The 72,089-nt window shown below is 37.5% G+C and overlaps 3 protein-coding genes across 3 annotated transcripts; all 3 read left to right on the plus strand.

Annotated features, from left to right (window-relative positions):
- The first annotated feature begins 23,823 nt into the window (after positions 1-23,823).
- On the plus strand, positions 23,824-25,283 carry LOC145823389 (uncharacterized). Its single transcript, XM_082922933.1, has 3 exons — positions 23,824-24,312; positions 24,402-24,501; positions 24,577-25,283. Exons 1-3 carry the CDS (start codon positions 23,954-23,956, stop codon positions 25,225-25,227), a joined length of 1,110 nt encoding a protein of 369 aa, XP_082779059.1. The 5' UTR covers positions 23,824-23,953; the 3' UTR covers positions 25,228-25,283.
- On the plus strand, positions 25,283-27,526 carry LOC145823388 (uncharacterized). Its single transcript, XM_082922932.1, has 8 exons — positions 25,283-25,681; positions 25,779-25,808; positions 25,898-26,148; positions 26,225-26,431; positions 26,511-26,600; positions 26,698-26,784; positions 26,880-27,221; positions 27,317-27,526. The coding sequence occupies exons 1-8, from the start codon at positions 25,378-25,380 to the stop codon at positions 27,404-27,406; spliced, it is 1,401 nt and encodes a 466-aa protein (XP_082779058.1). The 5' UTR covers positions 25,283-25,377; the 3' UTR covers positions 27,407-27,526.
- Positions 27,527-30,651: 3,125 nt separating this feature from the next.
- Positions 30,652-31,719, plus strand: LOC114296940 (mitochondrial import inner membrane translocase subunit TIM23-2). The gene has a single exon (XM_028241269.2). It carries the CDS (start codon positions 30,882-30,884, stop codon positions 31,449-31,451), a length of 570 nt encoding a protein of 189 aa, XP_028097070.1. The 5' UTR covers positions 30,652-30,881; the 3' UTR covers positions 31,452-31,719.
- The last annotated feature ends 40,370 nt before the right edge of the window (positions 31,720-72,089 follow it).

The raw sequence follows: 72,089 nt of genomic DNA on the forward strand, positions 1-72,089 counted from the left end.
CAACGGGCGCCTTGGCAAAAGTTAGAGCCTAAAAAGGAGAGGTTAATACCCGAGTGTACCTTAACCCCGAACTACGTGAGGCTTGATTCCCATCTTTGGGATACGTAGGCAACTTCATTCTGAAGTCCAGCCGTAAAATACTTCAAATTGACTGTGCCTATGTAATGGTTTTGATCATCTTCGATTTCTCTGTATCCGAGAATTTGGTTGTATTCGTCGCTCTAAGGACTGCCTACAATGCGCTGCGGTGCCATCCACACAAGGGGCAACTTTCCGTTGCCATTCAATGCGCTGCGGTGCCATTCACACAAGGAGCAACTTTCCGTTGCCATTCAATGCGTTGCGGTGCCGTCCAAACAAGGGGCAACTTTCCACTGCCATTCAATGCGCCGCGACGCCGTTCAAACAAGGGGCAACTTTTCGTTGCCATGCAGTGTCCTTCAGACAAGGGGCAATTTTCCATTGCTACGGATCCGAGGTTGTGCATCTCGAGAGTAGGTTTCGTACTCGTTGAGCAGTGGTCGTTTGCAAAAATAGTTTTTGAGAATTTTTACGGAGGTTGACTAATCTTCTCGAAAAGTATTCCATTTTTAAAACTGGACCATTTCTTGGACCCAAAAGAGGGAAAATTTTCAGTGCTCATGGCCTGACTTGCATAATTTTAAATCAGAAAATTGAACAAGCACGTTAGTCTAACTCTCATTTTGGTCAAAATTTTTTAGGAGAAAACTAAAACAAAAAAAAATGGTCAAAATGATGAACTAGGGGCACAGTTGAGTCAGGCTTCCTGTCTTTCCCATTGTCAACATACTTGCCAGAAAGGGCACTCTACTTGTCGGAAAAGGCACCATATTCGGCAGAAAAAGGGCACAACAAAGGGCAGAAAGCTCTCTCATCCTCCAAGCAGCGAGGTATCAAGCCGAGTGCGAAGCATGAATTGGAATGGATCGAGATGCACCATTCCCTCATCCGGCGCATCGACAGATGTCACCGAAGGAAATAGCCGCGAGCTGATTATGTTGGGTGTGGGCCCGCAACTTCCTGTTCATCCATCAACCACCCGGGGGAGGGATGAAAAAAAATGAGAGATTGAAGAATAGAGAGACGTGCGATGAGAGGAAAAGTGAGAAGAGGGCTTTTTCAGAAAAACAGAGCTTGAGGGCCGAGTGATGTGAGAACCACAAATGAGAAAGGGTGGGAAACACTACCCAGTGAAACATGCTCCCTGTGCACGCCTGAGTGTGGTGTCTTTTTGTTTTATCTCGATTCTTGTTTTGAGTCGTTTCGAGTGTTACTCGATGTGTCTAGGTTGCGTGCCTTTTATTTCCTTGTTGAGATTGTCTTGCTGTGTTCAGTCGTAGGCTCGATACCCGGTCAAAAGCTCATTTATCAATTCAAAAATAAAATCGTTTTGCGCTCTGAGTGCCGTGCCGTTCTCCACATCTGTGTAAAACAAGATTCGTTCTTTCATAAAACCGCAGGGTTCAACCCAGGTCATGCGAGAACAGTAGAACTAGGACCTATTTGAGGCTATATGGGTTCCAGACTACAAAGCAAAAGCAAAAGAGGAAATGTCGAGCATCTGAGTTTGTTTCAACTTCAGTAAGTTCCGAGACTACATTCCGTGATGTATACCTCTTTAAGTCTTGCCAAAGCTCCGAAGTATGAGTGTGCCTCTACCTCAAGCTCAAGATCAAGTTTGCTTCATGCCAGAATGGCAATCGAAGTGCTCTCCCTGAGTACCATTCCCCGCCAGAGGCATCTTGGCTGTGTTTGCAATGAGTTCCTAGGAGACCAACTGCGACGGTGGAAACTAGAGTTCGAATGGCTGATGCCTAGAACGTAAAGGTTCAGGATTTCCGAGACTAAAGTCTGGTTTAAATACCCAGAGGCATGTCCTCGGCTTGAAATCTGTATGGAAGCCCCATAGGTTGAGATAGCATGTATGCACCTCAATTCTGGATACTGAACCAACCTAGTCTGTCACCCCGTTGGAGAATAGGGAAAGTTGTGAATGTGATCAGGAAGAAAGGCAACATCCAAAGTGTTCTACGTGAAGAACCCTTGTCAGTATTTCAGAGCCTTTGTACTGTAAGATGAAGGTAAGTGTTCGAAGAGCACAGGGGAAGATCCCCATCGGAGCAGAGCGGTTCACCGCCACTCACCTTATGAGGTGCTTTCTAAAGTGCTGTTTTGTCCATTTATTGCTTTCCTTAAGCATCATGCATTGTAATGCATTGTACCTATCAAGTTTCTTTCTCATTTCATGCACAATATTGTATGTACGGTTCATTCAAAGAAGTTCCGTTTTAAGATCATTTATTTAGTGTATCAATCACACTTCATTCATTTAGTATATCAATCATACTTTGTTCACTTAGTGCATCTATCACACTTTGTGCTCACCTTTTTGTGTATCAATCAGATGTTCGCTCTGTGTATCTATCACACATGCACACTGTATTCGCAGTGAGAATTCCATAATTTTCTTACATCCTTTCTGCACGAGGTGTAGTTTGGCTCGAGTTTACTTGCTTGCCTAGCATTCGCTTAAATTGTTGCATCTATTTCGCATAATTGCTTCATTACAGCTCTCTTTGCATAATCATGAGTGATGCCCGGCTTCGCGTAGCATATAAGTCCGCTCTTCAACTTGGCTTCGCGTAGTGTATAAGTCCACTCTTCAAACCGGCTTCGCGTAGCGTATAAGTCCACTCTTTCAGCCCGGCTTCGCGTAGCGTATAAGTCCACTCTTCAACTTGGCTTCGCGTAGCGTATAAGTCCAACTTTCAACTTGGCTTCCCGTAGCGTATAAGTCCACTCTTCAAATCGGCTTCGCGTAGCGTATAAGTCCAACTTTCAACTCGGCTTCGCGTAGCGTATAAGTCCAACTTTCAACTTGGCTTCGCGTAGCGTATAAGTCCACTCTTCAACCTGGCTTCGCGTAGCGTATAAGTCCACTCTTCAAACCGGCTTCGCGTAGCGTATAAGTCCACTCTTTCAGCCCGGCTTCGCGTAGCGTATAAGTCCACTCTTCAACTTGGCTTCGCGTAGCGTATAAGCCCACTCTTCAAATCGGCTTCGCGTAGCGTATAAGTCCAACTTTCAAAACCGGCTTCGCGTAGCGTATAATTCCACTCTTCAACCTGGCTTCGCGTAGCGTATAAGTCCACTCTTCAAATCGGCTTCGCGTAGCGTATAAGTCCAACTTTCAACTTGGCTTCGCGTAGCGTATAAGTCCACTCTTCAAAACTGGCTTCGCGTAGCGTATAAGTCCACTCCCCAACCTGGCTTCGCGTAGCGTATAAGTCCACTCTTCAAATCGGCTTCGCGTAGCGTATAAGTCCAACTTTCAACTTGGCTTCGCGTAGCGTATAAGTCCACTCTTCAAATCGGCTTCGCGTAGCATATAAGTCCAACTTTCAACTTGGCTTCGCGTAGCGTATAAGCCCACTCTTCAAATCGGCTTCGCGTAGCGTATAAGTCCAACTTTCAACTTGGCTTCGCGTAGCGTATAAGTCCACTCTTCAAATCGGCTTCGTGTAGCGTATAAGTCCAACTTTCAACTTGGCTTCGCGTAGCGTATAAGTCCACTCTTCAACCTGACTTCGCGTAGCGTATAAGTCCACTCTTCAAACCGGCTTCGCGTAGCGTATAAGTCCACTCTTTCAGTTTGGCTTCGCGTAGCGTATAAGTCCACTCTTCAAATCGGCTTCGCGTAGCGTATAAGTCCAACTTTCAACTTGGCTTCGCGTAGCGTATAAGTCCACTCTTCAAATCGGCTTCGCGTAGCGTATAAGTCAAACTTTCAACTTGGCTTCGCGTAGCGTATAAGTCCACTCTTCAAATCGGCTTCGCGTAGCGTATAAGTCCAACTTTCAAAACCGGCTTCACGTAGCGTATAAGTCCAACTTTCAAAACCAGCCTCGCGTAGCGTATGAGTCCAATCTTCAAAATCTTCTTGCATATCATTTGCATTTTGCCCCTGCCTGCGGGCATGCCTGCGGGCACATCTCTGTTTATCTTGTACGTTTGTCTAAGTCTTCGGCCTTGTCAAAAATGGGTCGTCTCTGGGCTTTGACATTCACTCCCGTCACTTATGACTTCCGAGTTCTGTCAAAGAGGGGCAACTGTAGACACCCCATTTTTGACCGACCTTAAGACTCAGACGTCACTGATTGAGCGCTTGGTGATGTTGCATATCGCGCTCGTTCAGAAGTTTCAGAGTCGCGGCCGTGAGCCCTGCCTCCGGATTTCCGAACCCTCTTCTGTGCTTTGCCTCGGTTTGCGAACCAGGCTCGGTTTTCTTTGTTTCTTTTCCTGAGGGGAGGGAGAGGTCCCGTAGACCATCTCTCAATGGCCGTGGGCTGCATTTTGTGGCCGTAGGCCATTTTGCCCATTTCGGAGTCCGGTTTCCGGTTTTTCGGGACCGTTGGCCGTGTGCCTCGATTCGGGACCGCTTAACCATCTCCGTTTGCTCTAATTTTTGGCATACTCCTTATTTGCTCCCTTTTGAGGGACACTGGGGTCTGAGAAACCCACTTCGTGGCCGAACGCCACTTTCGGTGCTTAACAGCCCATTTTCGGGACCTCGAACTGCGCGTTTTGGTCCCCGAGCATTCGTTTTGCAACGGTTTTCGTTCATTTTTGGCAGGTACCTTTGTTTTATCACCGGGGAGGTCACTGAAGGGTGAGAGGCCAGTAATTGTTGCAGCAACCAGTTATACATCCTTCGACGCCCTCCGGCGCCCGTTTTTCACACTTCCGGGCTAATGTTGAACACCTTGGGCCCATTTTCTCGAACTTTGAACCACATATTTGTGATGTACACACATGAGAGGACCCTAAAAGTTGGTGGCCGGCCAGTTATTCCACCTGACCCTTTTGAACCCCTCTTTCCGAGCTAATGTTGAACCCCTTGGACCCACTTTCTTGGACTTTTAACCACAGGGTTGTGTTGTACACACATAGGAGGACACCATCAGTTGGTGGCCGGCCACTAAATCTGATTGACCCTTTTGACCCCTAGCCGGCCGGCTAGGGTGTGTGGCCGGCCGGCCACCTGGAGCAAAAGTAACTGGCCGGCCGAGATCTTTGCACTGTGCACTTTACAGCTGTGGAGCTTTATCCCCCAGAAAATATCTTTATCCGGGGGATATTTTGTGGGGGAAAGTTTGTCTCCTTTTCCCCCACCTTTACACCCCCTTTTTGGCCCTTATAACAAGCAAGCTATATCATTTGTTGGGGTTAGAAAAATTGTTCTTCAAGCCTCCATACACAACTCCATCTTTATCCCTCTCATTTCCTTGAAAATTTCTAAGTCCCTAAGCACCATTTCTTCTACACCACCAAACTCTACCATCACCACTTCATTTCCAGAAACAAGGAAGGCTTCTCAAAGGCTAAAGGAGCTGTAAATTGGTCCAAGAAGCAACAAAAGCTTTAGTCTTCAAGGGTGAGTAACATTTCTCCTCTTTGACCCTTTTTTTTGATCCATTTGTAAGCCCCACTTGCTTTTTGTTTCAAGCTCCGGCCCCAACTGAAAAGGGCCCTCTTTTGAGCTCATTTTCACTTTTCATTAAGGGCTCAACCCTGTTTGAGCCCTCCATGATGCACTTGCTTCATTGATCCTCTTATATGTCATAATCTTGCATGCTATTTTTGGCCCATGAGTAATCTGTTTTTGAGCATGTTTTAAACTGATATTAGGCTTATTTTGAGCCCCTCTTCAACATTGAAGAAGGGCTCAACACCATTTGGGACTTCCATGTTGTACTTACCTTTATACTCCTCTTTTATTCCCCATTCTTGCATGCAATGGCAGCCTACCATGCTTTTGTTTTTGTCCATTTTACAGTTCTGAAAAAGTGCTTATTTTGGTCCATTATTCATGTTTCATTTAGGTCCTTTCATGGTTTGGGACCTCCATATGCCACTTCATGTTATATCTCTCTTTTATTCCCCATTCTTGCATGTTTAGTTAGCCTATCATGCTTTTGTTTTTGGCCATTTTACAGTTCTGGAAATAGTCCTATTTTGGCCCATTCTATATGTTTTATTAAGGGTCTTTGGCTGTTTGGTGAATATTTTGCATACCTCATGTTATAGCCACTTTTGAGCCTCATTTTGCATCACATTTCTATCATGTTTGTATACTGATTTTGAGGCTTCCATAAACTGTAAATATTCATATTTTTGGTCCCTCTTCAATGTTGTAGAAGGAAATTTTTCAGTTTGGGTTTTACTTATATCACTTGCTTCATTACCCCTCTCTTGGCCCCTATTCTTGCATGCCATTTTTGCCATACCTATGCTTGCTGTTTGGCCATGTTTATAACTGTGAAAGTGCCTTTTTTGGGACTGTCTAGCTTCTGTCTTTGCATTGCATGTCCATGTTGTGCATGTTTGGCATAGCTATAGGCCATTTCGGGTGCCTAAATTCGCATTTCGGGACAATTCCATGCATTTCATGTCATTTCGCCTCATTTCGGGACTGTTTTCCCCCATATTTTCTTGCTGAAATTCCATTAGAATGATTGCTATCCATTTCATGTCATTTGCATCACATTCCGCCATTGCCTCGGTTTGCGTGCCCGTGTGCACGCATTTCGAGGCACTTCATTTTCATCCTCCGGCATCCTATGTGAGTGTGGCTGAGGCTCACTCATGTTAGTATAAGCCCATATCATGTTTCCATGTCATTTGCATTGCATTCTGTCATCGCCTCGGTTTGCGTGCCTGTGTGCACGCATTTCGAGCCACTTCATTTTCATCCGCCGGCATCTTATGTGAGTGTGGCTGAGGCTCACTCATGTTAGTATAAGCCCATATCATGTTTTCATGTCATTACACCACATTCCGCCATCGCCTCGGTTTGCGTGCCCGTGTGCACGCATTTCGAGGCACTTCATTTTTCATTCACCGACATCTTATGTGAGTGTGGCTGAGGCTCACTCATGTTGGTATAAGCCCATATCATGTTTTCATGTCATTTGCATTGCGTATGTCATCGCCTCGGTTTGCGTGCCCGTGTGCACGCATTTCGAGGCACTTCATTTTCATCATTCGGCTTGTTATGTGAGTGTGGCTGAGGCTCTCTCATGTTAGTATAAGTCCATGTTACATTTTCCATGCCATTTTAGTCACTTGCATTGCATATACCGTCGCCTCAGTTTGCGCGCCCGTGTGCACGCATTTCGAGGCATATCATTTTCACAGCATACTGCATACTAGGTTGTATCTTAGATCACATTCTGCCATTTTCTCGGTTCGCGTGCCCGTGTGCACGCATTTCGAGGCATCTCACTTTCATAGCATGGTGTATGTTAGGATTGTATCTTAGTCGCATTTCATGCATATCATGCATATTGCATCGTGTTCGGGATAGGAATTAGCCCGGGCACGGGAAACGAGGTACATTTCGTACTCCGAGTGACGGAACGTGTCTCAATTCCAATTCACCGACACTCCGGATTATCCATGATGGAGTGAGGTTTTAGCTGTAGTTTCATGTGCATTCATCCTATATTGAGTTGTGCATTTCGACTCCTCGGCCATCATGCCTCGGTATGCGTGATTGGTGGCACGAGGTTCGAGACATGCATATATCTGTGCAAATACATTGCTATGCCCCTTTCCTGCTCTCTGTTGCAGCAAAACGAAGAATCAGCAACTTTTTGGGGCTTGGCACACATTTCAAGAACAGGTGTAAACAGAGGCTAATTGGGGCATTCCGGTGGATTTCCGCGCAAGACAACCCGGACATGCATCATCCATCAGAAGCAAGGCAGTCCCTAGCTTGCATGCCAGTTTTATTTATTTTCTTAGTTAATTTGTTAATTAATTAGGATTTTGTAATAATTTGGACTGTAATATTCTTTTATTCGGGACTGTAGTATTTGGACTGTATTATTTATTCGAACCCTCTGCGCGGGGGCACAACTGTAATAAGTGTGCGTGAGTGTGATGTATGTCTTCCAACCCCACGTCTTTCTTCCTTTTATTTATCCGCTTATGATGGTTAGATTAGGGCATATTTCAATTAGCATACAGTATGACAGCATGTTTGCATTCATTCATCTGTTTTGCATGCACCGGGCTCGGCGCATCATACTAACTGCATTATATTTTCAATTCCGAATTGAATACATGATAGTTGTAGCATTTCATATGCCATCTTAGAATAGCCGAGCCTGCTATAGTTGCATTTTTGCATGTGTTGCATTAGGCATTTCTGTATACTTAGGATCATGCATGATTTCTAATGAATTCCTATTTTGGCTTGGTGTACTCGGTAAGCTTTATGCTTTAGCATCCTTGCATGCGTGTGAGTGACTGCCATGAATAGCATGCTTACCATGAAGCTATGTGCTTATCTGATATAACTGCCTGAATGCCTGTGGGTGAAGGTTGGGTTACTTAAATTGGAATAAATCATCAAATGTTTTAAAGCCTACCTGTGGGTAGCAAACCCTCTTTCAAAAACAAACATGAAATGTTTCATTCCAATTCAGGCGACCCGGTCTATATTTGTATGCTGTGCGCATCACATAGTAACCTAGGCTAATAACCGGAATAAGAACATACAATGTTTTCAAAAATTGATATCATGGTTAGTAGAGGCTGGTCTATGACCGGGCGAGCGGGGGTGCTCACGAAGTGACCTTCCCCAATCGTACCCAAGTTCCCGAGCCGAGGCAACTTTGGTGATGACGGACACGTGGCCTTTTGGCACCGAGTCAGGGTTTCCTAAATTTCCCAAAATAAAATATTTAGGTGGCGACTCTGTATCTGGCAAAGCAGTCCATGTTTGGCACTTCTTTCAAAAAATCAGTTTTCTCAAAAACGATGTGCCGGATTTGGACTCTTTGGTTCAGACTTAGAACCGTGACTACAAAAGTCGAGTCCGAGCTGTGGCAAGGTCCCCCGCGGGCTTGCTACAGGGTGTAGTGCAGTAGTAATGGGGCTTCGCGTTGAGTAGTTGGAAGAGCAAGCACTGTATTGACCTGGTCGAGTCAGATGTAAGATCGCCGAGCCAATTTACTAGGTTGAGGAAGATCTGCACAGAAGAATAACTTGGTTAGGTTTTTGAATGTAAGATTCAAATAAAAGTGAAATGTTGTTCTAAGTATGAAGTGACCCTCACCTAGGTTCAAGAGACTCCAGATAAGAGAAAAAGGCAGAAGTTGTCTCCTGGCGCAAACTCCCAATTGCCTGAGACAATGAGGTAATCGTTCCCAGCACCCTTGTTAAAATGAAGAATGTTGGCTATGAGTTTGAACTTCTTAGACCGAGGTTAGGGGTAAAAGGTTTTTCCTTTCTTGGTGGACAAACTGTACATGGCATAACAATACTAGATGTCCCTAAGGGTAATGTGTGTCCCATGTTGGTAGTTGAGTTTGATAATATACATAATGATCCTAAATGTGTTGATGGCTGGTTACATGGGATTGAGTCTATAGAAGTGCATCACTTCTTGGAAAAGTATGTCTAGTAGGAACCTAACGCCCCCTTTGACGATGGCTATAATAGGAAAGGGCATGTACTCCTCTCCAAGCACTAGTGTCATCATCACCTGCCAAATGTATCTGGACGTCAGCTGGAATACTGAATTCTTGTCGGAAGTTCTCCAATTTAATGGGAAAGTTTACCCTTCAACTGTGTATTCTCATGGTGTTTTGGAAAGATTTATTATGTTCTTGGATCAAGTTCTTGAAAGTTCGAATAGTGTCCAGAGATTAATTTTCTATGTTATCTTAGGGTGATTTCAATGTTAAACCCAGATTTAGGGTTGAAATTATGAGAAAATTCAAAGAAAAGCGATTGGAAATGACAACGAAATAAAGAATAAAGTTCGAGAACTTAGAAATTGAATGGAAAAGCAAGGGATTAGGTGACTTACAGTGTGATTCAGGCAGAAAAAATATTGTATTCGTGGTTGTCGGAGGAAAATGAGTGCAATGAACGAAGCAAAATAGAGGTTATGGTTTTCAGAAGGGACGGTCAGAAAGATTGCAGCAGTGAGCTTCGAGAAAACAACGATGAAGGTTTTAGATAGAAAAGATTTGAGTAAGAGAGAGAAAGTGGAGATATGGAAGTAGAGAGACAGAAGATAAGATAAGGGTTTTTGGGAAAGGGAAAAGGTGCCAAAATGAAATAATGATTCAAATTTTTTGAGATTCAGGAGGTGGTGTGCATTAGGAATAAAGAAACACTTGACATTGAATCGACGTGAGTTAAGCCAGTAGGAGTGTGCCACGTCATCATGGTAGTTGAGTTGTCAGACCTAAGGTTTGATAAATTAAGATGTTTGAAGTTCTTTGTTCTTAAGTCGATGAGTCATGATCTTGGTCGGAGTTGTTTGTTGTTGTGTCATTTATTCTGACATGTTATGATACCGGACAATGTAGTTCTTATGTAACGCCCTCAAAAAAGTACAAGACAACCATTCACAAATTGACATAAACATAGGGGAAATATCATCTCTTCATTCATCAGAGTTTCCTTTACAAAAGATATTACATGCATTACATTTTCATAAACATTAATCTTGAAACTATAGCATGTAACTCTAACTTCTAAACAACAAAAATAAGTGCCCAAAAGGCTTACATTTTCCAAGTTAACACTTGGTTACAACAAAAGAAGACTTCTAACTCTTTACATATAAAGCTTTTGGCTTTAAATTTTACATTTAACACCAAACAAAATATGTAAAATGGAGTCTTCAACCCCTAAACCTCCCAAGCTATGTCCTTGGAGGTGGCATGCCCTCTGTACCTAAAAAATTGTGTCCCAAGTAGGGTGAGCCAAAGCCTGTAGACATCCCATTTTTGACTGACCTTAAGATTCAGACGTCATCGATTAAGTGCTCGGTGATGGTCCATGTTGTGCTCGTTTAGAGGTTTCGGAGTTTCGGTTGAGAGCCTTACCTCCGGGCCTCTAAACTCTTTTGTGCTTCGGCTCGGTTTCTGGACCGAACTTTGTTTCTCTTCCCCGGAGGGATGGAGTGGTCTTGTAGACCATCTCTCTGTGGTCGTAGACTACTTTTCATGGTCGTAGGCCACTTTTCCCGTTTGGAGACTAGTTTTCGATTTTTGGAGCCTTTGGTCGCGCACCTTGTCTCGGGATCGCTTAACATTCTCCGTTTGGCATGGTTTTTGAACCACACCTTGTTGCCTCTGCCTAGAGGAACACTGTGGTTCGGGAGATCACTTTTGTGGTTGCATACCACTTTTGATGCTCGTCAGCTAGTTTTCGGGGCTTTTGGCAGCGTGTTTCGCCTCCCGATTTCTCGTCTTGCATCCGCTTTGGTTTGTTTTTGGTACAAACCTTGTTTTCCTTGTTTGGAAGGTGGTACAAGGGTGGGAGACCAGCATTTCTCCTTGGAGACCACTTTCCTTTTTCCAGCTAGTTTTCTTGTCAGATAACTAGCTTTCTTGGTCTTTGGACCATCGTTTCTGGTCGGCCACCACACCACCACCCTGCATTTAGTGTGTTGACCTCTCCCACTTATGGCCGACCAGTTTTTGCTCTGGTTGACCACCTAAAGTGGTTGGCCGACCACTTTAAACTAGCAGGCCGACCACTTCAAGTGGTGCTTAGCTTCTCCTAGAAGCTTTGCCTTTCCTCTTCTATAAGAGGGAAGCTCCTCCTCCCTCCTCTAGGTTCAAAAAAATCTGAGGGAAGATGATAGATATAGTGTTGTATCTATATTGCCTTGTTTGCTTTATTTTTGTGCCTTAAAGTGTAGATTTGTCTTACTTTAACACACAAACACACACTCAAACACTATCCTTTTGCTACTGAGGTGCTTAGGGGCTGATTTTGGTGTTCTTGGATTGCCTTGAGCTTGAAAAACCTACTGGAGTTGCAGTTATAAAGAAGGTCTTCAAGGGTGAGCTTTTGACATTTAAATTCCCCTTTCTTGCTTAAACTTTTAGCCTATCTTGCATGCTGTTTTAAGCTCAACTTATAACTGATAAAAGTTCTATTTTTGCATGCTTTTGATTTTGGTTTAAGATCACTTTTGTGTTTGGGGTTGTTTACCCCCTCTCAGGCCTTGTTTGGCCTTGTTTTTTAGCCTCTTTTGTGAGCTTCGGGACCACCTTATATTGACTTTCTCACCACTGAAATCCAGAGGAATTTCAGTGGTGGGGATGGTGTTTTAAGGTCCTAAAAAGGAGAGGGTCATCCCCTCTCCTTATGTCTTCTTTACATGCCTTAATATACCTCATATTTGAGCACCTTTGTTAAGTGTATGTTCACCATGTCTTAACATGTATTTATGGTTATTTTGCTGAGGCATACCACTGTTTTGGCATGGTTTGATCACTCCATGCATGGTTAATACACTTGTAGTGTAAATCACACACACTAGCTTTGTATGCTTCATGGAGTAGCATGTATTTCTAGCCTATGTTGTGTCCATTTGAGCATGTTCTTGGGCTTTTTTTATCATGTCATACCTCTGTTTAGGTTTGGTTTGGTTAGCCTTTGCATGCTCCATGCACTTGTAGTGCATTTCCGTGAAATAGCTTAACATGCATCATGTTGTGACATGTCATTCTAGCATGCTTTTGGCTTAACTTCATGAAGTTTTTGTTCATGTTTTAACATGCTTTAGCTCTGATTTTGGTTGTTTCGGTCATGCATGACTTGCTTTGTATAGCTATAGTTCAATCTAGCTTGTTAGCTTTGTACACCAAGTCCACTAGCATGCTCTACTTGGCTTATTTGAATGATTTGGCATCACTTGTTATGTGATTTCAGCCCATGTTTCATGGCCATGTACTTGCATTTATCACTCATTCAATGCGTTGGAGGGTTTCCCCCTTTATGTCTTAATATGAACCATTGCGTATGCCTTCATGCCTTTGCTTGCGAGCCACCATTTCAGTGTTTATTTGGGGTTATTTTGCCATGATATAACTCTGATTTTTATTGCTTAAGTCATTCCATGCTTGGTCTTAATAGACGTAGTGTAATTTGACTTATTTTCCTTGTATGAATCATGCCTTATGCCCTTCATGCTAGCATGTTTTGGCTTCCTTCCATGCATATTTTAGACTCATTCTAACGTGTACTAGGACTCTTTTGGGTTGCCTTTGTCACATGCTTCATGTTTTGTATACTTGTAGTACAAGTGCTCTTGCTTGCTCCAAGCTTTGAGCACCATTGCATGCTTCATTTGTGTTGTGTACATGATTTGGCATCATCTAACATGACATTTCAGAGCTTATAGCATGCTTATGTTCCCTTCGTTCACTCTTTAAGTGTCTTTGAGTGTTGTGCTTTGTTGCCTGGCTTATGCCTTAGCTTGTATGCTTGCATGCCTAGGTATTTGAGCCCTTATCTCAGCATGTTTAGGTCTTTGTTTTGACCTCCTTGAGCTTTGTCCATGGTTGGTTCATGCATATTTGCCATGTATTACATGCTTCCTTTGTAGTCCTCTTTGCTGGTCTTAAGCTTTAGAGACCATTGCATGCCATACTTGTGTTGTTTGAATGATTTAGCATCATTCATTGTCTAATTTCAGTACATTTAGTGTTGCTACATTTCCATGCTTTTTACTCTTTAAGTGTTCTTGAGAGTTGCACCTTAGTGCCTTAGTTGGTGAGCCAATTGGCATGCATGTTTGTATATGTCTTCGGTGCCTTCATTTTAGCATTATGGCCACTGTTCTGGCATGATTGAGGTCTGTCCATTTCAGTTTAAGTTCATTGAGTATGTGGTTTGCATGTTTGGTGCATTACACATCGTTGCCCTTGTTGCATTGCATTGTGCATGCACGCATTACATTGTGTTAAGAACCCTCATGATTGTCTTGCATTGAGTATGCCATCTAGTTCTTAGCATTTAGCATTGTGTATGCCATGTTATGCCATGCATCGTGTATGCTAGGTTGCTAGTTGCATTGAGTATGCCATGTAGTTCATTCGCATTGTGTATGCAATGCTTGCTTGCATTGTGTTTGGAATAGGTGTTAGTCCAAACACGGGAAAAGAGAGACGTTTCATACTTATAGTGATGAAACGTGCTTTAATTCCCAGTCGCCGACGCTCTTGATCATACATGATAGAGTTTTAGGCTTTATGTGTTTACTTGTGCATTCATTTTCATATTGAATTGTGCAACTTCGCCTCTCGGCCATCATGCATTGAAATGCGCGATTGGTGGCCCGAAGGTCGAGAACCTACACTCCCTTGAGTGCATGACATGATATAGAGAGTGGTTGTGCACACATATCTTGCAAATACATTGCCAAGCCCTTTCTTGCTCTCTGTTGCAGCAAATTGCAGTTCAGCAGCAACAACTAGCCGGCCAGCCAGAAAAACTAGCTGGCCGACCACTTTTCTAGTTTTTCAACAACCAAAAGTGGTCAGCCACCCTCCCACAAGACTCCTAAGGTGAAGTTTCAGCTTCTGGAGCTTGGTGCAAGTTTCCGAGAACAAATGAAAACAGAGGCAAATCGGGGCATCGCATTGGATTTCCGAACGAGGCGACTGAGCATGCATCCAGTCTTCTCCCTTCGAGAACCTCCTGATTTACTGCTTTCCTTAGCTTCCATGCTTAGATAGCTAGTTTATGCTTTAGTTTGTACTTTAATTAGTTAATGCGTTAGCTATTCAATTCGTTTTGTAATAATTAGTTAACTAGGATTAGTTAATTAATTTGTTGTGTAATAATTAGTTTAATTAGCTTAGATTAGCTAATTAGCTTCTTCTTTGGTCCCTCCCTTGAGAGGGTGTATCATTGTAATAAGCGTGCGTGTGTGTGATGCGTGTGTGTGATGCATGTCTTCCAATCCCCATTTCTTTCTCCTTTTTACTTAACCGCTTACGATGATTAGTTTTAGGGCACGTTTCATTTAACATACCTTATGCTTGCATGTTTGCATCCATTCATCTGTATTGCATGCACCGGGCTCGGCACGTCATGCTAACTGCATTGTAATTCAATTCCAATTTGAATACATGTACCAAGTTGCATTTCACATAACATTCTAGAATAGTCGAGCCTATCTTAATTGCATTCTCGCATGTGTTGCATTAGCCATCTTAACATGAACTAGGATCATGCATGATTTCTAACTAGTTCCTTGTTTTGTCTCGGAGTACATTGTGAGTGTTCACGCTTTAGCATACCGCATGTGTGTTAATGTTGCCATGAAAGCATGCTTGCCATGAGGCTAATTGCTTATTTACTATAACTGCCTGAATGCCAGTGGGTGAAGGTTGGATTACTTGAATTAGAACAATTCATCGAAATTCGCATTTTAGCCTACTTACGAGTAGCAAACTTCAAACCATTTTCCAAACAAATGGATATGCGATGCATCGTTCCAAATTAGGCGATCTAGTCTATAATTGTTTGTTGTGCGCATCACGTAGTAAGACTAGCTAATTAATCGGAATAAGAGTACATGTGTTTTCAAAAAAGATATCATGCTTAGTATAGGCCGATCTTTAATCAGACAAGCGAGGGTGCTCATTAAATGACCTTCCCCAATCGTACCCAAGTTCCCGAGCCGAGGCAACGTTGATGACGGACACGTGGCCTTAGGCACGAGTCAGGGTTTCTTAAATTCTCCAAAAATAAAATATTTAAGTGGCGACTCTGTATCTGGCAAAGCAGTCCATGTTTGGCACTTCTTTATAAAAATCAGTTTTCCAAAACGATATGTCGGATTTGGACTCTTTGGTGATTTATTGGTCTCACATTGCACATTGTGAGATTAGATTCAGAACCGTGACATTTGAGTCCGAACTGTGGTAAGCCCACACGAACGAAACGGGATTCTCCCGGGGAGTTCGGGGCGCGTCCACAAAGCCCAGTAGAGATATGCTAAACTGTATATGAGAATTAATTAAAACATTAGCATCCGATAAATGTTTAACACTTGAAAACCAACTTACACCTTTTTCATAACCAATCAACATTGACATCCACACTTCCATTCACTTACATTTATCGAAATCAATTCATGGACATAGGTCATCATCATCTAAATAATTCAAAATAAGACTATAACTCATTTATCAATACTTTAATCATAAACATTTATTCATACACTTCCATTTCTTGCCATTTTACGGAACTACGTCCGAGGGAACCGGCACCCAAATATATATATAAGATTTCAGAACTTTTACCTTGGACACTCCGGCCAACTTAATTATCAATGGAGTCCATCCCCTATCTCCTTCCAAACAATGGAGTATATCCCATATCTCCTCCCAAACAACGATACATATACAATGTATTTAAACACGTTGTCATATACAATGACCAATTAAATCACATATTCAATGTTTTAATCCAACTGTCATATTCAATGACATAATCCAATTGATTAGTTTCAATTCACCTAATCATCATGCAATTTCTACAACAATCATGGCTATCCTCTACCAATAGCCCAAAGCAAATATTTATAAACAGATAAATAAATCTATCAACAAATAATTTATCAACTTTTCTCATAGGTCAGTGATTTATTAATCCAACTACACCATTTAATCACATTTTCCTTCAATTCCATATTTTCCAAGTCAATCTCGTTATTTATACAAAATAACTTATTTAATTCACTTTAGGAAAAATCTCATCATTTATCAAATATTATACCTAAGACCAAATTTCATTAATTCTTCTCAAGTCATAACATGTTCAAGACCTCTCATGCCCATAGGGAAACCAAATAGAAAACCTCTCTTTTATATATATAGAAACCAACCAAAAATTCACCAAAAACCTTCACAAATCACACAATTTATACGAGATGACAATATCTATGTTAAAACCCATATAGGAGAGTAGAATATCCCTACCTCAAGCTTAAAAGAGGAAAAAGGAAGAAAAATCCAAAAGTTGACAGAGGAGAAACGACATTTTGCTCTGATCAAAATGAAGCCCTCAACAAGCTCTACAATGTATCTCTAAGGAGCAAGGTGAGAAGATCACTCTATGTGAGTAGATCTAGAGATTTAAGTGAAAAAGTTGAGTTTTAGAGAGAGAAGAGAGAGAAATCACGGTTTAAGAGGAAAAATGGAAGGAAAATCATGAGAGAAAAAATGGTTTGGGCCTATTTATAGTAGCGAAGAAAAGCCCTGAGGTCAAATAAAATAATAGGTCCAAAAACCCCCTTAGATAGGGCCCATTCGGAGCTCAAAAATCTGAAAAAAAAAACACACAGGGGTAGACCCTTAGACAGGAGGGGGTCGACCCTATCTTCCAGCAACTAACACATAGACATAAGAGGGTTGACCCTTTTCCAGTCTAGTATTTACCCTATCTTTTAGCAACTAACACACAGACATAAGAGGGTCGACCCTCTCCCAGTCTGGTGTCTACCCTAGCTTCCAACAACATTTCTAGAACTTCACCAACAGGTAAGGATCGACCCTTAGGAAGGCTGGTGTCGACCCTAGAATGGAATTTCTAAGTCTCCAAGAAACTTTTGACAAGAATAAGTGCGAACAACCAAACTCAACAAGTTTAAATCGGATTGTACTCCTCCAAAACCAACCCATAACAACACCAAAAATTCCCAAAATAGAATAAAGGGTTCAAATACACTTACCAAACGCTTTAAAGGACACAAGGGCTACATCTTATCACCTCAGGGTTGCCGACATAATAGGACCGAGAGGCCAGTTTGTGGGGGCATAATTTTAGAGTTATCGACGAGGATTGGTTGTTAGTCGAGGTGTCATGTGGATAGTAATGTTTGGCCAAGGTGTGTTGTGATCACACCGGATTCCGAGATATTCGGAGAAAGATTTGAGTCCTAGATGAAGATAGATTCCTTGTTGGATAAAAAAGGACTCTTTTAAGGGAGTTAATCCCAATCAAACAAGGATAGATGAGTCTTGATTAAGTATTATTCCTATTGGGAATAAGAGTGCTAGTGGAGTTTGACTCTTAAGATGAGGAGGGCATATATTATTATATAAAGAGAGGCACCCCGTGGGTAAAATGTACATTTTTACTTGAGAATTGTTATTCTGTTAGATTATCTTGTGAGATATCCTTATTAACAAGATCATCGGAGTGCCCTCCCAATTGGTAGCAACCAATTTAGGTATTTTGTTCATTGTTGCAGGTTGTGAACTTCATGTAGTGCATGTACTCTTCTACTTTATTCCCGGAATTTGGGAGTTAGATTCTAGTTAGTTGTGTAATCAGATTTTAACACACAAACTAAGGCAATGGAACTAAAAATCAAGGAAATAAAATGGAATCTATATCTCTTTTCAAAGAAAAGAGCAAAATAATACTCAAATCTATGTAACAAAGTGTAGTGAAAATAGATTACCTTGAAACGATCTTTGCTTTCGTCAACGACGGATGCAGAGGGTGGCTAAGGGGGCCATAGCCCTTGCATCCTGCATCTATTTTGAAATCCTTAATTAGCTTAATTATGATTGTTCTTTAGATTTGTAATTTGTATACAATTGGCCCTCCAAAGTCTATTTGTTTATATATGCTCTGTGGAAGTGCCAATTTGGTTGAAGCCTTTAGCTAGGGTCATGCTATAATATACACTATAATATGTAAGTTACCATTTATTTTAATGTTAGTTACAATGATTACGGTATTTAGTTATGAGTCATTATGGTTAAGAACTAGCAAATTATTAAATAAAAATTAATTATATTTCATTTATGACGTTAGATTATGCCTCAAAATGATATTCATTACAACTCATTGTGGTGACTTTGGTTAAGACCAAAATGGGTTTTAGTTTTGACTTTAATTTGTGTTAATTACGATTGAGGTGTAGTTTGAGAATATACTATTTTAGTAACTTTTTAATTTTTAAGAAAAGATATATATAAAAGTAGAAATGTGATATAATTCAAATAAAAAAAATAAAAAAATAAGTATGCTATTCTAGTAGGTTGCCAAATAAACCCTCAATGTGATTATAATCAATGTGAAAACTATACTTGTATGTTATTATGTTTTGATCATATATTTTGTACAATGTCTAAAAGAATTTTAGTAAAAATTTTCAGCCAATAGACATGTACAAAAATAAAATAAAATAAAATAAAGACTATAGAAATGAAAATTTTAATACAACATTGTTCAAAACTTTTGTAATAATGTGATTAAATAAATTTTGCAGTTAAGTTTTTATTATGTATAATTTGGCCCACTTTTAATAGGATTTTTGCGTCCATCACCGGCTTTCATCATCGGGGTGCTTTTCGAAGAGCACTCAGGTATAGGTATTAAGCGTAGTAAAAAACCGAGGAGTGGTGATTTAGAGTATTAAATTTGAAGTTCTAAAAATATTATTAAGGCATCGTTTGAGAAGTAAGATTTGAGGCTTTTTTGATTATTTTAGTCACAAAAAATAAAATAAGCTATTTTAGTCACAACAAACAAAACATCACATCCAACCCATAATTATAACACTCTTCTCTCACAAAAAAAGTCAAAAAAAGCCAAAAAGTCAAAAAGTCCTTCCCAAACCAAACTTTTTAGCCCAGGTTAAAATAGCTAAAAAAGTCAAAAAGCCAAAAAACCAACCCACTTCCCAAACCAAGCCTAATGAGGTGGTAACGTAAAGAAAAAAAAAAAAAAATAAAACAAAAGTCAAACTATCACATTAGTGGTGGGATCCACATGATGCCATTAGTGGTGCTAAATTAGTGGTATGAAGCATTTTTCAAAAATCGAGTGTCTGGACACAGTTCAGTCCACTAGAGCCAAGTTTTTTTTTTTTTAAAGTGAACTTTAAGGTTCTGTTTGAAAGAGTTTTGAAATTGTGATTTCAACTCTTAATTTATATATGGTGTTTGGTTTTGACTTTTAAAAATTAATTTCACACTTATTTTTTAAAACTCGATCGATGGCAAAAAAATTTGAACTAACCGGTCGTCCGGTCGGTTGACTGGAACAGTACAATTTTATTTTGTTTTATTTTTATTTTTTATTTTTTTTGCAATTGACACATCACTACAGGAAAACATAGCAAATAACACGGAGTTTTAGCGACGCCGCGCCCCCCGTCGCGAAAAACAGTTTTTTGCGACGGTAACTGCACCTGTCGCAAATACTAGACTTTAGCGACGGTACTGACCCGTCGGTAATGAAACCAAGCGGAGGGGTCGGAAATGCGGAAGTATTAGCGACGGTAAATAAAACCGTCGCAAAAAACCTGTTTTTTGAGACGGCATATATCATTTGCGACGGAAATTTGCCGTCGCAAAAAAGGATTAATTCAAACGGCGCCGTTTTGCCTTCTATTTGCGACGGTGTACATCATACCGTCGCAAAAAGTCCAAAATAAAAACCCTTCTTCTTCCCGTTGGCTGCCGCGCGATGCTCCTCCCCAAATCCCTAACTTCACCCCCAAATTCCCCAAACGGCCTACGAGGAAGACAGCGGTGGTGAGGCGGCAACGGCTCCGGCGACAAGAGTGGTGCTCCGGCGACGACTCTCTCTCCCTCTGCGTATGTTCTCTCTCTCTCTCTCTCTCTCTCTCGGTCTGTGTATATATATATATATAAATCTGTCTATATATATATATATGGAATGTATATAAATCTATATATATATATATATAAATCTGAAATCTGTCTATAACTGTTTAGCTATTTTTATTTTTTTAAACCATAAATCTGTATATAATATATATATATGGAATGTATATATGGAATGTATATAACTGTTTAGCTATTTTTATAACTTGATATATAAATCTGTTTAGCTATTTTTATTTTTTTAAACCATAACTTATTATTATTATTTTTTGGTGGTAATTTTATGAAAAGAAATTTGAGATTGGCGGGCTTTGTTGGTCTGTGATTCAAAAACCAGGGTAGGAAATGTATATGAGGCTGTTGGACTCGTGTGCCTAAAAATTAGGGCTTTTTTTGTGCAGTGATTAAATCACTAAATTTCAACCATAACTTATTATTATTATTTTTATTTTTTTAATTAAAACAGTGATTAGGGAAATGTATATGAGGCTGTTGGACTTGTAATTAGGGAAATGTATTAGGGAAATGTATACATGAAAAATGTATTAGGGAAACAGTAATTAATTTCAACCATATACATTAGGGAAATGTATATGAGGCTGTTGGACTTGTGTGCCTAAAAATTAGGGCTTTTTTTAAACCATAACTTATTATTATTATTATTTTAATTAAAACAGTGATTAAATCACTAAATTTCAACTCCATTGAACTAATAACTATCAAGTTACCTATTTTAGTTTTCGTAGTTTTGGCTCAGTAAATGCAGTTAGTAGTTTCAGCTAGTCAAACATTAAAAATATATTATTTTTGTTATTTTTTAGTTACTTGTGTTGAGTTTACGAACTTAAGAACGAAATAAATTAAACTAATACTTTAATTGTTTAAATCGTCTCAAATTATATTGGTGTTTAAGAAGATTCAATTACAAATAACCATGAGACAAACTCAATTATAAAGTTTTAATAATAATATAAACTCAATTATAAAGTCATGAAGTCATGAAGTTATAAGAGAAAATAAAAAAAATACAAAAAAAAAAAAAAAAACAGGATTTTAACCCTTATAATAAAATAAATCTTAAATTTTTAATTTAATTAATTTAAACCTTAAATAGGAATTTTAGACATTTCGTTAATTTGCCAAATAGGATGTCGAGTGAATATTTATGTGCAGGTATTATATTTAGAGTTACTTTGGTGAGATATTCTTGTGGATGTGTACAGATGATGGATAAGAGTTGGATTGATTTGCCAAATAGGATGTCGAGTGAATACATTAATGGGATTGATGAATTCCTTGTGTTTGCCTACACCAATAGGGTTGAAGGTTCGATGATCAGTTGTCCGTGTAGGAAGTGTGAGAATCGATACTATTTTGTACGAGATGGTGTACGGGAGCATCTGATTTTGAATGGTTTTTTTAAAAAATACAAACATTGGATTAATCATGGGGAATCTTACATATCTCTGCATAGTAATCGAGAGAATGAAACATTAGCTAATTTAGACATTGGAGATGATATGATTGGAATGATACAAGGGGCTATGGGAAATCCACATGCCGGTACAAGTGTTGAGGGTGATGAACCACAGGGGCCTGATCCCCGTGCATTTGAACCCCAGCTCTGTCCAAATGCAGAGACTGCAAAGTATTTCAAACTTCTTCAAGATGCACAAAGTGAATTGTATCCGGGTTGTCAGAAGTTCACATCTTTGTCATTCATTGTTCGACTTCTACATTTGAAGGTGCTTAATCAGTTGACGGACAAGTCTGTTGACATGTTGCTTGAGTTATTGAATGAGGCGTTTCCGTTGGGTGTGAAACTCCCGGACTCATATTATAAAGCTCAAAAGGTCACAACAGATTTGGGCTTCACGTATGAGACGTGGGATGCATGTCCCAACAGTTGCATGTTGTTTCGAAACGAGGACGCCAATCTTGATAAATGTGTCATATGCAACAGTTCTAGATGGAAATCAAATGGTGATGGTGGTTCAAATGGTCCTAACACAGGTGGCAAACAAGTAGCTGCAAAACAGATGAGGTATTTTCCTTTAAAGTCAAGGTTGCAGAGGTTGTTTATGTCATCCAAGACGGCCAAGTTAATGAGATGGCACGCAGAGGAACGAACTGATGATGGTGTCTTCAGGCATCCTGCTGACTCCCTTGCATGGAAAGATTTTGACCGTCGGAATATTGACTTTAGTAATGATTGCCGAAGTGTAAGGCTTGGCTTAGCATCTGATGGTTTTAACCCATTCAGGACGATGAACATAGTTCATAGCACTTGGCCTGTTGTGCTCATTCCATACAACTTGCCGCCATGGATGTGCATGAAGCAACCATTTCTAATTTTATATGTGCTTATTGACGGCCCGAAAGGACCTGGTGACAAGATTGATGTTTATATGCAACCGTTGATTGAGGAGTTGAAAGAACTATGGAATGAGGGTGTGTCAACATTTGATGCATCAACAAATCAAATGTTTCAAATGCATGCAGCTTTACTGTGGACAATTAGTGATTTTCCTGCATACGCAAACTTGTCAGGATGGAGCACTAAAGGAGAATATGCATGTCCTTGTTGCAATAAGGAAACTACATCGTGTTGGTTGAAGCATAGTAGGAAACAATCATACTTGGGTTATCGCAGATTTTTACCTACTGGCCATAAATTCCGGAAGGATAAAGTATCATTTGATGGTAGTCGGGAAGTCAGACTCAAACCAAAATTGTTGTCTGGAACTGAGATGTTGCTACAATTAGAATCTGAGGGTATTTTAACCCAATACAATAGGGATGACCTTAAGGAGAGGCATAGGAGACAGGTAGAGAAGGAGAAAGCTGGACATCGCACCCATAGTTGGAAGAAAAAGAGTATCTTTTATGAATTGCCATATTGGGAGCACAATCTAATAAGACACAACCTCGATGTGATGCATATAGAGAAGAATGTTTGTGACAATGTGTTGTGGACAATATTAGGGGTTGCAGGAAAATCGAAGGATGGTGTTAATGCTCGGCGTGATTTACAAGATATGAATATTAGAAAACCCCTACATTTGCAGTTAAGAGGGTCAAATAAAGCCTATTTACCACCAGCACAATTCACGATGACCAAGGATGAGAAAGATTTGTTCTTGAAAGTGTTGAAGGAAGTAAGAGTTCCCGACGGGTATTCATCCAATATATCACGTCGTGTGCGCTTACATGATAGAAGCATTGGGGGTCTTAAGAGCCACGATAGTCATATTCTGATGCAACAACTTATTCCATTGGCTATTCGCAGATCGTTACCGAAGAATGTAATTGAACCCTTGATTGAATTGAGCAATTTCTTTAGACAATTGTGTTCGAAAGTGAATCGTGCGACGGATTTGCAATATATTAAAGATCGTATCGCTGTAACACTTTGTCATCTAGAGAAAATATTTCCTCCGAGTTTTTTTGATATAATGGAGCACTTGCCTATACATCTAGCTGATGAAGCGTTATTGGGTGGAGCGATTCAGTTTCGATGGATGTATCCAATTGAGAGGTATCTTCTTACTTTGAAGCAATACGTGCGTAATAGAGCTCGTCCTGAAGGATCAATTGCTAAAGGATATCTTATGGAAGAATGCATGAATTTTTGTGCACAATATCTCAGTGATGTGGAAACCAAATCTAGTCGACCCGTGAGGAACTATAGTGGTGCTGATAATTTGGGTCATGCTACTGGTGAAAACACCAGCTTTTATCTTGATAATACTTCTTGGGTACAAGCTCATCGGTACATCTTATGCAATACAAGCGCGGTTCAACCATTCATAAAGTAGGTTAAGTCACTCACTCAATATTTTATTATGTTTTATTGAATTTTCAACTAAAATTTTTGTATGGCTAAAATTTCAATCTACACAGCAAACACCTTGAAGTACTTAAGCTCAAAATGCCTCGTGTCGACGATCATCAACTTCGGCGTGAACATTTTGAAACTTTTCACATTTGGTTCAAGGAACATGTATGTATTTAACTCTATAGATTCTAGTTACTTAAGTCGATCTACATTTTAAATTTTACATTTCGTGTTAAATAGGTCCAAACTTTGCGAAGGACTACTGATGTCATACTTTCTGAAGAGATTATTCTATTGGCAAATGGTCCTCATAACCTGGCAAGGAGGTTCAACGGGTATATACTGAATGGGTTTCGGTATCGAGTAAAGGCCATGGATGATCGTCGAGCCACACAAAATTGTGGTGTAGCTTTGAAGGCAGATACCATAAGTTATGCTAGTCGAAAAGACAAGAATCCTCGTCTGGGGTCTGTGTACTATTATGGACAATTGACAGATATTGTTGAGATTCGATATTCCAATGAGAAGAAACATGTGTTGTTTAAGTGTGATTGGATTGACAACATTCACGGAAAGAAAGAAGATGTCTTCAATTTCACGTTGGTGAACTTCAATCATTTGTTGTACCGAGATGATCGAATTACCAATGAACCTTTCATCTTGGCGTCCCAAGCAGAGCAAGTTTGGTATGTTGCAGACCCGTTACAACCAGACTGGCAAGTCGTGGTGAAGATGTCTCAAAGAGGTTTATTTGATATGAGTTCAACTGATCCACAAATCGAGCCATACATGAGCCAACAATTGGAAGAAAATATAATGCTTCGTGATGAAGAAGTTGGTTGGGTAAGGGAAGCCGCAGAAGGGGAAACAGTTGATGTTCAAATAGGCTGATATGTAATCAACATTAGTAATTCAATTAAGGCCAAGGTTGTAGTTAATCATCAATTTCTTAATTTACTTTGTCTTTGTAATTGTATTAGTTCAAATCATGTCATATTATAGTTGATGACAAACCATTGTCTATGTTTCTAATGTCAATTAATGTTATATTGCTTGAAGATTATTATGGGAAGGAAGAGGAAGCCTGATCATCCCCGGCGCATGATGTCTGATGTGCTACATAACAGGACATCAGTAGCACCACCATTAGAGGAGGCATCACATCGGCCAGCATCGGAGGGGCCATTAGTGCCACCACCATCTGAGGGGCCATTACCACCATATCGACCACCATCAGTGGCACCACAGCAGCTACCATGTACTCGGCCTCCACGCCTACCATCGGTGCGTCCACCATCAATGGCACCACAGCAGCTATCATCATCAGCTTATGAGCCATCCGCAGGTATTTAAATTTGCTTTGATTTGCTTGAAAATTATTTACACATACATTTATTTATGCTCATTATATATAACTTGTTTATTCTCATTGTATTTTGCAGACCCTTCGACTTCTTCACAGCCCACATCAGGTTTATTTGATATGATTTGTATTCACATTATTTAAATTTGCATTTGGTTGTTACCATTGCATATTGTTTATTATTATTGTATATCGCAGGTCATGTTAGTTCTTCATCAACCTCGACTAGGCGTGGTAGAGGATGTGCCAAGGGCATTAAAGAGTGGGGTACTGGTAAAAAGCTGCACATACAATTTGATGGAAATTACTGCCCAATAGGGGATAACGTGGCCAAGTTAACTACTCAACTTGGCATTATTGTCCGGAATGGTAACATTGTTCCTCTTACTTTTGTTGACTGGAACAGTGTGCCTGATGATATTGTTGATGCTATCTGGAAGGATGTGAAGGTAAAAGTATATTTTTGTCCACAAATTCGAATTCCAAATTTGTGTTATACTTAGCCTTAAACTTTGTGTTTTATAGGACAATTTGAATATATGTCCAGAGGAGTACAAGCCAATCTGCATGAAAAACTGCAACAGCATATGGAAGGATCACAAGAACAAGCTTAAGGCTAAGTATTTCAAGCCTAGAAGCTCTGATCCTAATCTGAAGGATGATGTTCCTATGAACGTTGTGCCAAGCCAGTGGGAACAACTTGTAGAGTATTGGCGTACTTCCGATGCTGAGGTATACAATTACGTTATATTTATGATATGTAAACATACAAATCATATTTACATACTTACATTTGTTGAACTTGTTATAGAAAATTGCAAGTAGGAACGCTAAAAATCGGCGAGCTCACGGCATAGCTCATACCACAGGGCGTACTACTTTCTCTCAGATACGGCATGAGGTTTACATTTTATTGTTTTATTTTTCTATATAAATAAACATTGTATATTTGCAAATTATTTGGATTCTAATTTTCATATTTCTAAAAAAAAATTTAGATGACCAGTAAGGGGGAGTCTACTGATAAGATGAATGTTTGGCTTATGACACGTAGAGTAGATGACCCAGAGGTTATCCAGACCTTGGTAGTTTCCAAACACCTTTGATTGTATTTAAAGTTTATTTTTTGTGTGTCAACCATCTTAATTTCGCGTATACTTGTGTGTCTTATTCAATACAGGATGAGTTTAATCGTCAACTCTCTATGCTACCTGAGGATGGTCGGACTTTGGAGGCTAGGAATGCCATTTTCCATGAGTTGATAGGTCATGACAGACATGGATATTGTCGCACATACAGGAGAATCGTGCCTCGGAGAGTGGTGTATAAGGATGGTGCTGGGCCATCACAGTCAACACCCCATCCATCGACTATTGATCAGATCACGCAGCAGGTTCGTGCTGAGCTAAGGGATGAGTTGAGGGAGGAGCTGCGAGCAGAGTTCTCTACACATTTGCAGCAGATGAGAGCTGAGATGATGGCCCTTGTGTCACAGGGGGCGAGTGTGGATCCCAACAGACAGGTTCCATATAAACATCACAACTGTTTGATAGTTCAATTTTCACTCAAGATTATGTATGAAATTCGAATATGATTAACACATTATGTATTAAATAGGTTCCTGATGCATCGAGTGGCCACCGGGCATTTAGGGAATCTGCAGAAGACGAGAATCCATATACACCACCACCAGAAGATCAGGTATAAAATTTATCTTTGCATTCTAAGCTAAAATGCATCTTTGCGTTCTTTACTTGAATTCGAGGCGTTAACGCCCCAAAATCACCAAACGGCGTCGGTTTAGCACGAAACTTGGCACACACGACCGCCTAGGCACGAGAGACTTGTGGGAGAAGACGGGGCTCGAATCGGGTTCCCGGTTTGGGAGTTAGAGCCGGATTTCACTTTAGGCAAACTATTTCCTTAAGAAACTTGAATTCGAGGCGTTAACGCCCCAAAATCACCAAACGGCGTCGGTTTAGCACGAAACTTGGCACACACGACCGCCTAGGCACGAGAGACTTGTGGGAGAAGACGGGGTTCGAATCGGGTTCCCGGTTTGGGAGTTAGAGTCGGATTTCACTTTAGGCAAATTACTTCCTTAAGAAACTTGAATTCGAGGAGTTAACGCCCCAAAATCACCAAACGGCGTCGGTTTAGCACGAAACTTGGCACACACGACCGCCTAGGCACGAGAGACTTGTGGGAGAAGACGGGGCTCGAATCGGGTTCCCGGTTTGGGAGTTAGAGCCGGATTTCACTTTAGGCAAACTACTTCCTTAAGAAACTTGAATTCGAGGCGTTAACGCCCCAAAATCACCAAACGGCGTCGGTTTAGCACGAAACTTGGCACACACGACCGCCTAGGCACGAGAGACTTGTGGGAGAAGACGGGGCTCGAATCGGGTTCCCGGTTTGGGAGTTAGAGCCGGATTTCACTTTAGGCAAATTACTTCCTTAAGAAACTTGAATTCGAGGAGTTAACGCCCCAAAATCACCATACGGCGTCGGTTTAGCACGAAACTTGGCACACACGACCGCCTAGGCACGAGAGACTTGTGGGAGAAGACGGGGCTCGAATCGGGTTCCCGGTTTGGGAGTTAGAGTCGGATTTCACTTTAGGCAAACTACTTCTTTAAGAAACTTGAATTCGAGGCGTTAACGCCCCAAAATCACCAAACGGCGTCGGTTTAGCACGAAACTTGGCACACACGACCGCCTAGGTACGAGAGACTTGTGGGAGAAGACGGGGCTCGAATCGGGTTCCCGGTTTGGGAGTTAGAGCCGGATTTCGGTCCAGTCAAAATTATTTACTAAACTATCTTTCTAATTATATAGTAGTCAATTTTTTTTTATATTTTTCTATAATTAAAATATTAACACATTATATGGTTTTTAATTATTTTTATCTTGTTTTTTTCAGATATTTCCTGAGTAGCAGTTGGCTTTTTCTGGAATGCGGGCGTATCAAGATTATGACTAATTTTTGTTTTTGTAACCCACGAACGAATGAAGACGAAAACTTTTGATTTTGATTATGATTTATGTTATTTAAATTTGGGAGCAACATTATGTATCTATTATGCGACGTTATGTAGTGGCATAATTTTTATTGTTATGAATTTTTATTTATGTATTGCTATGAATGGAACAATATTATTAATTTTCATTATTTGTCAATTTTTGTTTATGTACGTATTTATATTATTCTGTAATTTTTCAATTTTTTATACTTATTTTTTATCTAATACAGGTTATTTTAATTTTTTTAATAATTTATCCGCAGGGTTTTTTTTTTTTTTTTAATTTTTTGAGACGGGAGAAGAACCCGTCGCAAAAACCATTAATAGGCTTTTTGCGACGGTACCAACACAGTCGCAAAAGCTGTCTTGTTGAATGTACAGGACACCTTTAGCGACGGTAAATCGTGCCGTCGCCAATACTTATAAGATGCCAGAGCCTTTAACGACGGTAATATTCCCGTCTCAAAAACTCACTTTTAGCGACGGTAATTACGTGCCGTCGCGAAAAGTGATTTTTTCCCCCATTATTTGCGACGGGAAAAAAGCCGTCGCAAAAAACACACTTACCGTCGCAGAAACTAATGGCGACGGTACATACCGTCGCAAAAGGTCTTTTGCAACCCCATCTGTCGCGACCCCCCCTTACCGTCGCAAAAAGACACATTACCGTCGCAAAAGGAATTAGCGACGGCTTCCGGGAGCATTTGCGACGGCCGGTTACCGTCGCAAAAAACAAATTTTTTTGTAGTGCATGTTAATTTTTATATATTTAACAAAAAAATTTTTTTGAATTTTTTATGAGCCTTAATAGAATTTTGAGTTGTGTATTTAGTTATGAATTGTAAATTTTTGTATCAAATATCATATGTTACATCAAAAATTTCTCACTCAATTCAAAACTATTTTCAAAACTCATTCACCAAATAAATTTTTCACACTCAAATCATAATTCCAAAACTCACAAACTCAAAATATAACTCTATTCTTAAATTATATTTAGAAAACTCTATCTAACGCAATCTAAGTCTTTTTTATTAACTTTTTATATTATTGCAGATTAAATAGACATAAATTGGTTCAAATTTTTAAAAAATAAATAAATATTTTTATTTTTATACGTGTCCAAACAGATTGAACAAAGCTAGTATTTTATGGGGGTGTTTAGTGAATATTTTGATCCGTCTAAATCGGTCGAATTGAACTGATTTATCACATTTTGGACATATGTGTGATGATGAGCGGACAGTTATGGATTGATTTTTTTTCAATCAGCCTAGTTTTGGACAGATGACGAATTTGGTGTTCGTTTGACAGCAACCAAATTGCCAAACCGCGAACACTCCTAATAATTTGTAAAATTTTTGTATTTTTAATTTGTGTAGATATTCTGTTTGTGTTTTCAATTGAAAAGAAGTTTAGATATTCTATTATGTTTTCAATTTATTTTCAATTCAGAAATTCTTTTATCAAGTGACAAGTGTTGGTTTTTGATATTTTTTATGTGGAAAATATAAGGTTTAATTTTGTCATTTAAAAAAAAATTAAATCAAATAGTTTTTGAATAAAAAAACAATAATGAAATAATTTTGATAATACATAATTTTCTTATATATATTTATTATTGGTATTTGATAATTTTCTTGATAATTTTTTAATTATATTAAGTTGAATTGTTATTCAAAAAAAATATTGACAAGTTATTATATTATATTTAAAAATTATAAAAATTTAAACCGTTAAACTAATTTGTATTCATCCCTCAAAATACTTAAACTGCATCTGCCAATTTAATTGATGGATACGAATTAATTTTTTTAATCTACTAATTCAGCAGACAAATAACAAATTAAAGATTTTTCGATTTTAACCAAACCGTGAACGGCTAGTATTTTATATTCAACCTTAATGCGAACATCCTTATGAATTGAACCGGGTGAGCCAATAACCGGTCAAATAGCGTGACTGAATCGGCCCTATTTTTCACTCAACCCCATAGTCGGCGTTGAAACACGAGCCTTCCTTTCCTTCGCTTTTTCTCTCTACACGTAATACAAACCTAGGCTGCTGTTCTCTCTCTCTCTCTGCCTCAGAATCCCTTTCATTTGGGAGCGAGCGAAACCAAAGATAGCACCACAAAACCCTAACCCTAACCCTAGAACATGGCGTATCAACCACGAGCTTCGAATCACAACGAAGACGACAAAGACAACAATCGTCGACTATACAATCCCTACCAAGATCTCCAAGTCCCGATTCAGACCCTCTATAAGCTCCCAACCTCACCGGAGTTTCTCTTCCAGGAAGAGGCCATCGCTCAGCGCCGATCTTGGGGCGAAAACCTCACATACTACACCGGAATCGGATACCTAGGAGGAGCCGTCACCGGCGCCGGAAAAGGTATCGTCGAGGGCGTAAAATCGTCGGAGGCCGGCGATACGATGAAGCTCCGAGTCAATCGGATCTTGAACGCTTCGGGTCACACGGGTCGGAAGTTCGGGAACCGGGCTGGGGTTATAGGGTTGATGTACGCAGGGTTGGAGAGCGGGATGGTCGCGATTAGGGATACGGACGATGTGGTGAACAGCGTGGTGGCGGGTCTGGGCACAGGGGCGCTTTACAAGGCGGCGTCGGGGCCGAGGTCGGCGGCGGTGGCTGGCGCGATTGGCGGCGTGGTGGTTGGGCTGGCGGTGACTGGGAAGCAACTATTGAAGAGACACGTGCCGATCTGATAGAGGCCTATTTTATGGTTTGTAGCGCTCTCTCTCTCTCTCTCTCTCTCTATGCTTAAATTTTTATTGTTCCAAAAATTTTGATCTTTTTAAGAGTTTTGGTCTGTTATTATGCCATTATACGGAGGACATAGAGGAGGATTGTTACTCCAATGCGTACCATCTATATCTATATGTAACGTACTTTGTCAAAGATGTGGCGGTGGTGATGATGAATAATTTGAATGGTATTTGACAGGCAAATTGTGTTATACATGCCTTTTAGATAGATTGATTTCTGTTGAGGTTTGTTTGAAATTCCTCATTGTTGTGTTATGTGTCTTCCAATTATGTATTGAGTTTTGTTTTGTATCTTGTTTGGAACTCATGATTTAGTACCATCTATTGTGCTGTTATTTTGTGCATGTTCTTTGTATCAGAAAAATTATGTGCTTTAAAGGTGATAGTGCTAGTCTGGTATGATCTTGTTGGTCCTTCCTTGGAAACGCTTTGTCTAGCATGTCAAGTGTGTATACCCAATAAATATTCAAGTGTGTATACCCAATAAATATTTTGTAGAATAAGTACCCCCCCCTCTCTACCTGTGGTGTGGAAAGTATGCCGCTTTGAGTTGCTAATGAATTATGTAAATTGTCTCCTTGGGCACCACAATCTTGGAAGAGTCCATAATTACTTCAATGCTAACATGGAAACAATATCTTCCTCACCTTGCTTTAGTTGTTTCCTATAAATGATGTTTGTTTCTTTTCCTTTTCTGTTTTCTCCCTAGTTTTATTTTTTTTGTAGTGGAGCTCTAAAATAGGTTTTTAGGATTGATTTCAATAAAGAACTTGTTTTTGGAGCCAGTTCACAATAATCTTAGGATTTTGTTTGTGGCTTTGAGTAGGCAAGGAGTTTATGGGGTTTTGTGTATGAGAGTGTTGGATGGAGATAATTTTTGTCTTAGAATATTGTTGGATCCTTGCCAAACTTCTTGATGGTTGGTTGCTTGTAGATATCGTCAAGTATTAGGTACTTCAGTAAATTTTACTGCCGATGAAGTATGGATTTTGATTTTTGAATTGTGAATTGTGTTTATCTGGTAAGGTAATTTAAACCATGTGGGTTGCATCTTTTGTAGATTGAAGTATAGATTTGAGATCCGTAAAACTGAAAGTGAAGGGATGAACATTATTAGTAGGGACAAAAAGGGAGTGTTACCCAGCCCATATGATATGACAAAAGTGGTAAGTTCAAATAAAAATGAACAAATTGAAGTTGAACAGTTCTTTTGGCATGTCCCATCAATTTAGTTGCTATATTTGTTACATTATAACTATTGAAGGACATGCTTTGTATGCATTAGTAATTTAAACAGAACAATGGTAGAGTTAATGTAATATACATAATATGTTTTATGTTTGGGGTCTTGGTCAAGTAGTATGTTGTTAAAAGCCCTGGATGTAAGGTAGTCGAACAAATACAAGCGAATATAAAAGACTTATTTGTGAGTGTCTGGTTTTCAAGTTTATCGGCCATTAGATGGTTTCGGTAATTAATTTAACCTGGGAAAGTTTCTTATTCTGGGAAAATATATCTGTCGCTATTGCTTAACATAGTTGTAATTAAATGTAGTGGCTAGTTTTAATTAATTGTGAGATTGTCATATTTAACACAGATTTTTGAATTGCATTCATTTTTTAGACTGCTGAGATATATTTACGATAAACTCAGATTGTCAGCCCGCTTGTCTTTGGTACTTGGTAAGTTACTGAACCTTGATGTCAGAGATTCGAATACTGGAAAGAAAAAAAAAAATTTTGAAAAGATTATTATAGCTACCTCCCTTTTTTTGGGCAACAACTTTTGAGATCAGTTTTTAGAAAAATAGTCATTGGAACAATGGGAAGTTGGACATATTTTTCCTATTAGGAAAAGGCTGTTACTTGAAGCATGCTGAAATATGAGTTGTCTCCTGTCATCTTCTGTTGTTTTTGAGTTAATGAGTTAAGAGCATGGTCTGGTATGCTTGCGAGTTCAAGCTATATATATGTAAAAGAGCATACTGAAACTAGGATCAACCTCAGTATTTAATTCACCCTTTCTGTTGTTTTGGACTTGGAGCAGTTCTTAGTTACCAATCAAGTAGGTTTTGACTGTGTTTATTTGTTTATTTATCAGTTTGATGTTTTGTGGTGTGATGAGTCCAACCTTTAGATACATATTCATACTCACATCCAAGTCCATGTAACATAGGGTGTATCTGTGTTTGGGGGGGGGGGGGCCTTGGATCCCTAACTTCCAGGATTTTATTGTATCGATTGAAGTGGAATGTTGCAAGATTTTCTTTCTTCCACTCATTTTGAGTTTTGTATGCCTGATTTTGACAACTGATACAAGGATGAATTCCCCAATATGTGATGCTGATTTTGAAATCACCTCCCCCTTGGGGAATACACCAGTTTGGAAGCTGATAAATATATGATTGTGGATGTTTACCAGGGATTCACTAAAGCAATTAACAGTGGAAATATAGGACCTGAATTTAATTGGTTAAAATTGTAGCATCCAGTATTTTGTGTTTGTTTTAAGGACAAATGACAGTTGTCAAAAAAAAAAAAAAAAACAAAAAAAAAAGAAAAAGAAAGAAGAATGGTGTGGACTATTTACACTCTACTCCTTTTCTCAATACCTACCATCTTTTCCAAATTTTTATTTTATTTTATTATATTATAGTTTTATTCCCCAAACAAATTCCTACAAATTCCTCTTTTGGACAAAATCCTAATCGCTAATTTTTGGGTACACAACCTACACACTACCACTAGCTACTGTTGCACCTTCGGTTCTGACATCGCCCCCTCCCTAGCCCTTGTTGCCCCTCTCCATGCCTCCTTATGCCACCACTTCCCTCCCTAGCCCTCATTTTCTTCCTTTCCTTTTTCTTCTTCATCGTTTCTTGAAACCATAGATTCTCTCTCTCTCTCTCTCTCTCTGTAGTGGAGCTCACAGGGAGTGGGAGATCCGATGGTTGTGGATCTAGGGTCACAATGGGTGGGGGTGTAGCAATCGTGCATTGCGACGATGGGGGCCTATGGGATTGAAGTTGTGATGGTGATGACTTCGTCGAGGTGAGGAGTGGTGGGACAGCAGAAGGAAAGGGGGCAGCAACTGGAGGGGAGTGGGTAGGTAGGGGCAATTGGGGAGGGGGTTGAAACGAGGAGGTGAGGTGGCTGTGGCAGGGGTAGGGGTTAGGGTTAGGGTTTGGGTTTGTTGGAGAAGATGATAATTTGGTATTATATGAAAATTGGTGATGTGAATTGAACAAAATCAAAAATTTCAATTTCTGTAGTGTGATGAACTGAGCAAATGGCTAGCAGATGGTGTATTGAGACAATGAGTGTAAATAGAAGTTTTCTAACATATGGTGTCAAATGATCTTTCAAACCAAACTATTTATAAAAAATAGAAAATGAGAAGTTGATTTTCTGACGTGGAGGTTAAACTTGGTTAAGAACTGAATGTATGCTGAGAAGAACTGAAAACAATTTGCGGTTTAAATTGATGAAAATAGCTGTGGAAATTGACATATATGTGTATTATATTGGTAGTATGTAAATTTGGTACAAACAAAATAGCAGTTAAAAAATTCACAGCATATTGTAGGCACTTAAACTGGGGTTGTTTCTTGAGAGAATTAGAGGTATCTGGGTTAATCAACCATTTTCACAAATCACGATGAGTTGTTTAGGCCGGAGATGGTTCAATCGCTAAGTCATCTGGGTCATCACCTAAGTCTTATTGAAAAAATTAAAATATTTTAGGATAAATTATTAATAGGTTTTAATGGAATTAATTCTATCAAGTCATATTAAAAATAAATCTTAATAAATTGCCGTTAAATATAATTTTTGGTAATTATTTTTTGCGTATGTTAAAAAATGACAGTTAATGATTTTTTTTTTTGGCCATATTTTTTATAAGGGGCAAATTACATATATTCTCTTGAGGTTTAGCAAAATTACAGATATCCTCCTGATAGGGGTGGGCGCGGGTCGGTTGCGGCCACGGAACCTCCAATCTGTCATCCGTCCGCCAGATTGGCGGATTGAAGAAAATCAATCCGCATCCGTCCGCCAATCCGGCGGATGTGGATTGAGCGGTTTGGCGGTTTGGCGGATGGATGCGAATCGGTTTGGTGGTTTAAAATTTTATAAATTTTCAACATAATTCAACTTGTGCACTTCCTCAAACGAAAAAAGAAAAAAAAGAAAAAGAAAGTATTACAGTCAATGACTTAAAAAAATATTACAATCACTGTATGCCTTATCCAAAGAAAAAAAGTTTGAAACTTTAGAATATCATGATCACTGCATGCCTCATCCACATATTACAATCACAGTATGATTCATCCCCATAAAGTATTACAATCTGTGATTCTTAAAATATAATAACAATTCAAATCACCAAAACCATGAACAGAGCAGTAGTAGAGATTGAATGTCTCTGTATTGTTACATCTACATATGTTTTTGAAAACAAAAACCAACCAGCATATATCATATTTTCTATTTATTATTTTTAGAATTACATTTAAAAACTAAAAAATATATATGAATAATACGTTTATTTTTTTCAATTCAAAAAATATATTCAAGTTGAAAACTTTTTTTCAACAGAATATTTAAACTCTTTTTTAATTGAAAACACAAATATAATATTTAAACAAATTAAAAATACAAAGTCTTATAAATTACTAGGGGTGCTCGCGATTTGGCGGTTTGGCGGTTCGGTTGCGGCCAAAAAATCTCAAATTCGCCATCCGTCCGCCAAATTGGCGGATTTGAGAAAATCAATCCGCAACCGTCCGCTCGTCATCACGCATCCGTCCAAAATGCGGCGGATCAGTTTGGTTCGGTCGGTTTTGGCGGATCGGTATATCCGCTGCTCACCCCTACCTCCTGAGGTTTGAGAAATTACAGATGTCCTTTCTGAAGGTTATATTTGCATAACAAATTAGGGGGCAAATTGTTATGAAAATATAAATCTCAGGGGGCAATTTGTTATGAAAATATAAACCTCAGGGGGGTATCTGTAATTTTCGAAACCTCAAGGGGTATTTGTAATTTAGCTAAACTTTGAGGGAGGTATATGTAATTTGCCTTTTTATAAATTGTCGCTAAAATTTGTAATTACTGATGTTTTTTCTTGATGAATCTTTTAAAGTTGAAAATTAGTCACATTTTTTAAAATTATCGCTAAAATTTATAATTAATGACATTCTTGTGATAATTTTTAAACCGTCGCTAAAAATTAACAGTTAGTAATGTTTTTTTAATAGTATTTTGAAGAAAATAATTATTATAGGATCTGCTAGACAGTAAGTTTACTCATTACGACTTATATGTAAGTCCGTCAATATTTTATTATTGAAGGCTCCAATTTTTAAAGACATGGTAAGATAAACATTTTATTTTAATATTTGGCTTAAGGTCATAAAAAATCTTGAGCTCCCTACTAGTTTGAGCAGGACAACATATTTTCTCATATTATTATAGAGGAACTATGTGCAGGTAAAAGAAGGGAAAAAAAGAGAATTACTAACACATGAGAGGTGTGAGTGATACTTGCACCCTCATAATTTTTTATTTACACTCTATTACAGATACATTTATACCTAGGGTCGGCCCTGAGATTTAGGGGGCCAAGGTGAACTTCGGAAATGGGTCCTCTTACATTGAAAAAAAAATCATGAATAAAACGATAAGTTACAAACTTTTTATTTGTTTGTACGCACATATAATTATTAAAATTATAAACAAAAATTTATCTTTTATATATTAAGATAGAAGCAATCATTACAAATACTTAAAAAAAATAAAAATCTAGTCTTGTTACTTTTTTTTGAACTCCATGTTCGATTGGGCTAATAATATTTGGGTCTCCTATTTTCAGCTTAAATTTAGAGACCCAAGATGAATGCTTCTCTTGTCTGCCCTTAGGGCCGGCCCGGTGTGGTTATACCCGTTTTGGTAAATTATCACGTGGCAATTCCTCTACTAATTAAATGCCAGGCAGCGATGGGAGTTGAAGGGTTGACGATACCCAACAAAGTGAAAATGGCAGGTGAAGTTTAAGGGTGATTTTAATAAATTAATAAGTTGACCAACTCAATTTGATTAATTGATTAGGATTTGGGAGATATTTGAAGGCCTTCACCATTTCCTAAAGAGTCCCTAAAAAGGTGTCTTGTTCTTCATATTTTTTGCTAAGTGGTTTTGAGGATATTTTTATTGATAATACACGTGGCAAGTGGAGGAGCTTTGTGAATCAACTAAAAGTTACAAATTGGGGCAATTAGCCGTTATTGTCAAAGTGGTTGCTATACTTGAGGATCAAGCCATGGATTATGGGACAAGTGTCACAAAGAGAGGCTGGCACATTCCTAATAGTTGAGCAGAGATAGGAGCATCTCAACACTAAAAAATGATTCTAATGATTACATTTGAAGGGTCTAACACTAAACATTCAACTAAGAGTTCATCTACACATTTATCTTAACTTTCATAGTTGTTGTCTTAACTTCTTGCAGTTTTATCTTTCATTCAAGGAATTCAATTTCATGCAATTAGTTGTTTAGCCGAAATATCTTTAAATTAGTCAATTGTACTTTATTTATTAATCAATGCAAGTTTCAATTCTAGTTTAGTTATCTTTTGCACCTAAAAGATCTTTTCATTGAAGCAAGATCCGAACCAATGGTGGTTCATTTGAGTAACACATGGTCATTTCTTTGCGTTAGAAGTTAGAAATATTCAAATATTCCTAACCTTGGATTAGGTCCATAAATGCCTAGCCCACCCGCAATCAAATCATAGTATACACAGCTTACATGTTTGCCCCTTGGTTTTTTAAGAAGTAAACACAATGAAATTATAGCAACATTGACTCTGGATTCTCAGTATAGCCTTCAAATGATTTCAGCCATTCTGCACCAATTGTACCTAACACAAAAGTAACAATTGGATAGATTATGGTTTTATAATTTCATACTTTGGAAGTCTATACAGCAACTTATACCATCGATAACACGATGATCACAGCTTAATGTTTACATCCATGAAGGTAGCAAACTCAAATTTCCAAAAGCTCGAACCATGGATGATCCTCTTCTCAGCTGCTCAAGAATTTATACAGATAAGGATGGTGAGTTCCCTGAAATAAAAATAAATAAATAATGAAAAACGAATCAAATCCAATGCATTAGGTGCTCATCTTACCAGAACCAATTGCCAAAATGACTGGTTTAGGGGGTTAGTTATAGCACGAAGTTGCTTAATGCCGAAGGGCACTCCCAAATTCGACACGGTAAATGTGCCTCCCATAGAATACTAAAAAATCAAGTACCAATATTTTAATGAAGTCATCTCTATCTACTGATGATTTCTCAATGCAAACTGACCTCAAAATCTTTCTGGCTTTAAATTGTTCTCGTTGAGCTCTTCAAAATTTTTGAGCCTCGCTTGTCAGCATCTTGCAATTTCAGATAGGGTTGTAACTCATGCTATTATCAGAACTAATAAGTATAAGAACATAAATTATTCAATAGCAACAAAAAGTGATAACTCTCACCTTGATGACAGGGACAAACAATCCATTCTCTGTCTACACCGCAACACTGATATTCACATTGTGATGCCTGAATTATTTGCCACAGAAAAGAACATCACAATAAGCATTGGTAGTTGACGCAATAATAATATTTACCACATAAATACGTACTGTCAGATATAGTCTTTCATCCATGAACTATTGCAGTGAGGAACTTTCCGGAGAGCCAAAGCAGCAGCCTACAATGCCTCAATGCCCCCTTTATCTGCCAAGCCATGAGGAACACCCACATGAATATTAGTTTTTTATTTTTTTTAATAATCAAAACCAAGACAAAAATCAAAACCCAAAATGTCCCTCATCTGGAGAAGTTGAAAAGGATTAAAAAATAATATGTCAATCAACTTAGGGCAACATTGACTCTGGATTCTCAATTTAGCCTTTAAATGATTTCAGACATTCTGAGTCAGTTGCACCTAACACAAAAGTAAAAATTGGATGGATTAGGGTTTTATCAAAGACACCACGCTGGCTAGGGATAATTTCATATTTTGGAAGTCTATACAACAACTTACCATTAATAACAAGATGGCCACAGCTCAATGTTACAGCCTTGAAGGCAACAAACTCAAATTGCTCAGAGCATGAACCAGGTATAACCCCTCAGCTGCTCAAGGATTGTTACAGAGAACGATGGTGTCTTCCATGAAAGTGAATAATAACAATAACGAAAATCTAAAACGAATCCAACCCATCATACATTAGGTGCTCATCTTACCAGAACCAATTGCCAGAATGCCTGATTGAGGAAAGAGGGTTAATTATGGCACAAAATTGCTTATTGCCAAAGGGCCCTCCCAAATTTGACACGGGTAAATGTGCCTCCCTGAAAAAAAGAAGAGAATATTAAAAAATCAACTACATTATCCTAAGGAAGTCATCCATCCGCTGATATCTAAAAACAAATTGACCTCAAAATCTTCCGGCTTTAAGTTGTTCTCCGCGGCTTTTTTTGCCAAAAATTTTGCTGCCTCAGAATTATTAGATATACCTTTCTTTTTAGCATCCTGCAATTCCAGAGTAGGGTTGTAACGCATGCTATTATTAGAACTAAGAAGTTTGAGAATGGAAATTATTCAATAGCATCGAACTATGGTAACTCTCACTTTGATCACAGGGACAAACAATCCATTGTCTGTCTGTACTGCAACATTGATAATCACAGTGTGATACTTGGATTATTTGCCATATAAAAGAACATCACAATCAGTATCAGCAGTTGACGCAATAATAATATCATCATAGAAATACTTACAGTCGGATATAGTCATTCATCCATGAACTCTTGCACAATGAGACTTTCCAGAGAGCCAAAGTAGCAGCCCATAGTAAAACTTCTACTTCAAGTAACTGAATCATCAATATATATATATATATATATATGGCCAAAGGAAAGGTAAAATACACCATTTGAAGATCTTAGCATGTTCATAACCATCATGTATTTGGTGCACCACTATTTACACTAACGACAGTTCAAATCAGGTTGGAATGAGAAGCATATTAACTCAACATGCTTTCTCTTATAAGTCCTTCACATCTTCTGTATAATGCTAAAATGAATTTCAACCCTTGACAATTCTTAAAAGAAACTTGCGTCACCCACTTCTTTGAAAACATGACCAAGCATCATTATTATCACTTCTAGAAGCAAAAACCCAAATTTTTATTCACCCAAAAAAAAACCCAAATTCATTACGTCACTTTGCTTGGGTTGCAAAATGAAAATGATTTTGCTGATTCAAGAACTCAAACAACCAAAACGTTTAATGTCAAGAGAACTAGATACCTTAATGACAAGATCGTTAATAGATTCTCTTTCCATCTGAAGCTTCTGGTAATGAATTGAGTTGGCTATAGACCTTAAAAAGGCATACTTGAGTGTTGCTGGAAGGGACTTCAGCTCAAGTTTGGGTGCTGCAACAATGGATGGAAGGGCCGGTATGCTAGAAAGGGTAGGAAGGAGCTCGAAACCAACCCCCCATGGTGAGCAATCTAGAGGTAAAGAAGAGTCAAATAAAGCATTGACCTCCTCAAAGGAGCTATCAATGTCAAAATGCTCAAAGCTGAAGTGAACGAGACAAACCTTTAGTGGATCATCAACAAGAATCGAGGCTAAGGCACCCTCTACTAACTCATCGACAATGTCAACCATGAATCACTCATTCTCTCGGGAAGGGTGTTGGGAAGCACTAAAAATGTTCAGCTTGACTTGTATGTTTCCAAATGACACCTCTATGACCTCAGTCCTATAGCCGTGGCCAAGAATGACAGGGATCTGCTTTCTAAAGGTGACTACTAGCTTCATATCAAGGACAAGGAAATCGATTGAAAAATAGAATTTGTCAACCATGATAAGGACATCCTCAATCACGCCTCGTGGCACCTTGAGGGAACAATTGGCAAACTAAAGAGTTATTGATGTGGGTTTCAACTCACCTAATCCAAACTCCACATACATAGAATATGGAAGAAGGTTCACACTTGCACCTAAGTTGACAGTGGCTCTATCTATGAAATGATCACTAATAATGCATGAGATAGTGGGTGCACTTGGGTCCTTAAGCTTATGAGGTGTATTACGTAATAGGATGGAGCTTTCTTGCTCAATAAGAAGAACCTTTTTAGACACATGGGTCTTAGATTTGCGTTTTTGGGTACAAAGGTCCTTAAGAAACTTTGCATAGAAGGGCACCTGCTTGATGGCCTCCAACAGTAGGAGGTTAATTTCTACTTGAAGATTTCTATCATTGCCTCTATGGACACCCTTTTTTCACTGGAAGGTGAGGGCGATTCTAAGCATTGTGGAAAGGGAGCCTTAGGCACAAATGGTGCCAGTGGCTTACATGAAGATCGGGAGGGTGGATCATCGCTCATTGTGTTGCTACCATCCTCACTCTCATATCCAGTGGATTGATTACCATGCTTTTAGTCACTCCGATTGGTCACCTCAGAGCGAGTATCTAACTATCGCCCATTCCTATGGTAATCACAACCTGAACTTGCTCATAGAATGGACCACTTTATTGGAACTCTCAACCCTATACTGACCCTTAGGATTAGCACTAGTTGGCTAGGTCGCTTACCCTCTTCCCTCCATGTAAGTGTATTAGCTAGTTGACCAATTTTGGTCTTACGCTTTGTAATGTACTATGAGTGGGAGTGAACTAATTGTGGTACTCACTCAAGTTTGTGTAGGAATTGCAGTACCTTCTCCTCAAAAGCCTTATTGTCTTGGAGGTGAGGGGGAGGCAGTTGTTGGTAAGGTTGTTGTGGTGGAGGTGGTTAGTAAAAGGTGAGTTAGTAAAATTATTGAAATTCTGCCTAGGTGGTGGAGCAAAAGAATTGTCCTAAGTTTATGGACGCCAATAATTAGGATGATTATGCCACCCTAGGTTGTAGGTATTTGAATATGGATCATTACCCAATTCGGTGAATCCTTTAGCCCCAAGAACATGCTCTTCAACTAACTTAAGGAACTGTGAAGCCACAGGGCACTCATTAATATAATGAGTTATGCTAAAAGAAAATGAGGCATGCCTTCTAATATGGAGGCTATGAGGGATATGTAAGGAGTAGCCTTACTGAAAGAAGATGATCAAGTTTGCGAGATAGGGCAGGCACTTGTTTGTAAACATCTACAGCATGCCCAACTTTTATACACCCCTTTGCTTTAGGGCACTTGAAGAGGGTTGTCTCTCGAATCTAGATGTGGATTCATGGTGACGAGGATTCTCACAAAGAATCTCAAAAATGTAGACGCCATGCCTTTTTGGGTATTAGGTGTGTTTCCACACATGTTGTACCAATCTCTAAATCCCATATCAAAAGAGTCGCCACTTAATTTTTATGGGAAACTAAGAAACCTTATGACTCAGAAAACATAATATAGGCACTAATCTGTCATAATCAAACATCTTGGTTCGGGAACTTAAGTACAAAAAAGGAAGGTTATTAATTCATGCACCCTTTTTGCCCCATCAAGTCATTGGCCTCTACTAATCCTTTATTTTATGAGATTATATGACTAAACAATTCCACAAAATTGATTATTTAACCCTAATTTTTTTTACTAAACTATCAACTACGTGATTTGAACAAATAAGATATCACTCAACTTAGGTTCATGAATACAATCATATTTAGCCAAGGATTTTTCATAAAATAGTGATTTTCTTACCAAAAAATTGGCTTTTATTTCATATGATTATAAACATAATCCAACTCAAGCAATATATCAAAAACTATCCAAAACATCTAATTGATCACTAAATAGCACATAACTTGCATTATTGAAAAACAATGCACAAAACAAGCAACATGCTATGAAAGAATGGAGACTTACACGGATTCTGTCGCAAAGCAACAAACATGCAAAATATGTATTAAATAAAATACAATGATCCTAAGCATACAACTAAACATACAAAGCAAACGTAAGCCTGATTTAAGGGTTACTAACATGATTCAAAGCAAATAAACAACTAACACATAACAAATCTAACATGTTGAATATTATATGATGGTTAAACAGGGCTATATGCATGACTATATCAAGATTAAACTAACCTAAACATGTTGTTAATACACATCTAACTAAAATGTGCAAAATAAAGTGAAAAACATGCAAAGCTAACAACCTACATGATTATATATGCATGCTAACACCATAACCATTATCTAATAGTAAAAACATGACTAAATCATATTTAAAACAAGAGAAATTAGAGAACGTACTCACTGGTTTGCAACAAACTAAAGAACACGAGAAAAAACAAAATTTCTTGCTTGAAAAGTTCCCTCAAGGTTCAACTTTGCTTTGATTGTTTCTTCTTCAAACTTTAGATCTACTTTAGATTGTAGATTTGTTGCGTTAGGGTTGGATATCTTGGATTTGAGGCTAGATTGCAAGGCTTACACTTCTATCTCTCTTAAAACACTTCATAAAGCTCAAAAACTTGGACTCCAAGGGATGAGGGGTGTATTTATCAGCAAGGAGAGGCTTGGGGACAAAACAAGGAGTTGCTAAGGTTCCCTTATCCCTTTCTCCTTGTAACCCCATTCAAAACGCAACAATAGTCCAAATCGAAATAGTGCAGTTGCACATTCCCAGCTTAGGGACACGTGTACATGCATGTAAATGTGCAGATTTCCATGGAGATGTGAAGGTTTTCCATACAGACATGTAGATTTACATGCAACGTATGGAAACGTGCAAATTGACTCTCTCGGTGTATCGTGTGTTAGTCAACCCACAAGTTCACAAGGTTCTAAGTCAATTTTTTGACTTCTAGGCCTGCTTGTTGCATAAATAAGCCTGATTAACTCTCAGTCGACATTTTCAAGTGAAAATTGGTCTATGCTTTTGAAAACATCGTCAATTCAGACTCAATCAGACCTTTCTCCCTACCTATTTTCTAAGTGGGACCAAGAGTTAGGTTTTGGCTAAAAATGGATTCAAAAGCAAAATGGTCATTTTTTCAAAAAAAATGGTTTTGGCTTAAAACAAGGTGATACAATAGCTCATAACAATTTCAAATACCTTTAGGGATAAAATATTACCATTTCATCATTGGGAAGCTTTCAAGCACCCAAAGTCGTAAGATCAGTCAAAATGGAGTATCTATAGTTGCTTCTCTTTGACAAAATTTGAGCAGTCATAAGTGACAAGAGTGAATATCAAAGATCCAAGATCAACACAGTTGACATTGCCGTAAGACTTAAGATAGTGTCATACATTCATGTAAGTGATTGAATCCGTAGATTGCCTGCATATCATCATTGTAAGGAATCAGATCAGTGTAGTTCAAGGGCAAGTGTCGTGTAACAATTCATTTGTGCGTGAGTTGGGTGTGAAAAACAAGTAATCATTCATCAAGAATGCAACAACTAATCATTCAAAGTCAAAAGGAGGATACAATACCTGTCATATTCACCTTGATGTTCGAAGCAATTCAGGTTCAATTCGGTTCAAAGTTGTCACGATAGCATGTCACCCCAAACAGGATAGTATAGTGATCGGCCAGTAGTTGTGGACTACCACCCCTATTAAGTTTCTCGTTGTGTTAAGTGTTTTAAGCCAAGGTTAAAACGAGTTATTAAAATGACGATTATAACACAAGTATAGGCATTTCAAGACACAAATGTAAACAGATACAACTAAAAACATACATAGATGACATACTAAAGCTTGAATAAACAATAACAAGCATATCCAAACAACTAACAGTGTGAAACTACTAAAATTTACGAATTTTCAGATTTAATTTACTTTAAAAATAACTATCAAAGTGGTATTTTTAGAATTTTCCTGAACTCGGCCTTTTTAGGGTTTGTAGAGAATTTTATCTAGTTTCAAAATCAATTTACGGAAGTGGGATAGCTTTTTTAGATTTTTAGTTATAATGAAATACTCTAGCTCTGTCCAAATTCATCGGTTGTTACGAAAATCGGTTTTTCTCTCAAAGTGCTCATTCATTTTCAATAAAACCAATTTTATGTGGAAGTTAACACTTTAAGGAAGGTTTTGATGTAAAATTGAGATCAAGAGGAGTTTTCTGCAGTTTTTTAGAATTTTTAGAAGTTGACTGCAAATACCGGTTATTTGTGCACAAAATTTGAAATAAAAAGATTTGTAAGAAAAGGAACAACCATGGGTACGTTTTCACTCCTCTTATGATGAAAACATACTAAATAATACATTAATAACTCAAATTTTTAGTGTGCCTTTAAAAATAATGTATGAAATGGATAGAAATTTGTGAGTTTGTTTCAACAAAGAATAATGCAAGCAAGGTAACCAACAAAGTACAATTTCTCTTATTCAAACACAAGAACCCTATACATAAACATATGAAAACAATATTCTAAGCATATAATGTCATGTATTTAGTACAAAAAAGAAAAGTGTTGTGGCTTACTTGTTTGCGTAGGATTTCAAGTGTAAGGCAAGGCTTGCTATGTTTTTCTTCCTTCTCCTCCCAAAAGCTCACTCTTGCTCTTTTCTCTTTTTCTCTAGCTAAAATTATGTGTGTGTGCATGTGTTTGAGTGTGTAAAAGTGTTAAGGGAGGGCGTCTATTTATAGAAAAAATTTGTGGTGAAAAGTCCAAAGTGCTCTTGGTTCCATTGGAATGGAATAGTTTTGGATTTAGTTTGAATGTAATGGAATGAAGGATGATTAGGAGGTCTAATTATATGTTAAAGTATGATTTAGTTATAGGTTTGTGAAGATTGAGCTAGATTGATGCCAAGTACAAAACACAAATCCATGATTTTTGAGTCCTTAGTCAAAATTCTTCCATGATTCATGTTATATGTTTCCAAAAGTACATCATATATGTATATATCAAGGTGGCTGACCATGTGGGTTGGATTTTGAGTGAAATTTCAATTCTTTTTGTGTACAAATATATATATATATATATATATATATATATATATATATTATAGATAGTTTGTGAAAATAGATTATTATAATAGTTTGTACTTGTATATACAAAGAAATGAATTTGAGGCAAATGTGCAATTTTAATAAAGTGTGAAGGCTTGAACCAATTTTATGAATTAAAATACCCATTTCAAGTATATGATTAATTAAAATAGTGTTATAAAAAATAATTTGGTTTGTGTTACTTCGCTTTGAATTTAAAAGTGAATAATTGAACGAAAACGGTGAAAATCGGAAATTAGGATTTTTTTGAGCGATTAGTTTATAATTAGAGAGTTAAATAATTAATATTAGAGTGTTAGAAACGATTACTAAGATATTGGCGTCGATTAGGGTTTGCACGGTTTCGGTCGCAATGTGTTTTTGATTCCATAGTTAAAATTGTGAATAAATGAGGAACTGAGGACTTTTACTACAATAATTCAAAATTAAGTGCCTTACTAGAATTTACAAAAGTTAGGGATCTCACACTAAGAAGAAGAGAGAGTTTAAGGATAATGGTAGAAGTAGAATTATAAAGTGTATAAAGAGAATAATTTTTAATTTTTTTTTGAATAATGCAAATAGATAAATAAAAAAAAAGTGTAATGAGATAGAATGATGGTGTAAGAACATTTTCAATCCTTCACATTTTCTTTTATTAAATTTTAATTTGATGAAAAAGTTTTAAAAAATCATCTCCAATTCTTTCATTAAACCTTCATCAAATCAAGAAAGAGCCATTTATTTATCAAATTGAGAACCCTTCAAATTCTTTATCAAATTTGAATTTGATGAAAATTTAAAAAGATGAAAAATTAGAGATGATTTTTTTTTTATTATTTATTGTTATCACATGAGAGCCACTATTCTCACACTACTTTGATCCATATACACTCTTTTTTTTGTTCTTATTATACATAGTTACTATTTCCTCCAAATACATTCATTTCTTTGTTCTTATTATGCATAGTTACTATTCCCACTCCACTTTGCTCTAAATACACTCCTTTCTATGTATAATAAGACAAAAAATAGAGTGTATTTGGAGCAAAGTGGAGTGAGAATAGCAGGAGTATATTTGGAGCAAAGTGGAATGGAAATTGTGGGGACATATTTTTGGGATGTCCACGTGGCCAAGGTTATTAGCTGACGTGCCACGTGGATGGATCGAGATGCAAAGATATGGTGCTCTTATACTGGAATCCGAGATATTTGGATAAAAGATAAGAGTCCTTGATAGTTTGAGGCTCTCTGTGCGGATAGAGATGAGACTCTTTAGGGAGTTCATTCTTATTTGAGTAGAGAGTCTAAGATGGATGTGATCCTGGCGAATGGATAGAGTCCTACAAAGTGATACTTCTAGGAGATGAGGGCATTGTTGACTATAAAAGTAAGGCACTGCCGTGGGTCGAAGGTAAGCTTTAATTGAGAGTTGTTTTACTTGTGCCGATATCTTGTGAGATAAGTGATTGACTTGATTGTCGGAGTGCCTCGGGTGGACGAGCCACTGTGGTATTTCTTACTCTCTTGTGCGCAGGTGTTGGCTTAATCTATTATGCCATGTGCTCAAGTTTTCTAGATCTCGACAAAGAGATCTATTTGGTTGTGAGGTTGAAAATCAACATCAATAATTTGGCGCTGTCCATGGAAACTTAGTAAAAATTGATGGCCAATGTTGTACAAGAAGGAAAAGTTCGACACGACATGCATAGTGAGGATGAGAAGTACGTTGATCCTAACATTAGAGGAGAGGACGCAACAATAACATACAGGATGTAGATCCAGAAACGAATAATGCCACCACGGACCGTAATGGCCTAATAATGGGGCAATCAAGAGGAGTACTATAACGAACGCGATTTCCAAATCTAGAAGGATCGATGCATGCGAAGGGACGCTGAAGTGAAGGACCTGGTGGATAAGCTGACAGACCTGCAAATTGTAGTGAACTTTATAATGCAAATCAAGGTGATACAGCCGGCGTTACTATTACCGACAACGCCACCGATTGCTGTAAACATTGGCGTCTAGAAAGGAAGGCAAACAGTGGTGCAAATCGTCCCTTAGCACAAAACGAGACCTATGAACTCACCCCGGTGATCACGAAACACCGGATGAGTAGAACCACGAAGAGCAGAATCTCAGAGAACAAGAGGGACATAGATCAGGGGATCTCGTCAGATGAATGGACAGGGTCCGGCCCCTTTGAGATAGTGGACATTGAGAAATCCAAGAGGACACATCCCAGTATGGGAAGCAGCATGCCGAAAAGGCTGAAGTCGGTCGACAGTTGAGCTCCAGGACAATCAAAAGAGGACTTGCGGGATTACCTCCAAAGAAAGAGAAATAGTGCCAAGGTTATGTCTACAACGCAGCCAAAGTCACCATTCTTAGTGGAGCTAGATGCATTGAAACACCAAAGTGATTCTCCATACCGAGGTTTCAGATGTATGATGGTAAGTCTGACCCTAACTTTCATGTTGGTTTATACTTGAATGACATGTCTTTGTGGAGTGGGAACGAACAAACTATTGTGTAAGGTGTTCCTATCAACGTTTGGTGAAATCGCATTGAACTGGTTCCTAAAGCTGCTTAAGGGATCAATTAAGAGTTGGGAAGGTCTGGCTGAGATGTTTATGGCCAGGTTTGTGACCAACAGGTTATAGCCTTTGAGGGTTGATTTGCTGTTGGCACTAAAGATTGATGATGGCGAAAGCCTTAAAGCCTACGCCAAGAAATACTACGAGGTTTACAATCAGATTCCAGCATGTAACCAAGAGTCAGCAGTTGTTTATTTTAAGAACGGCTTGGATGATGACTGCTCACTCGACAATTCCTTGCAAAGAAACTTTCAAGAAGTATAGAGGATTTGATGGCAAGGATTGAGAAGTATGCCAGGGCGGAAGAGGACAGAAAATCGAGGAAGGGAGAACAGTTAAGTAGGAGAAACGGAACGGCTTGCCAAAGCGAAGGTGAGGAGGTGCCAGCGCTGATAAGGCAGAGCCAGGGTTGAAAGTTATGCAAGTAGTAAGCACGGTCTTCAAGATCCCAATCTATAGGATCCTAGAAAGAATTAGAAACCAACCTTATTTTAGGCTTCCACAAAAAATACCAGGGAAGTCCATAGGTAGATTCCCTACGAGAACTTGTGCATACCATGATGAGTTCATGTATCTGACACAAGGATATTAGGCTCTGAAGCAGCATCTGGAGGACCTTGTCAGACAAGAGCACCTAAGGGATCTGATAGACGAACAGAAGATGAGACAAGAGCAAGCAAATGACCACGAGTAACCAATGTGATCCACTCAAGGGCCAGTGTGAATGAGATCAGAGGGAAGATGCAGAGAATGAGACATCTGCAGCACGTGTTCCAAGTCCAACAGAAGAAACCTTGAACGAAAGAATGTCATATATGTCAGATGTTATAGGGAACTTGGCCTCCACAAGGATGATCTAGAACATCTCCATAATGATGCTTTGGTAGTAACCCTGATGATTAGAGGGTGCCAGGTAAGAAGAATCCTCATTGATCAAGGCAGCTTCTGTGATATCATATACGTCAGATGTTATACGGAACTTGGCCTCCATAAGGATGATCTAGAACAATCTAATAGCCCCACAGTCGGATTCAATGGCACACTAATGTGGTTAATGGAGACCATGAACTTAGAGATTCAGGCAGGGACAAAGACTATAACGACAGAGTTTACTATGATCGATACACCATCGCCATATAACATCATCTTGGGGAGACCTTGGTTGCTTGTGATGAGGGCAGTCTCCTTAACCTTACACCAATTGTTGTGGTTCCCAACGGAGTTTGGGATTGAAGAAGTAAGAGGAGACTAAGTGTAGGCAAAAAATTGCTCCATGATAGCAATGAAGTACACCTGCAACATCCAAGAAAAGCAAACTATAGAAATAAAAGATAAAGTCCAAGAAGTCTTAGATGATGTTGGCAAGGAGCCTGCCGACAATAGCTAGGAGCCCTTAAAGAAGATCCTAGTGAACAAAGGCAATGAAGAATGATTCTTCCTCATTGGCTCAGGCTTAGCCAAGGAAGAAGAAAGGGAGTTTGAGGCTTTTTTTTTAGAGAAAACATAGAGGTGTTTGCCTGGACATCGCACGAGATGTTGGGGATTAACTGTGAGGTCACCTGCGACAAGCTCAACATGAACAGGTTGGCTAAACCTATAATCTAACGAGCCAGAAGACCAATATTGGCTCATGTAAAAGTAGTAGAAGAGGAGGTAGAGAAGTTCTTGGAAGCGCAAGCTATCCAAGAAGTACACTACCCGACACAGTGGTGGTCACGAAGAAGAATGAAAAATGGAGGGTCTGTGTGGACTTCACGAGATTGAGTAAGACTTGTCCAAAGGATTGCTTCCTTTTGCCCAAGATACACCAGCTAATGGACGCCATCTCAGGTTATGGACATATGAGTTTTCTTGATGTGTACAAAGGTTATCATCAAATAGCCATGTTTGCACTAGATGAAGAAAAAAACTACCTTAATTATGCCCTTTGAATTGAAGACTGTAGGAGCAACATACCAGAGACTTGTGACCAATATGTTCAAGCACTTGATTAGCAAAATCGTGGAAGTTTATATCGACGACATGGTCGTTACAAGTAAGGAACCTTCTGATTACCTAGCCGACCTCAGAGAGGTGTTCGACATCTTGAAGGCATTTCGACTTCAGCTAAATACCTCCAAGTGTGCTTTCAGGGTAGGATTTGGCAAATTTTTGGGATACCTATTGACAAGAAGGGGGATCGAAACAAGCCCTGATCATATTAAAGCCATACTTGATCTGAAGAGCCTGACCACAGCAAATGAGGTCCAAATCTTAACTGGCAAAGTTGCCTTGAACAGATTCATAAGCTGGAGTTCGGACAAGTGCATGCCGTTCTTCTAACTGTTGAAGAAGGCCACATATTTTTTGTAGACAGAAGCATGCGAAGTCGCTTTGGATGACTTAAATAAATACCTGACTTTCTCACCCTTGTTGCCAACCTTAGTTCCAAGAGAATAACGATTCTTATATTTGCCAGTCTCAGACCACGCGGTTAGTGCAGTAGTCATCCGAGAAGAAGGAGGAGAGCAGAAAGTAGTGTACTACGTGAGCATAACTTTGGAGAGCGCGGAAGACGAGGTACCTGCCTTTGGAGAAATTGATGCTCACTCTGATAATAGTGTCAAAGAAACTGAACCACTACTTCTAGGCTCACAAGATCATAGTACTAATAGAGAACCCATTAAAATCCTTATTTCAACATGGAGACTTATCAGGGAGGGTAATGCGATGGGCTGTAGTTCTAGGTCAATATAACATAGAATATAGACTAAGGACATCAACCAAAGGGTAGGTTTTGGTCGACTTTGTTACTGAGTTCACGTTGAATGCAAGCTTGAGGCCCAAACTAGCGAATCTTAGCCTGGGATGTGCAAAGGACATAGAGGAAACACAATTATCTGTTCAAACACTCAAGCCAGCAGGAGATAAAGAAGCCCAAAAGGAAAAGTATGAGAAGCTGAAACCATGCGACATTTACATACGTGAATCTTTTCGTCTCTTTGTCGACGGCATTTCACATCGTCAAGGAGCGAGAGCAATAGTGTTAGTTTCACCAGACAGACAGATGCCAGAACAGTCAATTAGACTGGGATTCAAGGCCTCGAATAATGAAATAGAATATGAGGCATTGATTGTCGAATTGAAGTTGGTTGCAGCAGTTGAAGCCAAGGAGGTGGTAGTCTATTGTGACTATCAACTCATTGTGAACCAGGCGACGAACGAGTATGCCACCCGAGATAAGAGAATGATGGCTTTTACATTAAGTTGCTAACCTCATTTCAAAGTGGCAGACTTTAACAAGTTTGCCGAGAAGACAACAGCCATGCTGACGCATTAATAAACTTGGCCTCAGCCATTATGTCGAACTCCCCCCAAACCATCATGGTAGATTACTTGTCGGGCTCAAGTGTTAAGCCCATGATTGTAGAGTATGAATGTGATAACCCCGTTCCGTGTTATACGGTTAATCCGTAATTACACTTGTGATTATGTGCTTAATGTGAATTTGGATGCTAATCGTGTGATTATGTGTGGTTTTGAATTCATATCTATCCGTTGTAGAGAAATCTGTTTAGTATCTCTAATAAACTGAAATTGAGGGCCGTAGAGGCGACAAAAACCGAAATTGACTGTACCATTGTGATTAGCATAATTTTTAGAGCCTACGGTGAAATTTGATTAAAATTTAATTCAGATCAAATTAATTAGATTAATTCAATCAAAATAAGCCTTAGCTTAACTAAACTAAGCCTTGATTAATTAGATTAAGTTTGGATTAGTGAATTAAGTTAATAAAGCCTATATATATGCTAACTAAGGTGCTTAACTCATATTTTGAGCTCAAGAAACCTATATATATACTAAGTAAGGTGCTTAACTCATATTTTGAGCTCAAGAAATCTGCCAAGAGAAGTATAGAGAGAGGGAGAGAGAGAGACATATCAATTTAGATAGAGAATGACCAAATTCTTGAAGACTTGACTTGGTAATTGAATATTTTGGAAGCTAGGCACAAGAATTTGTCAAACTTGCCTCATTGAAGTTTATAGGTAAGTGTTTGAACTGTAATTCATGAGCTTAAGTTTATAATTATGTGAATTCATGAAAAATATGTAGTTAAATGCAAGAATTGAGTTAATTATGTTGAGAATGTAATCAAAATGTACATGCATGTACAAATTTGATATAACTTTTCACATTTGAGCATAAACCATGATGATCATGCTAAATTAAGAGATATTTGATACATGCATTCATAAATTTTGAAGTTATGAAACTTAATTCCATGTTTGAAGATGATAGAACAAGAATTCAAGCTAAATTCATGCATGCATAAAGTTTAGAGTTCCATTTTGTCAAATTCATGAAGCCTTGGGCATAAGAGATGTAATTCATCAACTATTAATGTTTAATTACATGGCTTCAAGCTTTTGGACAAGTCATGGATGCATTTAAGTGTTGAAATCAAGCTTGGAGCCTTGTTCTTCAAATCTGGAAATTCCAAAAATTCAACTTACCGCTCGAGTGATGGAAAGGTGGCTCGAGCATACATTTTGAGCTCCTAGTACTTTTGTAGACATTGGGGTTTGGCTCGAGTGACCAAAAGACCACTTGAGCGACCACCCTTTATTTTTGGTCTTGGCTCAAGCAATCAAAAAGTTGGCTTGAGCGTGAAATGAGAGCATCCAGTACTTTTGCAAACCAAAGGGTTCTTTCGAGCAACCAATGTTATGCTCGAGCGAAGTGTCCTGTTTCAAGAAACTTTGAAAAGTTGTTTTATGTTTCAATTTCTGTTCTTTTTCATTTCTGAGCATTCTTAGGCATACAGTGAGCATTCTAAATGAACTAAGGAGTTAGAAAGAAGCCTAAGAAAGATAAACGAATTTGAGAATAGATTGAATTGTATTGTGACCCGATTTTTGTCTGTGCTATGAATTGTGTAGGGTCAATCACGAGGACGAATCAACCATCTGAACACTGTGAGTAATATCTTAGTAAAGATATTTTCATGTATGTTATTTTCTAAATGCTACCCATGTGGTAAGTTTTTCAAATTCATGACTTTGTATTATGAATGAGTACTCTACCTTTTCGATTTGTAAAAGACTTGAAACGTGATTGATAAGCAAGAAATTATAAGATTGGACCAAAGGTCATTTCGTATGAATACACAATTGGCCTAAGGCCATTTGGTATGTTTGACTAAAATGTGAAATGGGCCCAAGGGCGTTTGGTATATTTGGCAAGGACACATAATAGGCCTAAGGCTGTTTAGCATATTAGACAAGATAGATCTACCTAAGGTCATCTCACGTATGAATTGGACAAAAGGTTGTTTTGTATGATTGTTAAATGGACCAAAGGTCATTTTGAACAAGGAATTGATTGGACCGAAGGTCGTTTTGAATGTGAACATGATCATGAGTATAACGCAAGCGTGAATATGAGTTTGGAAATAATGGACCTAAGGTCATTTTGTACATACGATGTGAAGGACCAGATAGTCATTTGTGCATGGATCCATTAAATATGAACATGATCTTGAATTTCAATATGTACTTGAATATGTGCATGAATAATAATATGGAAATGTTGGACCTGAGGTCGTTCAGTACATATGTTATGATCAGTTATGAAAAACGTTTGGACCTAAAGTTGTTTTGTCCCTTCGACATCTACTAAGTATAATGGATTGGACCCGAGGTTGTTTCGTTATGATTTGTTTAAGTACATTATGAATGGGAATTGCGTTCCATATGTATTAAGTACAAATATGACTTATTGACATACGAGTCTCATTCATTAATCTCTTTACTCTGGTATTAATCACTGGGCATTAGCTCACTCTGTATTCATATGCATGTAGGTGAGCAGCGGGATGTCCAGCCCTAGCCCCAGTGAGCTTATGAGAGAACTAAGTTTATGGAGTCAACCAAGGTCACCTCAAGCAAGAGGCTTTACTTTTGATTTGTTTATCTTTTGTTTCTTTTGTGGTCATGTGTGACCAAGCTAGTATGCAACCTTGGTTTTTGTTAAGACTACTTTTGAATGTTCCTGGACATGTATGATGTTCTTTTTGTATGAATGTGTGAGTTATTATAAATATGAGTAAATTTTTTTTGTTCCATGCCATTTATGCACAACCTCATTGGACAATCTTTACATTTTGCTTCCACTTTTGGTCCCCTATTATTAACCATGAGCTGATTTTTGTCTGAGGCCGTAGGTAATCTCGTGATTACTAGCCGGTTATGATCCTAATCTATAAGAGAGGGTTCGAGTCATGACAATGAAGCCATGCGTATAGAGTTGAGACCCAGTTGGATGGATCCCCTGGTCAAATTTATCAGGGATGACAATTTGCTAGAAGACAAAAAAGAAGCACACAAGGTCAGACTCAGGTCGGCAAAGTTTTGCTTGTCGGCCAAAGATTATCTCTACAAGAAGGTCATTTACTGGAACATTATTGCAATGTATGCATCCTTCCCAAGTTTAGGATTTTTTGTTTGAGATCCACGAAGGATTCTGTGGAAGTCATGTAAGGGGCAGGTCATTGGCCCACAGAGTTATCTCACACAGCTACTGGTGGCCTTACCTGCAAAAAGATGTCGAAGCCTATGTCAGAAAGTGTGATAAGTGCCAAAGGTTTGCACCATTGATACACTAGGTTGTAGGGGATTTGAATCTGGTGTCCAGCCCTTAGCCATTTGCAAAGTGGGACATGGATTTGATTAGGCAACTGCCCAAGGCAACTGGTTAGAGAAAGTTTCTCTCAGTTGCCATAGATTACTTCACAAAATGGGTGGAGGCTAAACCATTAGCCAAAATCTGAGATGTGGATGTAAGAAACTTTATCTGGAAGAATATTATCACCAGATTCAGAATCCCAAGAGCTATTGTGGCAAATAATGGCACCCAGTTTGATAGCAAGTTGATTAAGAACTTTTGCGCAAAGTACAAGATCAATAACTACTATTTAACGCCTAGATTTCCCCAAAGCAATGGTTAGGCTGAGGCATCGAACAAAACCATCCTAGATGGCATAAAGAAGAGATTGGAAGCCGCCAAGGGCAAATGGGTTGAAGAGTTGCCTAACATTCTATGGGCATATCGTACCACGCTAAGAAGATTGACTAGAGAATTGTCTTTTGTCATGACTTATGGCACTGAGGCCATTATACCACTAGAAATCGGCATTCCTGAAGTCAAAACTCAAGTAGTAAAGAATGGAACAAGTGAGGCCTTTTTAGCCCGAGATCTGGATCTAATCGAAGAAAGAAAGAAGCGAGAAGCAATTTGGTTGGCAACAAATAAAGATTGGCCAGAGCATATAACAAGAAAGTAAACCCCAAAGAATTCCAAGTTGGGGATCTTGTCCTGAGAAAAGTCATCGGCAATAAGAAAGATCCTAGGGAGGAGGGTAAACTTGGCCCAAACTAGGAAGGACCATACAGAATCATCTCGATCGCCGACAATAGAGGCTATCGGCTAGAAGATTGTGATGGCAAGGAGTTTCCAAGGCCATGGAACACCAGTAATTTGAAATTTTTATATCATTAATTTTCTTACTTTCTTTCTTTTCTCATGTAATTTAGAAGATGATTAACCGAAGTAATACTTAATAAAATACTAGTTCGAATTTGTTCATTGCAAATTGTTGTGGAAACTTGTACGCTAGACAGAAAGTGTTAGGCCGATGTGATGTTCCAAAGAGGAACTGGATGTTTAACTTAGGCTTGTTACAGAATGGCAAAGTTGAAATAAGTTAAATAGATGTTTCAACGAGAAACAAGATGAAACTAGCCACGACTTTGCCTCGGAGGCAATAACGTCGGATAGCTGACCTGGTAAGCTTGTATAAAAAGCTGAGGTAGTCGGTGCACTAAGGTCAAGCCTTAAGTGTTTTGTTTAGATGAGCTAAACATGATGACGTTGGTCATGGATGTTTAAGTCCAACTTAGGCAAGATTGGGATGCTATTTCCTTAATATGAACCTAAGTCATAACTTACATTCACATTGGGGGCATGGAGTCGAGATGAGTTACACTTTGGTTTGTGGTTTGAAAAGAGTAACACTTGGTGAAATTTTCAAAAGTTTGACTGGTTATATCCTAGATGAATTAATCCGAGGTAATTATGATTCTAGGATGTTATACTTAGAAAAATTTGCCATATCTTAAGTATGGAAGGCATGCAAGTAAAGGCGACATAAAGAAGGCTGCCAGACACTTGAGCAAAAGACAAAACATGTAATTATTCATAAAAGCATAAAGTTGTTCAGAGGGCACATTGGCCTTACAATAGTATGAGAATGTTCAAAGCAAAAAGAAAATTACAATTGAAAAACAAAAAAGGCAAAAAAGAAGAAAAAATCCTAAGTACCAGCACGAGTTTCAAAATGTTCCATTACGGTGCCTGGCGAGATGTTGGGCTCGGTGAATGTCAGCATGGTCTTGTCGGCTTCGACCTCATCATCAATCTTCTTCAACAAATCTTTGACAGATTTGTAGGCCACAGACTTGTTGGCCTTTTTGACAAAAGAGGCAATCTTGGAGACTTCTTTGTTATATTCCCCAGTAAGGTCCAGAACCTGGTCGTTGAGGGTGGAGGACTTGGGGCTAAAAGTGGCCTCCTTGTTTGCCTCTTCTTTTTCGCCGTCCTCAACACAGGTAGTTTTTTCGGATTGAGTTGGGAATGGGAGATTGTCATGTCAAAATGATCGAGGTTGTGAGGACCCTTAACCTGTGTAAAACCTAGTAGATGTTTGGGGTAAACTAAAAAAGTGTACTTTTTTACCTACATACACTTATTTGGGTCATATCAATCAACATCTATCAACATCTCATCTCTACTTTTCTAACCACTTTCTCTACTTTTCTACACGTTTTTTATTATTATAAAAGATAAAAAAGTACACTTATTTAGAATATTCCAAACCACCTCCTATTAAGTTTTTGACTTTTGAATTATTTCAATAAAGACCCTTAAATCCTTATTTTTCTTCAATTTTAGTTATAGAGTCAAAAATGCGTGCCAACCGAAAACTCAAAAATCTTGATTGAATCCGGAGCTCAGGAATCATTTCCAAAACCCTAATAATAATTAAATTAATTTTCTAATTATATTTTACACACAAATCCTAGGTTTTCGGTTCTCAGTATGATTCACCGTTTAATTCGAAATAAAGAAATTTTAACCGAATTGAATTTTTAAATCCTAATTTAATTAAATACTACATAAATGTTCCAATTCATAAATTAAGACCTTAGCCCTCACATTTTTCTTGAATTACAAATTGACCCCAAATTAGTACTTTTACATATATATACATATTTATACCTTAGATTTATTTTATACACAAATATCTTCCAATTAGATACCATTTGTACACAAAAATCAAGGAAAAATCCCCTCAAATCCACCCACATGGGCCGGCCACCCCCTTGAAGATATATATATATGCACTTTGGAGACGAATTGCTTGAATTTAGGAAGAAGATTTGACCAAGGTACAAATGCATTATGTATATGTCTTGTATTTGTAACCAAGTTAGTTTACTTAAGCCCTAACTCTAACTAGATCATGTTTTGGTACACAATTAGATTTCATAATCATGTTACATTCCATTGAATTTAAACTAAATCCAAAATATCCAATCCATTTCCAACCAAAGGGCAATTTGGACTTTTCACACCAATTTTGCTATAAATACACCAATTCTCTCTACACTTTTGAGTACAAAACACACTCACACACTTACATATTTGGCTGAGAGAAAAGAGAGGGCAAGAGAGTGAGCTTGGTGAAGGAAAGGAGTGAAAGAGAAGGTTTTGTTAGCAATTCAACCAAACCTCAAATAAGTCACATCACCATCTCTCCTTCTATTTCCTTTTTCAAATACATGTTATTAGGAGTTTAAAATCACATTTTCATATGTGTTGTAATGGTGTTCATATGTTCAGAGTTGAGCTTTGATCATTCTTCTACTCATATTTTCTCTTAATGGATGCAAAACTACATTTTTCTTCCCATATCTCACATTATTTCCAAAGACACGCCATCACTCTAAAAATTTGAGTTATTGATACATTATTTAGTATGTTTTCATCACAAAAGAAGTGAAAAATTTCCCTTTGTTGGCCTCTTTTCTCACCAATCTTTTTATTTTGAGTATTATGCATGAAAAATCAGTTTTTACAGCTAACTTTCGAAAATTCTAGATAAATATGGACCTCAGTTTTATATCAAAAACTTCCTTAAAGAGTTAGGTTTCAAGAGAAATTGGTTTCATTAAAAAAGAGCAAGCGGGTTTGAAAGAAAATTAGGCTCCGTTTGGTAAGCCTCTCAAATTATAGTTCCACCCATTGATTTGAGTGTGATGTTTGTTTTGAGCTTTCAAATCATAATTCTATACCCATTTCTCAAAACTCAATTCAAAACATAATCATTACTTTTCAAAACTCATAACTAAGCACATAATTCAAAACTCTTTTCAAATCAATATTTTAATTTTTTAAATATTTTAAATATTTAAATATTTTTAAAATATTTTAATTTTGTTAAGATTTTAAATATTTTAATATTTAAATAAGTTACGATTTTTTTAATTTTTTAATTTTTTGAATATTTTTAAATATTACGATTTTAATTTTTTTAATTTTAAAATATTTTATAAAAATAAATTCAAACTCTATTTTATAAAAATACTAGGGATAACCCGTGCCTAAAGGCACGACCAACAATATTTTTGGTATCAGATCTGTTACGAAATTCAATTGTAATAAATCAATTCAAAATGATAAATCAATTCTTGCCTAAAAATACCACCTAGTGAAATTGTCTATACACAAATAGTGATATAGGGTAAAAAATTCCTATGGCCTTCTAACAATTTGACAAATTAAAATGGCAAATAGAAATTACTCATGCTTACGATACTCCTAAATTAAACATTGCTAGCAAAACTAATTAATGGTGCCTCCTTAATTAATAGCACAACTAAATATCTCATAAATAACCTCTTGTAATACATCCAAGCTCTCTAATAAAACTATATGAACAAAGTTGAGAACTGTCTGAAACTGCTAAGTGAACCTTGAAAGATAAATAACTCAAGCATTGAAATGACACATTATCTCATACTCTTAACACTTGTAGCACATTCAAGCTCGCTATGTTAAAAAAAAAGGACACAAAGTACAACAAAATAATAAACCCAATAAAATTAACATAATAACCAAATTTATTAGATTGATGTAATTGAGAGTTAATTAACATTGAAAAGAGATAACCAATTCAAAACCATCTTCTATATGTGACCAATGGACATTTTAGCTTAAGTGACATTTGTTGGACAATCTTCACTGTAAAAATAAATAAATAAAAACAGATTTTATTTTGTTACAAAAACAAAATTAAAATCTGATTTAAATAAATAATAATAACACTGAAAATAAATTAAATAACTTACTTGATTTAATTTCTTCGAATTATAATCTGATCAAGTCCAATGTTTGACATTGTGTCCTTAAGACAGATTCGTCTTCTCCACGGTACTTTCAGAATTTGGACGTCTATCTCCCAGGATGAAATGATCTACTACAAACAATAGCAGCACTACAAATTGTTTGCCTTACGAACACACTAAGTGTTTACACTATTTCTTTCAAAAAATAAATGCAGCAAAATGTAGAGATTTATAGCAGAGGATGGAGTACGAAAATTGGAGTAAAATCCAAATGGGAGGCTAGTCTATTTATAGATGTAAAGGTGGCTGTTGGTTTTGAATTGAACAGGTATGAAACCTGTTGGTTTTGAATTCAAACAGATTTGAATCTGTTGGGTTCATAATTTAAACAGATACACAAACGGGAAGGGCCCTGTTTGGATACATGTTAAAAACCAGACTAGTTTATTTCGGGAAGGGCATTGTTTGGATGTACAGTAAAACCAAACCAGTTTATTTCCGGTTTAATTTGAATTCTGGATTTTATTTTATACAAAATAAAATTAAATTCAAATATTTTTGGCCCAAAAAGATTAGTATTGGGCCGAACAAGCCCAACCTCACACCACGCACCCGCGCCCAAGCCCAGGCCCAGCCTAGCCCGCCCGACCAGACGGACGGCGGCGGCGGCGCGCGCGCGCGTGTGTGGTGATTTTTGGGTCCAATGGGTCTAGCCCATTTTGCCCATAACCTTTCCCTTTAAAACACTTGGGTACCCCTTGGGGCACACCCCAAGTACCAAACCCAAGCCTTATAAACCCATTCAAAACTTCCCACTAAATCAATGTGGGACAAGCCATTTTACAACCTTAAGGAATTTCCACCAAAATTCCATTTCCATGGAGCACACTTTGGCTTCAATTTTCCATTCACTCAGTAATGGTTTTGAGCAACCAAATATACCATGTTAATCACAACGCAGTATAGAAAGCGTTACCACTTTGACCCGTGAAAAACGACGCACAGGGCCCACCTAAAAATAGACCAAACTTAGGAAAAAATTATGGTTTTATCCAGAATTTTATAACCATTTCCAACAATCCCCTACATGAATGGAATTTGATGACAACAGAAATGTAACAATATGCAGACTTTATCGAAAGAGTATAAGTTGAAAATATCTTGCATCTGGATAGGTAGCTTTCGGCCTTGAACCTTCCCTAGTGATAACCTATCGAACTTACTGGCTAACCAATGGACGCGATGCCTTGAATTGTTCAGCCGTTTGTGTAAGCCAAGACAATAGATTTCACACAAAATATCTTCTAACACATCGTGGTTCTCACTATTGTGTTCATTTTGGCCTTGAACGCGCCTGGTTTTCATAAGTGTTTCTAGAGAATTTAGCCTCTTCATTCTCATAGAACCGGTCCCAATTCAACACTCACATAGGTGATTCTTATTGTGAGTATCTCCTTATACTCGTCTTGATTTTATGCCTCAATCAAGATATAAATAATCATTAAAAGCAAAGCTTATCCTTATGCCCCTGCATACAACATATGTTGCAGATATCACTCTCACCATAGGAATGGGTAGGGAATTTTAATCCCTTGGTGATTTCTGGCGAGCCATACATAACTTAGTTGTCCCTTTGAACTTAGTTCTTGGAATCTCCAGTCATATAATTAGGGTTACCATTATGACGACTCTTATGTAATAGGCTTTAATCTCATCCCCTTCAATGAACTATACACGAGCTCTTTTGTCAAACCTTTTGTTAACGGATCCGCAATATTCTCTTTAGATTTTATATAATCTATTGAGATTATTCCGTTTGACAACAATTGCCTTACAGTATTATGTCGACGACGAATATGTCGTGACTTACCGTTATACATATGATTTTGTGCCCTGCCTATTGCAGATTGACTATCACAATGAATGCAAATAGCTGGCACAGGTTTTGGCCACATTGGAATGTCTTCTAAGAAGTGACGAAACCATTCTGCTTCTTCTCCTGCTTTGTCTAAAGCAATAAACTCGGATTCAATTGTGGATCGTGTGATGCAAGTTTGTTTCGTGGATTTCCATGAAACAGCAACGCCTCCTAGAGTAAAGACATATCCACTAGTGGATTTTGAATCTTTAGTATCCGATGTCCAATTTGCATCACAATAACCTTCCAGTACTGCTGGATATCGAGTAAAGTTCAAACCATGATCACGGATGAATCTCAGATATCTAAGAACCCGAATGATCGCTTTCCAATGGTCTTCTCCAGGGTTACTAGTGTACCTACTCAATTTACTGATAGCATAAGCTATATCAGGACGAGTACAATTCATTAGGTACATTAGGCTTTCAATAATTTGGGAGTATTTTAACTGAGACACTGCATCACCTTTATTTTTTGATAAATAAAGATTGACGTCTAGAGGTGTTCTAACTAAATTCATATCATCCTTGATAAATTTACCAAGAATTTTCTCAATATAATGTGATTGAAATAATGCATATCCGTCAGATATTTTAGTAATTTTCATTCCTAATATAACATCTGCGACCCCCATATCTTTCATATCAAATCTTTTGTTAAGCATTTGCTTAGTTGATTTGATCATGTTTTGACTACTTCCAATGATAAGCATGTCATCCACATAAAGACAAACTATGACATATCCTTGGTCAGTGTTTTTAACATAGACGCATTTGTCACATTCGTTTATCTTAAACCCATTAGTAAGCATTGCATGATCAAATTTTTCATGCCATTGCTTAGGTGCTTGTTTTAATCCATAAAGGGATTTTACAAGTCGACAAACTTTCGTTTCTTGTCCTGATACTACAAACCCTTCGGGTTGCTCCATATAGATCTCTTCATGTAGATCACCGTTTAAGAAAGCTGTCTTAACATCCATTTGATGCATTTCTAAATTAAACAACGCTGCTATAGAAATAAGCATGCGAATGGATGTTATTCTTGTCACAGGGGAATATGTGTCAAAATAATCCAGACCTTCTTTTTGTCTGTAACCTATAACTACAAGTCTTGCTTTATACTTGTCAATTGAACCATCTGCTTTCATTTTTCTCTTGAATATCCATTTATATCCAAGAGGTTTAGAACCTGGTGGAAGATCCACCAATTCCCAAGTATGATTTTGCATAATGGATTCAATTTCATTATTAACAACCTTTTTCCACAAAGGTGCTTCAGGACCTATCATTGCTGCCTTAAAGTTTTGAGGTTCATTTTCTAATAGGTATGTTAGAAAATCTGGACCAAAGGATTTTGATGTTCTCGTTCTCTTACTTCGTCTTGGTTCATCATCAGTTAAATCCTGTTGGTCGAGACTATTACTAGTCTCTTGTGTTTGATTGTCATTAGTCTCTTGACTTTGTGTACAATCATAAGTTCTTTTCTGTGAACTTAATTCATGTCCTTTCTTGTAAGGAAAGACATGTTCAAAAAACACAGCATTCCTTGACTCTATAATAGTGTTCACATTTATATCAGGTATTTCTGATTTATAAGTCAGAAACCGATATGCACTACTATTCTGAGCATAACCAATAAACACCTACTCTACTGTTTTTGGTCCAATCTTAGTCTTTTTAGGAACAAGAACTTCAACTTTTGCCAAACACCCCCACACTTTTAAGTATTTGTAGGAAAGTGATCGACCTTTCCACAATTCATAAGGAATGCTTTTGGTTTTCTTGTGGGGTATTCTATTAAGAACATAATTAGCAGACAATATTGCTTCCCCCCACAAGTTCTGTGGTAAGCCTGAACTTAGTAACATGGCATTCATCATTTCTTTTAGGGTTTTATTCTTCCTTTCAGCAATTCCATTTTGCTGTAGAGAATAAGGTGTTGTAGTTTGGTGAATAATGCCATGTTGTGCACAAAATTCATTTAATGGTGCATCATATTCACCTCCCCTATTACTTTTAATCATTTTAATGGTTTTACCAAGTTGATTTTCAACTTCTGTTTTGTAGACTTTAAACATTTCTAAGGCTTCATCTTTACTTCTAAGTAAATAAACATAACAATATATTGTGTAATCATCGATAAAAGTTATGAAATATTTTTTTGCCTCCTCTAGTTTGAATAAATTTTAAATCACATACATCAGTATGAATTAATTCTAGAGGTTCGGTTTTCCTTTCAACCGATTTAAATGGAGCCTTAGTTAGTTTCGCTTTTACACAAACTTCACATTTTTTATTAGGATTAATTTCAAACTTTGGTATATAATCCAAACCAATTAATCTACGCAAAGCATCATAATTTACATGTCTTAATCTACCATTCCATAAATTCGACTCAAGAATATAAGCAAAAAATGTGTTATTCTTATTCATAGCAACTTTCGGTACAACTGTCATTACATTCAACTTAAAGAGACCATCACTCATGTATCCCTTACCAACATACATACCACTCTTTGTTAATACAAATTTATCAGACTCAAATACAAGCCTAAAACCATTTTTACTTAACAAAGAACCAGAAACTAAATTCTTCCAGATATCAGGTACATGCAGTACATTGTTGAGGGTCAGTTCTTTTCCTGATGTCATCTTCAAGATCACTTTCCCTTGTCCAGCCACAGTAGAAGTAGAAGAATTTCCCATAAAAAGTTGTTCACCATTTGCAGCCTCATTGTAGGTAGTGAACATCTTCTTGTCCGCACATATGTGACGAGTTGCTCCAGTGTCAACCCACCACTCTTTGGGATTTCCAACCAAGTTAGTCTCAGACACCACAGCAGATAGGTTGATGTCATTTACTCCGTCAGAGATGTAATCCAATTCTGTTACATTGGCCTGATTGGTGGTCTTCTTACTTGTACTTCCATGATCCTTCTTAGGGCGATGACAGTCAGAAGCGCAATGGCCAGTCTTGCCACAGTTATAGCATTTTCCTTTGAACTTCTTGTTGCTATCGCCTTGTTTAGGACCATCTTCAGTAAACTTCCTCTTTTTGTTTTGTGGTTTATGAACTTGTTCAACGACATTCGCCTTAGACTCAATGGGATTTTTCCCATTCCTCTTTTCAGCCTTTCGGTTATCTTCCTCAATTCTCAGTCTTACAATAAGCTCATCCATGGTCATCTCTTTGCGTTTATGTTTTAAATAATTTTTGAAATCTTTCCAAGCCGGTGGTAACTTTTCCACTAAAGCAGTGACTTGGAAAGACTCACTAAGAGACATACCTTCTGAATGAATATCATGCAAAATTATCTGAAAACTTTGAACTTGAGATATTACCGTTTGGGAATCTACCATAACAAAATCCAGAAATTTACCGACGACAAATTTCTTTGTGCCGGCATCCTCTGTCTTGTATTTCTTCTCCAAAGAATCCCACAATTCTTTTGCTGATTTCAAAGGACTGTATACATTATACAACATGTTGTCAAGGCCATTGAGGATGTAGTTTCTGCATAGGAAATCTGAATGTTTCCAAGCATCTACAGCGGCAACAACTTGCCGATCACTTTCACCCTCTTTAAGTGCTAGAGACTCTTCATGGAGAAACCAGGCCAAATTAAGAGTTGTAAGATAGAATAGCATCTTCTGCTGCCATCTCTTAAACTCGGTACCCTTAAATTTTTTCGATTTTTCTCCATGATTGATTGGTACATGAACATGGTTCTGGACCGGTGTTGGTGTAACAATAGGAGTACCACTACCAGATGCAGTTTAAGTTGCAGTAACCATAATCTCTGATTACAAAAATCAGAAAAAATTAAAACACAAATTAATTTTCTAGTTACTAAAACCAGAAAATAAATTATAACACAAAATAATTTTATTTTTCTTGTTACTAAAACTAGAAAAATAAAATATCACAATAATTTTTTGTAACACAAATTAATATTCTGCAATTGTTAATGACACCAGTATATTACTACTAGTTGTCAAATAAAAGAGACAGTATATTACTACTATCTGTCAAATAGCATAAACCAATATTTGTTTTTCCAACCAGAATATGTCTTATGAAATCACAGAAAATTAAATACAATGAAGATACCAAAAATGGAGTCTGTCTTAAGATTGTTGGACAATCTTCACTGTATTTAAATAAATTAAATTCTGTTGTGTACTAAACAACAATCAGAATATAAAGAAATAAAGGAAATGAGAGAATTTGTTTGATTACAAAAATCAAACTCGAAATAAAAATAAATAAATAAGAATAGATTTTATTTTGTTACAAAAACAAAATTAAAATCTGATTTAAATAAATAATAATAACATTGAAAATAAATTAAATAACTTGATTTAATTTCTTCGAATTATAATCTGATCAAGTTCAGTGTTTGACACTGTGTCTTTAAGACAGATTCGTCCTCTCCACGGTGCTTTCAGAATTTGGACGTCTATCTCCCAAGATGAAATGATCTACTACAAACAATAGCAGCACTACAAATTGTTTGCCTTACGAACACACTAAGTGTTTACACTATTTCTTTCGAAAAATAAATGCAGCAAAATGCAGAGATTTATAGCAGAGGATGGAGTACGAAAATTGGAGTAAAATCCAAATGGGAGGCTAGTCTATTTATAGATGTAAATGTGGCTGTTGGTTTTGAATTCAAACAGATTTGAATCTGTTGGGTTCATAATTTAAACAGATACAAAAACGGGAAGGGCCTTGTTTGGATGTATGTTAAAAACTAGACTAGTTTATTTCGAAAAGGGCCCTGTTTGGATTTAATTTGAATGCGACGGTGCGCGCGTGTGTGGTGATTTTTGGGTCCAATGGGTCTAGCCCATTTTGCCCATAACCTTTCCCTCTAAAACACTTGGGTACCCCTTGGGGCACACCCCAAGTACCAAACCCAAGCCTTATAAACCCATTCAAAACTTCCCACCAAATCAATGTGGGACAAGCCATTTTACAACCTTAAGGAATTTCCACCAAAACTCCATTTCCATGGAGCACACTTTGGCTTCAATTTCCCATTCACTCGGTAATGGTTTTGAGCAACCAAATATACCACGTTAATCACAACGCGGCATAGAACGTGTTAGCACTTTGACCTGTGAAAAACGACGCACGGGGCCTACCTAAAAAATAGACCAAACTTAGGAAAAAATTCTGGTTTTATCCAGAATTTTATAACCATTTCCAACAACATTATCATATAAAGCTGCCTTGCTTTAGAACTATGTTCACCAACACTCCCTCCATGGACTTGACGCATCCTCCATCTTAGCTATGTCCATTGTCATGTGAGAAAACAAACAATAAGCTCCACTACTCTAATTGCAAAAGGGCCAACAAATTAGATTAAAATAAATTTTCTAGTAATTAAGAAATCACCAAACAATAAATTATATAATCTAGTGTGTTTCTTAACAAAAACAAACCCATAGAATAAACCAATCCAAACAAAACCAAGGATAAAGTAATGCTAAATTCTTTTATGCATGGTCAAGAACAAATAAATAAAAAGATCTATACCTCCCAACTTGCATTATTAGGGGAAAAAACAAAAGGTCTAATTTAATTTTTGAATAGGAATATCTCTAGGAAAACATCACAACCATAGACAATTAATGAAATTATAATTTTCTTAAAAAAAAAAAAAAAATCTTCGATGCCTCCACTTTTTATTCAGCTTTGCAAAATGCATGAAAGTCAATAAGTCATTTTGTTGGCGGCAATTCAAAGCTAAAACAGATCTAAACTCATCTTATATGAAACTCACCTTTTACTTGTCTGATTGCATTACGGTTTCGTTGACTCTCCTAGCATAATTTTTATTCTATTTGGATAGCCTCTCTCTCCATTTTCAATCGTGAAATAATTCTCGAAGATTCTATTTTTTCAAGAAAATCAAAATAAGGATACATGCTAATCCGTGCAGCAAACATTTGTTGATGTTTCGAAATTCAGATTATACATTTTTCACTACCCTTGAGACAAATCCGTTAGAAACATGAAATTCAAATCATGACAACCAAACTAAATTCAAAGTTACATATAAATAACCCACACAATGTGTAAGAACCATAAGTTTAAACAATGCAAATTTCAAATCAAATTGTATTCTCCTAGAAGATTAATTAATATTTTTTTGACACTGATACACAACAACACAGACAATACAGTGATATTTATCACCCAAAAAAAAAAAAAACATAAACAATATAGTGAAAACATGTGCCTAAAGGCTCCTTAACAAAACCTAAGCATTCGATAGTGTATACAATTCAACATTAAATGAGAAAAAAAAATTGTATAAAACTCAATAGTGTATATGTAAAAACTTAAAAAATATATTTTCAAAACCTTTAAGAGTAATTCAGCCATAAATATTCTATTAGCATCATTATTTCAACACAATTTTTTTTTTTTAAAATCAATCCATTAAAGTTTATTCACCTGGGTTCCTTTACCCTAACTCTTCCACATTCACATTTCACTTTTTCCATGTAGACTAACCAAGAATAACACAATTGGTGAAAGAAATATTGAATTGCCTTTTTTTGGCCTTCTAAATGACAAAATCAAAGTCTAAAAATCTAACAAAATCAAAGTCTAAAAATATGAAATACCACACAACAATCAAACAGAAAATTACTCACGCCTACGATACTTCTAAATTGAACATCGCTAGCAAAACTAATTAATGATGCCCACTTAATTAATAATACAGCTAAATATGCGATAAATAATTTCTTGCAATACATCCAAGCTCTATAATAAAATTATGTGAACAAAGTTGAAAACTGCCTGAAACTACCAAGTGAACCTTGAAAGATAAATAACTCAAGTATTGAAATAGTCTATTATCTCATACTCTTAGCACTTGTAGCACATTCAAACTCACTGTGTCAAAATAGAGATCTCATGTCTCGAGCAATTTGATTACATGCCTAAACACTTATTTTCTATATTTAAGCAAGTACAGCAAAAAATAAATGGAAAAAAAAATGGCAAAATAAAAGTTAAAATTTAAAAATTTAAACTTGATGACAAAATAGTGCTGCATTAGCTAACATTTACCTAACTATTCCTTTTTTTCAAATAAAATGTTAGAGAGGAGTCAAACAACCTTGACATGTCACCAAAATATTTTACAAAATTGACTCAACTTGAGAGATTGTAGGTTGCAAAACTTGGTCTCTAATCTTACCCTTCTAGTGGATGACTCGTGCCTAAAAATACTTGCCTAAAAATACCATCTAGTGAAATTGTCCATACACAAATAGTGATATAGGGTAAAAAATTCCTTTAGCCTTCTAATAATTTGACAAATTAAAATGACAAAATAGAAAATTACTCATGCCTACGATACTCCTAAATTGAACATTGCTAGTAAAACTAATTAACGGTGCCTACTTAATTAATAGCAGTTGTTTCTAGTGCAAAAGTTGCTTCAATTTTGTTGCCTTAAATGCAAGGGAAGTAACCAAACAGCTAGTTTCAGAATTCTCATGGAAGCATTAACAATAACAATATAATAAATCAATTGCTAATTTAATATTCCTTTCATAATCAATTAAGAAAAGCTACACAATTAGAATACAAAAGAAATTCTGTATAAAATATCAAAAGAATCCTGCATATAATATCAAATGTATTCCTATATGAAATATCAAGACAAAGAACAACGAAGACAGCTTTCGAGATGATAATTTACTGTATTCCATAAAAATATTATTCAAAGGATATGATCAATTTAAAAGAGCGAAAAAAAAACCACAAACTCAAAACCAGTCAACCCATTGCTTCAATAAAAAAATAATGAACTTAAAATATGAACTTCGCATTCATTTTCATTCTAACAACCGTGTCAAAATTAGAGTGTCATAGTGTTGGTGACAGGTTCATACCCAAATCTTGCACATACCATGATGGAGAGGCTTGAATAGCAATTTCACTCACTTATAAAACTCAAAGCATTATGAGCTGCTTGAAATATTTATGTTCAACAAATGGAATTAAAGTGTAATACCTACGACTTACATATGTCAAAATAGACAACAAAAGATAATAGTCATTTGAATATTTATCAAGCTTGGAATTGCATTCCTACTTTGTTTTAATGCTAACGCTGTGTTTGGATTATGAATAGGGATTTGGAAAGGGAAAGAAAAATAGACAAATAATTTAGTTTATATTCCATTCACATTTCACTAATTCTTTTACTCTCTATCTTCATAATCCTACCAAAATCCACGATCCAAACACACCTACGAATATTATACAACACATCCGTAACATAGACATTTTCATAAATGTGTCTTTTAAAAAAACATAAGCATAACTATGCCAATCTTAAGCAATGTTCCTACAGGAGAGGGGAAAAGAAAAAAAAAAGTCATATTAGCACCTCCACAATTCAATCCCATGAGAAATTGAAGTGCCAAAAAATTATTATTGAATAGTAATTAAGATATAAAGCTCATAGGCATGGCTACTAATAGAAGTTTTTTAAAAAAATTAGAAAAAAAAAGAAGCAAAAAATCATATGCATAATGCTTCCCTTTGGAATTATACCACCAGGATTTTTATTAACCCATGAAGGACAAATTTAGTGATGTATTTTTTGTTAATGTTAAAGTGGCAGATAACATCAAATTTTATTGCTAAGAATATAATTGAAACTACCTAATAGAATTTCCAGGTAATTTTCAGCTAATTAATGTAAGCAAATTCCTAAATCTAAACATATATTAGCTAAACACACGTACATGTACCTCAAAGAGATACAGAGAGAAAAAGAAAGTGAGAGGACCAAACATCAATCAATTGAAGAGAAACCCATTACAAATAGTTTCTCTTTTTCCCAACTATAAAAGTTTCTCTTTCTTTCTCCGATTCAAATCTTAGGAAAGTAAATGCAACATATTAGTCTATTCCTTCTCTTCACAATCAAAAACCTTCCTAACAAAATTCAAATTAATCCCAACCAAAGAATCCACATGATCAAAGTAATTAAAAAGTTTTATAGCAATATCCAAAAGTTCTCTTTGTTTTGGGAAGAAAGTTGGGAATAAATCTAACCAATAACAAAAATCTACATGATCAAGGTTTTCCTGCTATATACAAATCACAAAGCAAAACAAACAAATGACTGAGAAAAATAGAGTGAAATAGTGGGTTGTGCACCAACCAATAATAAAACTTCAAGAGGGCTCAAACCTTACACTTCTTCGGAAATAGAGCATCCTTGGAACCCTCAAGACAATATCAGACATCCAATTGAAATCATTAATAAAAGACAATAATTCGTAACTCAATCAGAAAACCAGATGCCCAATCAAAACTTCATGTTGCATGTGTACGGGCACGAAATATTCTTCCCGTATAATCCTGTTGATCAAGTCTGTGCTCCTCTGTATGTCGTCGCTTTACTCCCTGAAAACACAAACATGAGCTAGTCGATGGGTGTGTGCTGGATACCTCTCCGATGCCTAAGTCAGCAAAATAGACAAAGACAAAAAGCTCTGTGCATTAGAGAATCAAAGTTGTGTGTTACCTCTCCATAGGTG

Source organism: Camellia sinensis, chromosome 4 (genome assembly GCF_055761805.1).
Source record: "Camellia sinensis isolate YWXY chromosome 4, ASM5576180v1, whole genome shotgun sequence".
NCBI lineage: Eukaryota > Viridiplantae > Streptophyta > Magnoliopsida > Ericales > Theaceae > Camellia > Camellia sinensis.

Excerpts from the sequence above, each read along its gene's own strand:
- LOC145823389 (XM_082922933.1), top strand. The coding sequence starts at position 23,954 with ATGGAGCACTTGCCTATACATCTAGCTGATGAAGCGTTATTGGGTGGA. Across the intron at positions 24,313-24,401 it reads GCGGTTCAACCATTCATAAA|CAAACACCTTGAAGTACTTA; the intron begins GTAGGTTAAGTC and ends CAATCTACACAG. Across the intron at positions 24,502-24,576 it reads ACATTTGGTTCAAGGAACAT|GTCCAAACTTTGCGAAGGAC; the intron begins GTATGTATTTAA and ends CGTGTTAAATAG.
- LOC145823388 (XM_082922932.1), top strand. The coding sequence starts at position 25,378 with ATGTTATATTGCTTGAAGATTATTATGGGAAGGAAGAGGAAGCCTGAT. Across the intron at positions 26,601-26,697 it reads TCTCTCAGATACGGCATGAG|ATGACCAGTAAGGGGGAGTC; the intron begins GTTTACATTTTA and ends AAAAAAATTTAG. Across the intron at positions 26,785-26,879 it reads CAGAGGTTATCCAGACCTTG|GATGAGTTTAATCGTCAACT; the intron begins GTAGTTTCCAAA and ends TATTCAATACAG.
- LOC114296940 (XM_028241269.2), top strand. The coding sequence starts at position 30,882 with ATGGCGTATCAACCACGAGCTTCGAATCACAACGAAGACGACAAAGAC.